Here is a 60942-nt window from a genome sequence, read left to right as displayed (position 1 = left end):
CTATAAAGCCACTCATACTTAGATTTGAAGAAAAAGTCCTTAACTACAATGTTCCTACTGAAACGCTTTCTTTCATGCAAAGACCAACCAGATTAGCACCTTGGAACGATTTCACAAAATTTCTAGATTTTCATTAACGCATCTAAAAAACAAGATATGCCTCGGGAATTTATACTACAGGAATTCCGCACAGTGCAGGACACGTACGACACTTACACGGAATTTACACCAATGCTTAGGAAAAAATACTTCCGAGTATTGTATAAGTCAAACACTCACTTCACCCGATGTTGCTGTGGGAGATGATACACTGGTGTCTCTGACTGACGTGATAAGTTTCCTTGACGAAACAAGGTTTTTAAGTAAGCTATAATTACTACAGTGTATTCTCCATTTACGAAGGAAATTTTATCACCCTGTGTCTGGCGCAGCATAGACGTAGCCGCTTTTGCGCCAATAAATCCAATTTAACTAACTAAATTATTATTAGATGGCCCACTTCTGCGCCTCGCAGACATTCTCAAGATTTCAGGCAACATTGCCTTTTTGATTGAGCTCTGGAGCAACGCAAATTTTGCTACTTTTACTACGGATATTCCAAGGTGTTGTGACTGGCGCAGCATGGCTTATTACTCCAGTTACACGGCAAGACCATTTGTATCTCAACACATCTCATACATCTGTGAGTATCGAATGACATTTGATGCATCAATTGACATTAGGTACCGCGCACTGCTACACGGCAGATGTTAGCACACAATGGTAATGGCGATTTGTGGTGGACTATAAGGCACCGACAGCACTAGAGTTTAAAAAAAAACGTTCTTAAATGTGCACATTTTTAATAAAAATTGTCTTGGCTTGATAGTATTCTTCCGGAAATCTTATAATATATTTTGTTAGTATTCAAGCGAGAGTTGCACATATTAAGTCGGGGGAAGAAGGGAGACACCTCGGAATCCTAGTAACTTGCAGCAACATAATGTGGCCGACATGGCAGAGTGCCACGAGGGTAATAGATTAATCGAACGTATTTTTCTAATAAATAACGAAACAGCGAGAAATGGGAACATAACATTTGCCATAATTCATTGTCCGATTTTTATTATTTTATTTGTTCGCTGCCACTGGTCGGCGAGAGCATTCATTCGGTACAGAAACACACTCGAGTGAGTTCAACGACCAAGTCGTTTTCCTATAATAACATTAGATGTCGCTGTGTAGCAGCCAACTAAAGTCATTAAATGCGAATGGCATTAAATAGAAACTGACAATAAATTCTCTCCACGTAATAGGGGTATAAGTCGCTTTTGCGCCAACCAGCCCAATTTAGCTAAAATCGGATGTGACTCAGGCACCAGGGCAACGATAAAAGCGTCGATGGATTTGTCACATACAGCGGCAGCTGCGAAGCCAAGCTTAAGCGTGAGAGAGAAGTCGACATAGCCAGTCGCCTGAAATATCGCCTGAAATACTCGCAGCGCAATCGACTCCTCGCGTTGACGACTTGCAGCCATTTGGGTCGGACCCCGTATTGGAAAGACTGCTCGAGGTGTTTCGTTGACGTGGACGTGGACGCTTCTGCAGCCCCGCTATTCACAATGTCAACAGCGCATACGGAACCGGTGGCCATAACTCGACAAGGTACGCTGAAAGTAGAGTGTACTAGACAACACTCTAGCTGAAAGAGTCACAGTAAGGCGAGCGTCACGCCAGTGATAAATTTGCCAGCCTACGGACCGGCGCACACGGACCGAAGAAGCCGGCAGGTGATCGCTCGGTTTCTGGTCGCGCCCGAGAGAATATGGCAAGGTGCACATCACGTAAGGCAAAGTTAACGGGAGTAGGTGTCAAGGAGAAGCTTTACTTCGCGACCAACTCTGATTTCCTTAATTAAATATACTGAATTTGATGTGATTTCAGTATACCTAATTTGCGAACCCCCCACGAAAAATTAAATATGTCTGCAGGCAGTGCTTAAAGTCAGGAAGGGCTCAGGACGCCCGCCCCCCCCCCCTTCATTTTTTAAGGAGGGGCTCGGCCACCTCTCGGCAGGTCAACTGTAGCACTGCGGCATTCATTCGAGAAGCGCTGGAGTTGATTTTATTACCAGTAGTACTATCTGTGGGGCAATTCTTACTCTCCAATTTTTCGATTATTGATTTAATCGAGATTAATCGGTTGATGTGGCATGAGCAAAGGCAGGAAAACGGGTGTTGTCGTACTGCTGCATGCATTTCCCCGAGGCACTGCACATGACGATCACCATCCTTGGGCGCTATAACGTAAAATGATTCCAAACTCTTTTGATTCCAATATCTGCAATCAGCCTCCACGATTGGTCAAAACGTTTTCGGGCCACTCCCAACTTCACTTGTCTGTCACGCGACGTCACGAAAACCGTGATAGCGCCCCCCCCATCTGATATAACGTGTACACACTGATTATGCATGATTTAACCGCGCAAAAAAAATAATCATTCCTGGTTCGACGTCTTTTCACCATTAGCCCTCTGCTATTGCTCCAATGTTTTCTGGCTACGCCCACTCCGCCTGTATGTCACGCGACCTCACAAAACCACGACAACTCACCACGTCAAAGTGACGTGTACGCGAAAAAATGCATTAATATGCCGAACAAAACAGAAAATTTTTTGTGAATAGCCACAGACTGCCCCGCTCCGAAAGGAATAGAACATGGTTGCCCGCCGATCGCTTAGGGCCTCGCTACTCGCACCTGCCGGTGAGCATGTATTTATTTGCGCATGATAAACATTTTTGCTCGGCAGTAAAACGTTATCGAGCCCATTCGGCATGCATACGACATCGCTCTAGCAATTCTTCCTTGCTGATGATTCGTTTTAGCGGCATTCTTATCCTTCCGTTGCACGCCGCCGCGATTTTCGACCAACCACCGCAAGCTAAGTAAGGCGAGGCGGAGCAATAGGAGAACCCGGCACCACCCTCTTCATGCGGTTATCTATTTTCACTGTGCTGGCTCGGCCCCATCGAAACCCTCTCTACTAGAGCGTGCTCCTCGCCTCTTGTCAGCCAATTAGATAAGAAAAACCGCTGAGTGTAGATAATGTTATTGGTTTTGAAAGCGAACAAAGGTGACCTCGTATAAACGAGGAGAGAGTTTGATTGGGTTGTTCAGACAACGCTGCGGGTCACCGCCCAATGCTTGCGTCGGTGGTTACGTAAATTTGACGTGAGGAGTTTGGAATCAAAACAGTTTGGAATCATTTTACGTTATAGCGCCCCTTGTTCGACTAAGATTCTTGGCACAGCATACTGTTCCAGATCCACCTGAGCGTGAACCTACCTGCTCGTGAATTAGTGAAGGCTCAGCTTTGTTTCTTTTGGCTACCAGTAAATTTCCATTCGTTAAGTTGTGCGTTATGAGTGCTCTGTTATGCCAAAGACGCATGCATTTTGTGCACTTTTCTAGGTAAATGGGTGTGAAACCATAAAATATGTTGTTATAGTGTCTGAGGTTGGCAGTGAAGCAAGGCAACTAATGTTCTGTGTTGCAGCTAGACTTATTTGCCCTGGATCACACATGTTTGTTCCTTTCCCAAGTTATCGTTAAAACAAAGTTTTCAGGATGCCAACTTCTAAGTGCTTCGTTGAATCGGCACACACCACACGCACGCACGCACACACACACACACACACACACACACACACACACACACACACACACACACACACACACACACACACACACACACACACACACACACACACACAAACACATATATATATATATATATATATATATATAGATAAAAAATAACAGCACGTAGTAAAATGTCCCGGAACGTTACTGACGTTTCGGGGTGACCGGCCTCGGTCGGAGTGAAGGCTGGTGCCCGGCCGAAACGTCGGTAAAATCCTGTGGTATTTTTCCTACTGGCTTCTTCTGTTTGACCTGTCTCGCTGCCGGATCCTGCAATATATATATATATATATATATATATATATATATATATATATGTGTGTGTGTGTGTGTGTGTGTGTGTGTGTGTGTGTGCGCTGCGCGTGCGTGCGTGCGAGCGTGCAAGCGCTATACTGGTGGCCGCCTTATGAGGGACCCCCTTCATTAAAAAGAGACTTTAAGATGAAACGAAGTAGGGTGCTCTCTTGGGATAACTGCTGAACCGATTTGAAAGTCATTTGCCGCATTTGCACGAAAAAGGCTGAATTCTGTCGAATGTCGGATGCGAGATCTCAAATTTGGACTTCAAATGTTTTGCGAAAATTGCTGAAAATGGCGAGGCTAAAAGAAAATCAGAAGCACTAAGCTTACAAATCAGTAACTCTGCTCTAAAAACACATATCGCACTTTTTGCATTTCTCTAAACTGTTTCTGTTAAAGCATCCGAAGCTAACGAAATTTACATAAGAACTCAGTGCTTCTGTGAAATTGTTAATTTTTTACGACGGTTTAGCAGAAGTCCTACTACCAAACTAATTGCATATTTCAAAGCGATTACGTTACATCAATTTTGTCTGCTTTAGATGTGCTAGTATGTACAGTGCACATTTTTTATATAGTGTTTTTGTTGCTGTGTCGGACGATTGGTAACCTAATGCTTCAGTTTTCTTATATGTTTTATTCCAACAATTTTTAGTTACACAATTGATGTTGATGTCACACGAGCACCCGTCCACACCTTTTAACTCCTTCGTTTCTATCCTGGTGAGATGCGCTCGGTGGCATATAGTCGCCATTCCAATAAAATAATTTAATGGAATATCTGCTAGGGAAAAGCACATTGAATCATCTAAAACAAAAGAAGAGGAACACACACACAGATCGCCGCTTGCAACTGGCGATTTATTCCCATATCCGTGGAATAAATACAAGAAAAAGGTGATAAAAAAGTCAGAGCCCTTCCACCCTATGAAGAGGGAAGTCCAGCGAAGCTGGCGCTGTGGTGAGATTTGCTATGCTGGGATTGAGCTATATTGGCGATTTGCTATGTTGAATTTGGCTAGAAAATGGTAAACCGGCCCCTTCGCTACGCACTCGGGAAAGAGGCTTCGGTGCCTACTCCGAGTAGCAGAATGGCGTATTTTGTAAGCACTTACACGATGGCTATACGATGCCCGGCTGTGGAAGAACTGGCTCGGCGTCCACGGGCGACGGCGTTCCTAGCGCGTTCCTCACGATTTTCTACGACGTTACCAAACAAGAGTCCTTGACCGAAGCTCCGTATATACAAGCGCTAACGCGAAATCCTCTCATACCCCACTCCTCCGTTGAGCTACTTTTTTGTACACCGCGATTGGTTGGCGCGCCTCACGCTCTCCCCCTCCAGCGCGAGTATTAAACGGCGCGACTTACTACAACCCCCCTCCCCGTTCTCCTTTTCATCTTCACCCTCTCACAACATTCTCGCATGGTTGATCTCTTCTTTTCATCTCCTCTCCCTCTAGGTCATGTGACTTTTCTACACGCGGACACGATCTCCTGGAACCTAGCCCTCACAAGCTTCGCTGTAAAATAAGATTGTCCATCGTTACCAAGCCGAGCCTTGTCACATGACCCTTGTGCTGTGTCCGACAAACCAGAAAAAAAAGACAAAATACAACGGGAACGCGACAATAAAAGCACAAAATATTTTCCTTTATAATCAGGGCGTAAGAAAATCAATTTATTTTCGGTTGAGGGAAACAGATGGCACGCTCACGCACATGCTCCCGAAGTGCGCAATCTCGGCCGATTGTTTGGGCGCTCGCGCACTCCTGTCTCCGCCGCAACGTAGCTCGAGGACTTTACTCGCCGAGCATGTGAGCCGGCCCAGCCGGGAGCGAGAGGACACCGCATGGTCAGTTACAAAGATATAACCGATTACTATCGGCTGGGAAGGGCCCGGTACCCACCAGCTCATCCTGCGCTAGCCAGGATGCAGGCGGTGGCCTGCCGCCTGCTGCAAACATGTATTACCCTAACCTAGCGGCCTGCAGCAGATTCCACCCACGGCAATACAGCAATCAATGCAAATTATGTAAGGGTAGGGCGGATCTGCCACCTATTCTGTGGGAATGCTCGAAAGCGGCTGCTTTCGAGGGCTGAAGAATTCAAAACTGGCAGTAGTGGGAGACCCTGCTGCTCAGCTCAGACCAGCGAGACCAGGTCTGGGCCGTCCAGTTGGCCGAGGCAGCCGCTGAGACCCAGGGCATCTCAGCCGTCTGCTGGGCAGATGGAGGCTGCGACTGCCCCCGTGATTGCTGGCATCAGATAAGAGTTGAATCGCGCTCTCTCTCTCTCTCTCTCTCTCGGCCGCTTCAATAACCTCCCGCGTTATTTGGCTCGGACCTTTGCGTTCTATATATAATACAATTGTCGCACAGCGGTCGGTAACTGGAATCACGACAGTTAATCCCAAGATATCGGCTGGTAGCCCTTGAATCATTATAATCGGGCTCCCTTAACCTTTCGTTCACATATCTGGCGGTCTGTCAAACATATTTTCGGCTGCATGAATGTGGAATAGAAAATAGAATCCATTCGGTACAACTTAGGAACTTCGTTCGATGTTGTTTTCCATAGCCTCGTTTTTCCGTGGCACGTGGTTTAACTTTTCGTACGCACCGTCACACATTTTTGGCGGGGCAAACAAAAAAGAGAAAGAAAAAAAGAAAGAAAAAGGCTTTCAGATTGCAACGTTTACCGTGTTTTTAATCTGTGCGCGATCGAATGAATGTAAGGTACCGCCGCTATTTCGTCGCGTCTGCTGGGGCTGCGTTTCTCCTGGCCAGATGATGGCTGGCTGGCTCGGGTTTCCTTGAGTTATGATAGTGCCGCTATTAGGAGAAACGAGGACAAAAAGTGAAAGTCCTCGTCACTTTTTGTCCTCGTTTCTCGTGTGCGCGCTGCAGTTACAAGATGAATAGATACCAACTCGCCCAACTTTCAGTACTTCCGCTATTAGGAGTTTGGCGATCGCCATTGACGGCTGCAGAACGTACTCTCCATGTGCCAGAATGTTTTGAAAAATACCATCCACAAATTCATTTTTTAATTACAGTGACTGATCGAAACATCGCATTCTTGTTGCTGGGGTTAGCGCTTCATCCGCAACCTCACAACCGAATCTTGACCGGGTTTGAGTAAAGAGCGATTTCTAAAGGGTGGGCTGTGGAAACGCCGATCGTCGAGGTAATTCAAAAGGGTACTCAGGGACCCTATTGAATGATTGCCCATCCTGTGTGTTTCTTGTTCCTCGTATTTTTTGCCCCATGATACTTGCGCCACTCTGGCCCTGCAGTTTTGACAGATGCAGTTTATCGAGACATCAAATGAGCAGTTTCGTGAGACAATTTCCATGACGTATGTTGAAGGTTTACTCTCCGAACTGATCCGTATATAGAACCGACAGGAAGAAACGACCTTAATGCTGTTTGAGGCCTGCTGCTTTTTTACGAAGGTAACACGATTTTCGACTGTGGCTCTCCTCTAGCTTCGAACGCGCGGCTGGAACTCCCTCATCGAGAGCGACCTGAAAATGACATACAGTATTACCTAGTTATAATAAACACGGATATATTGAATTATCGGATATAGTGAAGTAAATGCAAATTGTTTTCGCCAATATTGGCATGTAATGTATAGATGCTTTCAACGCATGTGGTATATAACGAACACATTTTCATGTCGGATGCGGCTTCTTTATAACGTGGCTAAACTCTGTTAAGTGCCTAAATATGTCATTAATGACAACCAAAGATGACACGTTCTCCTGATATCACTTGTTAGCACGTGCGGAAAGAAAATCTTTCGGAAGACACCGCCTCTCTGTGTTCTAGTCAGTTTTTTGTTCGTTTGTAACATTTCTGCGCTGATGGCTAACAATATGTACGCACAATTCCAACGCGCCCTGATCAACACAATAAAGAAAGAGAAACTAAAGAGAAAAATGTTTGAAAATTGTAAATTACCTTGCTGCGATACGAAAAAAAAATCTACTTTTACCGAGAGAAGGGGCTCAGCAAGCCAGAATAGACGTAATAACAAGAGACAAGTGGTGACGCCGCCGTTAAGTTCCCGCACCAGCCTACAGGGACGTCGTTGATAATGGCGTTCCCTGCTCGGGGCTCAGTTAATTTTTTGTCGCGAAAGATGGACTACATTGTATTGCAAAGGAGCCAAGGACTAAACTTAGCTAGTGTGAAGTTTTATCGAGCCTCAATGACTCAAATAAGAAAAAAAAATGCTTTGATATCCATGATCTCACACTGACGCATCGGGCTTCTGGTTTTGGCGCTAAATTAAAAAAAAATTGCACTTTTACTTTGAATTTCTGCTCTTTAATCAACCTATTGTTACGAAATTAACAAACTTGGAGGTTCCAAAAATAATTTATCAGTCCAAACTGATTTAGTGTTTCTGTTTGGCGTCATATTAGGTAAACTAGCACACCTTCGTTTTCAAGGATTTTCCCCGCATACCATATGTACACTTTCTCTTTACTAAGCGCTACGCATCAGTAAAGGTCACCCACGTTAATAAATACCACAAGTGAAAAACTAGAGATCATTGCCAGTGTGCACTTGCAGTAGTTCAGGCTTTGCACTATGTACCCGGTAACTATATCACACCTTCTCGTGTACTCAAACTTTTGTCATAATTTAGTGGATTTGAAAGGCAATTTTGGCAGAACTGAAGACAGAAATGCAACGCGCAAATGTGCGCAAAGCCTCTGACTCAGGCCCGACGAACGTGGAGACCAGCGGCGATGCCACTGCAGCGAAGTCCGCTAGCGTAAAGATTCGAGTCGTGGAGGGCATTCCCATCGCCGGCTTCCACGACTCAGTCTTACGCGCTGCGCTGTGCTATGAGCCTCGCGACGACGAAGTGTTCGTGGTGGCCTACCCGAAGTCCGGAACCACGTGGGTGCACTTCGTGGCGAGGCGAGTGCTGCACTGGAGACACGAGAGCCCGGCGGAAAGCGCGGTGCAATGCATGCTGAGCTCCATCTTTGGCTACACCGGCAGCGACACTCCCAACGCGGTGATCAAGACGCATCTGCCCTTCGGCAAGACACCCTTTTCGGTGAAGGCCAGGTAAGGATGCCGAATAGGGGCCTCTGAGTTAGCACCAACGCCGCTGCGGTCTCGGAGGCCACAGCAGAATGAGTATTTCTGTTTTGTCCGCCTTTTCCCGGTGCTTGTGCTCATGTGTGAGTAGCGAGACAGAAATCTCGGGGCTGCGCCTAGATACGCCTAGAGACGCTTTGCTCCGTTCGGCCATAGCCGATGGCAATGCGTACTTCGCAAGAACCGGCGCTTAACTTCCTTTTAAGCAGAGTAACAGCGGCGATACAGAGTCGCAGTTTCGCAGTTTTCGCAAAAAAGGCGCGAAAAAGGCGCACTTTGTCCCCGACGCAGATGGCTTTCAAGATACAGGGGCCCGGGCGGCCGCACGCGGCCGCCCGGATGTGCACGTTAATGGTGATGAGTAGGCTTTATATGGCGCAGCAGCCATATGGATACTGCGCCAAAGACAACGATCTTAAAAAAATTTCCGCCTCCATTCCAACCTGTGAAAGTGGATGCACAGCGAAGCTGTTACCGTTACCCAAGCGCCACAAGACGTCGCACCGCCGAGTCAATGTAGCGTCCACGACCTCGTTCGAGCCCTTTCCGTTGGTGCTTCGACGCCGCGGTGCGCGTTCGTTGCGTCCATACGCTTGCGCGTAAGCCCGCGTTCACCAAGTGAACGTCCCTGTAATTTTGTGACAGCCTGATGTCGATTACGGTGGCAGCACAATCTGCGCCACCGATGCAATGGACAGAGCGCCCACTCATCAATGACAGATACATTGTCAAGCACGCACGCAAGTGTGCCGAAGTGCAGCTTATATCCTTATTCTAGTAGACCCTCCGCCTGGCGCAAGTGTGTTAGGGAACTAAATCAATTTCTCAAGGCAAAGTACATGAAAAAAATTTATTAAGTACGACTTACTCACAACCTGCAGACGTTGTGATAGCAATGGACTGTAATTTGAACATACGAGAAAACATAATTCTCTTACGCGAAAACTCAAAATTACACTAGCTCTGGAGACGAAAATTTTTCTTTGTCGACGCGACGGTGTAGACGCACGGAGGCAGGACATTTTACCGGGGTAGCCATATACGGCTTCGCTGTAAATGTTAGGAGAACCTTCGTTAAGGTCCGGTTCTAAAATTGTTATATTCAGCGCACACGCGTACGCAGTCTCAAAGTCGCTTCAGTATTAGGTGACGTTGGTGACGCAATCGGTAGATTGAAATTTATTTGTCTCTCCAGGTACATTTACGTGCTGCGGAACCCTTACGACTGCTGTGTGTCGTACTACCACCAGCGGCTGGGGCTTGCACACTCACCGGCAATCAGCTTCGACAAGTTTTTAGACGAGTTCATCGAGGGCGAAGTACCATTCGGTGACTACTTCGATCACCTGGCTGCCTGGTTTCCGCAGACGTCGAGGCCCAACGTCCTCTGTGTGCCCTACGAGCAACTGAAGACGGACGTTCGTGCTGGGATCCTCCGTATAGCCGACTTCCTTGGCAGAGAGCATGGGAATGCTTTGCGCAACGATGACGGAGCACTCGAACAAATTATTCAGGTAGGAGGCAACACCAGATTTTCACTTAAAGATTGAAGGATAATAATTATACTTTGCTGTAAATGCTGTGCTCCGGTCTGCGTAGTCAAGGAAGAGCTTTGAGGCGAGGACCGTTTCTAAATGCATGCACTAGTGAGGGCCTCTACTCCACTCGTGAACGCCTCTGCGCACGACTTTGCTAATGGGATCATTTAAGATACCAAGTTCCTGGGAAATGGCGAATTCATTCTGACGCTGGCTTCACTCTATTGAGATGACTTTAAAGGAGAGCTTGGCGCCTTTAGGTGTTGCGGATCGATTAATTGAGCGATTCATTATGAATGTGAAAACTCGGCAGCGAGCACAATATGTCGCCAGCTTCCCGACAGCGTTAAGTTGGCAGATGAATAAAGTACGATGACTCGCGAAGTTAAACTTTTCAGCCATTTATCATTTTTGTGGCGCAGTCACTTGAAACTAAAAAAAAAGAATGAAGGGCAAATAATTTAATATATAACATTAGAGTCTGATGCATAGATTGCGGAAACCAGTCACAGATATTTCACACACTTACAGATAGTAATTTAAAGCAAAATATCAAAGATAATGAGTTCTCATTAGTTTTGTAATATTACACAAAACACAACATATATGTTTATGTATGATATGTGTTTATCTTAGAAACCTGAAGACAATCGCATCGAAGATTGATTTACTAAAGACCCCCATTTCGAGATTTTCAAAATCAAATCTGACGCGCAGTACACTAATTTTGCATTGGGAGCTGATGTGTGTAGTGCCAAGACACACGATGAGCACCACATGTGACTCATATTGCATGGGAAAAGGAGAGTCATTCTTCTTCTTACCAGCAGAGAGCAGGAGCCCTGCCCTTATCAGATTTGCTGTGATATCTGTTTGCTGGCGCACTATGCAAAAGGACGTTTATCTTTGCCTGAGAACAGAGTCCACTGAAAGCGAAATTAAAGAATCTATTCTCAAATGTGAAAGATAAATATCTAAAAAAATTAAATTATGGGGTTTTACGTGCCAAAACCAGTTCTGATTATGAGGCACGCCGTAGTGGGGGACTCCGGAAATTTTGACCACCTGGGGTTCTTTAACGTGCACCTAAATCTAAGTACACGGGTGTTTTCGCATTTCGCCCCCATCGAAATGCAGCCGCCGTGGCCGGGATTCGATCCCGCGACCTTGTGCTCAGCAGCCCAACACCATAGCCACTGAGCAACCACAGCGGGTGATAAATATCTCGAAACAGAAGAGCTTACATGGATCAGTCAAAATGTACCTCTCTTCAAATACTACTGTTTCAACGACTGCGAGATCATGAAACTAAATATGTTAATTTACAAATTTCTATCTATTCGCCCATTGTGTGCCTGTTCGCGCAATTTGTGTCTTCCAGACCACAAGAACCATCTGCGCAAGCATCATTCGTGTACCTAGCATATGCTTTTCATTGAAACTACCTTCTTTAGCTTTGAAGTTACTGCATAGACATTTTCGGAAAACGAACTAAATCAAATATTTAAAATTCTGCTCAGTGAACCACTGCATGACGCGGCTGGAAATGCCAAAGAAAGTTCTGCGGCTGGTAAAGTGAAACAATTTTCGAGGGAAACGCAAACCAGCGTTTTTTAATTTCTATTTATCCTCGACAAGCAGCTTTAAATTAATTGCAATGTGTGAAAGAGGACTCGATAGATTGTACCCACTGTAATCATCCGAGTGCGCCCGAAAATTATTTTCCTCTTATTTCGAAAGCATCATCGTAGCGATGACCAGGGGCAGCGCAGCATGTTGACCAGACGAGTAGCATTTGTTCAGTATTCCTGGAAACAAATGGCCAGGTAAGGCAAGCTCGAAAGGATGCATTGCAGGCAGCACTGAAAGACGATGACGTCATCTGAGATAAACACAGAACCGCCAACTATCCTGCATATTACGCTTTCTGATCTTCATGGACATAAAATGCAAGACGTAAAGGTAACTTCCTAACTTCACGCCAGTCTAAAAGGTGTGGTACGGAAAATGCTTAATACGAGAGGGCATTCGACTTTTATATCTATAGACAATGAAATAGAAGTCTATCATTTTTTTTGTGCCAGCCGCACGTTATGTTGGTAGCGATCTCTGCTTATAATTACATGTCCCGCTGGATGTTGATGTTAGATTGGCTAGGCAGCAGGTGAGCCTCGATCCGTGTTCTGTAACTTCATTTTTGCATTCTTCCTATCTGTTTTCATTGACTCCGACGGTGGAGCGTCACCCTTGTCAATGCGATGCGCGTTCGGCGTGACATACGATAAAAACATTTCAAAAAAGAAATGTAATCTTTAAAATTATGGTGGGTGATGCCTGAGCGGTCACAAAACTATCACTAATTTGCCTGATCCGGAAACTGTCCAGGGGACAGGAACTGGCAATCATTGTTGTCAGAAACAAGCCCGGTCCAAGACTTTCCCCGCTCGACATTTATTTCATTGATACCCTTGAACAACGGCTTGCCATGTGATGGTCTGCCATTACGTGTGAAATTAATTAAAAGCAGGCTTAACATGTCTAAGGTGGTATCTAATGTTATAGCACATTCAGCAGACCTTAGATTTTCCGTCGAGAAACGGCGAATGGCAAGGTGGGTTTCAGAGAATCTTGTAGACGCTTTTAAAACAGCGATGATTAGTAGAAATTTGTAAAGTAACATTAAATTCGGGTTTCTGTTCCATAAAGAAAAAAAGAAAAGAAAGAAAACAAGAAAACGGCGAATATCATGCGTTAGTTCGATATTCTTTTCACAATGGCAAGTTATTGGGGTCGAGCGGAAGTGAGTGGAAAAAAAGAAAAAAAATGCAGATGAAGAACATACGTACAGCGGAAAATACACGCATGTTTCCGAGTGCGCCACGACACGAAAAGAATTACACGAAAAAAATACAAAAGCTGGAAATACAGCGAAGTTGTATTGAGGAACATAACCTAAATTATGTTCAAGGCGTTCGGTGGCTGAATAGCCACTCATGTTTTCATTCCCAATGCACCGGTGGCACTTTCCCACAAACACTGCACCGCTGCCAAGGCAAACCCGCCATCCTCCTGTTTGCCTAAAAAATGGCGTGAATGAAGAAGCATGCGGTGTTTCGGTGAACACCGCACCTCCCAGTAAAGCTTGCTGCTTCTGCTTGTTACTGAAAGCCTGTGATCATCCGCCATGATTAAAAAAAACGATTCTGGGACAGTGGCTACGAAAGAAATTTGGGCTAGGGTCCGTTAAAGTGCTATTTATACTGCATGGCCTACGTGCCTACGAGATAGGCGGGGTGATGTTGCAGAATGCCAGCTTTTATTTGCGTCAGTCAGGTATTTGAGTATCTTTTGGCTCCATTTGCTGTTTTTCTGAACCTTGAGTGAGTTCTTTCTGACCCCACAGCCCTATTGTAGTCACTGTGATTCTTTTTAAACACGAAATGCTTTTAGCTCCCGTTGTCTGCGACCTTCAAGTGACCTTGAGCCAAAAGCCAGAGATGTTATCCGGGCACTCAAACGAGAACATACGATGGGCATCGTTGCGAGTCCAAAACGAGATCATCAGGGCAACCAGTCAAAAGCTAAGAAAATGGGGTCTGTGGCCCCCAACCCTTTGTACAGGACCTAATTACGTACTCTAGTTACTGTCCAAACAAGTTACAAAAATATTGCTTCCAATTTCTTCATAATGTGTTATCACAATATCACTCAAGCTGTAATTTCTAGTACGCTGAAGTTTTATTTGTGACTTCCAATAGCGACGTTCAAAAGGCAGATAGAGGGCACCACATACTTGATTGTCATCTCTTGGCGCTGGGACAGGGGTTGCCTGGGTTCTTTTCAACGTCAGCGGTCCCTCAATTGGCCGCGCATTTCCAGCCGACCACTTCGACGCGACAGGAAGAAAAAGTAGCGACAGACGCTGAGCCCGCTGCATTTTTGGAAGAAGGAAAGCAGTTGAAGGCGGCAGCACCAAAGGCAGCAAGAATGCCATATGGTAGCCATCTCATGCTTACATGTACTCTCGATTGCGGGAGAGCCAGTTTTTTTCTTGCTATTCTCTCTCTTTTTTTTGCTTTAGCCTTGATGATCAGTCATATTGTACTTTCTTGCCTCTCGATTCCCAGCTTCCCGAATTCAATTTCCGTTTTTATGCCCACCTTCCCAAAAAGTGCACCGACCTTGGGTCCTTCTCGGTGGCAGTTGGAGTCTTCCCTGATTTCCTTCTGTGTCCATTTTATATGTTTCGATACTTGATAATAATAATAATAATAATAATAATAATAATAATAATAATAATAATAATAATAATAATAATAATAATAATAATAATACGTCTCCAGCTTTCTTTATATCTCAATTTCGTATTGCCCCGCAGTATTGCAGTATACCGCACCGTGTTCTGTTCATTGTTTGACTTTGTTGCCTATAATATTTTCTTTTCGTTTACTGGTAGCACTGGTCATGTCATTCGTCCTACGCTCTTGTCATTTTGTTGGCCAATACACGGCAATTATCTCAGTGAATAGAAATGCTTTTTGGTCGAACAGTGCCTTCATTTGGTAAACGAACTGAGGCAACACCACCTGGTCGTTGGAAATTTCACTACTTGCAGTTCAGCAACACAGATGGCCGCACAAGTTGGTACAAGTTGATAGCGCAATAGCGATGACGGAAACAAAACAACAGAAAAAACAACCACGAAACACAACAGGAGCGATGAAAACGACAGAAACGCAGGAAACACGAGAGAACAAAGTGCTCACCCGAAGCACTTCTCTTGTTGCCTGTCTTGTCCTGTCCGGTGTTCTTTCCCACTTGTTAGGTACGTTCAGTGGATCAGCTCCTATTTGAATGAATATTTCTTGAATGCACTCGAAGCGTGCCCGCTGGACATCTTTGCGTTCTGGCTCACCCCTGCCAATTAGTGTCCAGCATTTGTACGGCACGCCAGCTTTGTACAATTGTAAGCATCCCGGAAACAAGGCTAAGTTTTGCACATTCACGAGTTGCTGCCATCGCCAAGTGCCCTGAAGACGCAGCGTGAGCGTCGCATTCGCGCCCTTTTAGGAACTACCTGGTGGACGTCGTATATCGACACTCGCTGAGTGATTCGGGCAATAAATTCCTGCAGTTTGTGTAGATGTGCCAGGCTGCGCAAAGATATATATCAATTTGTGTTCCTTGATGCTTATACTGACAGGATGGTAAATGTTGATAATGCTCTTCGTAATCTGATTAGTCTCTGTATAGTATTCTTGCTGATCGCATGCACTTTACTAATGCGCGAATCTGTTTTTGTTCTTGTCTTTATGCACCCACTCCTGCCACGGCTGCCAAAAGTAGCTGGCAGTATCTGACATATAAAAATAAGCAAATAAATAAGTAAATGTAACTTCACAGGATTAGCGCCCGCAGAATAGAAAAAGGTGTGCCCTGAATGACAGTTGCCTGCGTATACAGTTCACTGGATATGACATATCAGTATGAGAAAGCGCAAGTGCTAGGTCGAATATATCCAGCACGTCCCACGGGTTGTTTCAGCGAGGATTGTCTCCAATAATTAATATCGAGGGCGCGCTTCGGCCCTTGGCGTCACGTGAGAAGGCCAAAAGTTTACACATTTCTGTTGGGCACGTGGGCGACGCTATTAGGTTTCCCAACCGTCGCGAATTGAGCGGGACAGTCTCGACTTGCCCCTGTCTGGTCGGCCAAATGTCCCGAATTTAGCCTTTTTTTTCTTGGTTAGTAATAAGACGACAACATTTCCATTTTATAATGCCTGAAAGCTTGTTTGAGCATTCTTTTATTTCTGTGTTCTGTTTCATTGTCATAAAATAAAGGCTGTTTCGTTTTTGTGCCAGTTCTAGTTCTGTTGTAAGTCCCAGCTGTTCACAGCTCTAAACGTATTGGTACTATTGTCAGGCAACTATACTGCATTTTTTTTTGTAAATTCGCGACGTGGTAGCACAAAATAAAGTTTTTAACTTCATTGCACGCACAGACCGGCAACTTCTGGAACTCACAGGGTCGGTCGTCGCCTCCCTCCCCCTCCTCACTCGCCGCCCCCCTGAGAGATGGCAACCCTAGAAGCAGTGCGTACTCATCTCTTCTCCGAGTCGCAGCCGTCAATAAGAGCGTCGGCCTAACCTAGATGACATCACGCTCAGTTCGTGCAGGCATCATGCCTCCCGGGGGTTGCTGACGTATTCCTATGAGGCGACTGTTAAAGCTGCAGTACACGGTTCATATGCTTAGCTTCTCAATTGTGAAACTGCAGTCACCCAATGTCACCATAGCCCAATCGCTAGTCAATTAAGCTCGCAATTATGACAAATGCCAGTGGAACGTGCATTTTGGTGGATGAAGGTTAGCCGTGTACACTCGGTATGAACAACCGACTCGGCTGGGCAACGGCCCTTGAACACATGTGACTAGACCGGCACGTGAACGAAATTCTGAGTCAGGTGAATGAAATTAGATTTATGCTTACATATTTCTATCGCTTGAAATTATACAAATTATACACAAGACTTGAAGAATACAGACGTACAGAACACGGAGAGACAGGCAACACGAAGAAGGCAGACTAAAAAATCGCCCGTCTTGTCTTATTCATATTGAGCACGTGTCTGTTTTTCAGCGCTGTTAGTAAACCTGTATGAGAATACTCAAACTAACTAGTCCACGTTTCTTGCTTAAATATATGCTTTTATAGGTTACCTGAGGACGGACCAGGAAGTAAACTAGGAAAAAAGAAAAACATCGTCCATTCTCTTTATTGTGCCGTCTTCCTCTTCTGTTTCCTCATTTCAGACAACGTCTCCAAATGCCATGCGAAAGCATTTTACAGAAGCAAGAGAAGCAGTACTCTCCTCCTCAAATGACAAAAAGAAAACGGAAGTAGCTGCGGCATTTATAGCAAGGGGCCTTCGGAAACCAGCGGCTGGTGCGGGCTCCGAGGACAAGACAAATGTATTCAAGCTGGTGCGGAAAGCGACCGTCGGTGACTGGAGAAACCACTTTTCCACACCTCAAGCGGAGCGCATGAAATCCAACATGGAGTCCAAGATGGCGTCCAAGATGGCCGAGCATCGAGAGGCCGTGCTCGCTCTGTGGAAGGATCTCTCACTGCCGTAGCCGATGGTAGAATCGGTATGCCTCGTCTGGAAAAGCGTGCTTACGACTGGTCGTCGGCCCCTATACTATCTGCACCTAATGTATCCCATTCTGATAGTGTGACGTAGTCCGCTTTTCTACGAAGTTCAGCATTTGTATTCTCAAGGACATCTTGAAGGGTGGAATTAGGATTACGGTGACCTATATTGTTGTCACCGCAAGAGAGATCGGTACTAGAAAATCAAGGAAACAGCGTTTAATCGGCTCTCGTTCCGCACGCTACGTCGCGGCATAGGAGATACGCCGTATTTCGTCGAGTTCCAATAAAGAATAACTTGCTAATAAACAAGCGCTGCTTCACGAACCACTCGTTTCAGGGGAAAGCTGTACATCGCAAGGTTCTGATACTGCCTCCGCCGCGCTTGGCTGTCTGATGCGCTGTTACATCGGGCCGTGCCACGACTAGCGACGTAGCAGACTGAGCGGGCCGGAGCGACGGCCGACCGTCACGAGGTTCCGCTGGCACGGCGCGAGCACTTTGTGCGTCTTGATGTGACGACATATAGAGGATTGCACTGACGTCATCGAGGTCGCCATGTTTTAGTACAACCGGCACGGTGAAGATCGGCGCGTTACATAGATCTGGTAATATCCAGCTGCATAAAGGAAGCTGTTATTAGGTCTACAATATGGCGCACGTTACGTCACCTTCATAGGGAATACAACTCCTGGGAAATGAAACTGAAACTGGCGATAGTATTTAATTTTTAGGGTGTCGAGGATAAGGACCTGATAAGGACCACCAGCCCTTCCCCTCTCGAGAAAATGGGCGTAAGGAGCTTCCCGGGGTGCGTATCTGACCTTCCTGGTGATTTTATTTCTTTCTTCCTCTCTCTTGCTTTCTCTCTCTCTCCTCTCTCTTTTTGTTCCTGGTATGTGCCATTGAGCTTGGACTCTCAAGGGCTGCAGAAGATAGCGCCAACCTTTCCTTTTCCAAATGAACCACTTAGTAGTAGTAGCTTGGACCCTTTCTGCACTACCACCAGGATCGGCCCACTTTTCAACGTGACACCACCACCACCGCCGACACTTGTGAGCTTACAAAGTTTCGCTTAAAAAAAAGGCAAAATGTTGAAACGGTCACGTCAACACTCCTTAAGCTTCAAGGCTCGCATGCACAAAACGTTATCTAGCTAAGAGCGCAACAGTCGTTGGCCGCCATTTGGGCCCCTGCCATTTACGATTGCGATTACCATGATAGCTAGACGATCGCTGCGACGATCCCAATCCTTGACATCGTTTATGAAAAAAAAAAAAAAACTTCAGTGAATGCCACACCAGTGAATGCCGCTCACGGCTTAGCTAGAAGCGCCCACTTCACCCGCCTCCGCTGAGCCGATTTGAATGAAATTTGTTGCAATTAACAAAGAAATACTAATTCTATAAAGACTGCAGCAAACAAAATTAATGTTCGGGGCCTCGTAGATTATCGAAAATGCTTTGGTAAATTCGTAGGTAATAAGACCTCACAAGTTAGTGGTATATTTTAATGCGGCGTATAAAGCATTCATTTTACCGCTTTGTAGACGTCTCAGCAGATGCAGTTTACATAATTTTGCAATTGTTTATTATTTTTATTAATTTTGCTGAGGTGCATAGTTGCACACTCCATTGTGTAGTCGTGTTTTTCCAATTCCCAATTCTCAATAATCTAAAGAAAAAAAACTGGTGCCTAAAATTTTTTTAAAGACTACTTCCTATGGTCAGTTTTTAATCTATCACATATATATTAACAACGTTCGCCAAGGACAGTGGTGCGGATGCCCAGAAAAAGCATTTTTCTATTCCTATGTATTTAGACAGGAGCTCTGTAGGTAAAGCTGCCTTCTAAATCACTTTTGCTAGAAATCACGCGGGCACAACCAAAGAAATAGCAAATGCTGGTCTGACTACGCTGTCCGGCACCAGTCCTCGTTAAGCAGACGTGGCAGCGCTCTCCGCCCCGCTCCCAGATTGTATTTTGATTACGATATTCGCATCTGCGCCAGCAAAACACTTGCGGCAGCGCACGTCCGTCGAGTGAAAGTTCTGATAACTCGAAAGGCAAGCTGTTAATTAAAGGCCAACATTTGGCGGGGAAAAAAAAGTGACGATAACTTTGAGGATAGCTGGAGCGGAAGTGCTGTGCTTAACGGAACGCCGCTGTTTCTGTATGAGCTCGCATGTGCTCATACCGAAACAGTTGCCCTTTCGTAGAGCGCCACGGTCGTAGAAGGAAAGGAATATGTCGATGTCGAGAGCGCACATTAAATCTGGAGCAATCAGCAGGTCCTTCGCAGCCGGATGCGTTCGCTGGCGAAATGAAGTCAACGGGCGAAAAGACCCTAATTAATGATATCACTGTCGGGAATGAAACACCTGCGCACGAGTTTATGGGATCGATATCCGGCTGCGGCGGCCGCATTTCGATTGGGGGAAAAGTGCAAGAACAGCGGCGTACTTTGATTTAGGTGCACGATAGAGAACCTCATGCGATTAAAAGTGAATCGCGAGCACTATACTACGAAGCCTCCTATAGACTCGGTGTTGGTTTGGGATGTTAAACCTATTGAACCATTCAATTAATATTCGTTCGATCGATAAGTTTTCACCTTTGCCGTCAGCGCGTTACGGCTATTGCAATTTTTAAGGGAACATGTAGGCTGCATTCAAACAGGAACTCAAAACAGATACTCGTTGCTAGTTTTGTGCAGCGGCCGGTACAGAGACCCCGATAGCTGATCGATGGCTATGGCTACCGCTGCAAAACGGCAGCCTTCAGTGCCTGGAGCACAGCACCAGGCGCCCGAAAAGCGACGTGATGTAGTAGACGACGCCATATGGCGTGCGGGTATGCCGCTCACTGTCAGAATACGCAGGCGCCAAGCTGGCGATAAAACTTGCTTTTACTAGAACACAAGCACGAAAAAACAGCTGTTAAGATAACTGCAATGCGTAACGAAAAAAAAAAATTGCCCGCCAATCCACCCTGTGAAGGTGGTTGGAAAGCGAAGCTTTTTACGCCACCCTCACGGTGACTGCGGCGCACTTGATATTTCACACACTACAACGTAACTTTAACCACGGCCTTTATTATTACTTACTTCACAACAATGTTCACTACTGCTTTATGATCGGTGTGATATACACTACTAGACTACCCCATAGTGGGGTAGTCTAGAAAATGAACCGAAGCAGTTACTATGCTGGAAGGGTTTCGAATGACGTCAACTCTCTTTCAAGCAGCTGCATAAGCTTTGCAACAGCTGCAATCTAATCTTACGGACCGCGCCGAGCCTGTTTCCGTTGTTTGCCCGCAGCCCTTATCATCCATCATGTTGGCTCATCACTTTGAAGCTTGTTTTTGTGGTTTTTCTTGCGAAAACGAGTGCTTAGTTGTACGCTGAATGCCTGAATTCAAGTAAGCTATACTGCTATACCTGCAATTGTAAGCGGTTCGTCGGGATCGTTTTTTGATTACAACGACGGACACGACAGAACCCTTGGCTGCTAGAGGTACAAAGCTTCGCTTTAAAACGGTGTGTTCACCTCTAAGTGCACGTTGTAGTCCAGGCTCTTTAGTTGTGCCACGTACATTCCGAACATTTCCGACGGACCGACGGCACTGCTGTTACACTACGCCGTGAAAAACATCGATTGCAGTACCTTGTACGTTTTCGCTGTAAACTTAATGAAATTTCCATGGGAACGAAGACGGGGCACTAGCGGCAGTTGCTGTCATGATTAACCTTGTGAGCTGTAGGTCTGTTTTAATTAAGCCATATGCAAATCGGGTTCGCGGATGCCAGTAGTCAGATATATAAAAGGAGAACTTGGACACTCTTATTCGTCATGTTGTCAGATAGGTGTCACTCTTTATTTAGTCATCCAGCTTAGCGACGCCAGAACTAAAGTGCACAAATTGCCATAGGCCCATCTCTTTTTGTGAATTTCTCGAAAACATTAAGCTATTGTATAAAGCAACAGCCGGTATATGTTAAACTGCTTCTATTTGTTTTATAAACTTTATTTTTCGATGGATTTTCAGTGAAGCAGATACCCGAGTGGCGTAACGCAAATCGCTGACAGTGTTGATGATGTCCACCTTTTTCCTAACCATGACTTGAGCGCCCCTTGTTTCATGCTGGCCGATACTCTGCAATAAAATGAATATTTGCCATAGCGTAAAACAATCAACATAAAAATGAGACCGTAGTTTCGAAAAGCATATATGTGTTAAAAAAGGCAAAAGAAAAGACAAGCTCAAAAAAAGAAACCCCAATAATATACGCGATGCTTTAAGTATCATCTATTACAGTCGTCCTTGTAAGACGCACCGGTTGTGTACAGTGAAGTATATGTCAGAATATACCACGCGTTTTCCTTAGAATACTCAGAATCTTTTTCCTAGCGTGTGTCGCATAGCACATTTCTAATCCTCGAACCGGATTGCTCGAACAGGTGGACATTACTTGCACAATCAATGAAAATGCATCGAAATAAAAGAAAACATTCTAGTGTATACGTGCTAAAACTACAATTATGAGGCACACCGTAATGGATAGGACTCTGGTTTAATTTAGACCGCCTGCGGTTCTTTAACGTGCCCCCAATTTAACGTGCAACCGCAAAGCCCGTACGCCACCAGGGCGGATGGAAATGCATAGTTGACTAATAACCCGGATTTATCTCGTTACTTTTCGGCGATTTCTGCAATTTACGAAGTGTATCCGATGACCTTGTGGGCTATATCCACTTGCCATAAATTCTGAAGGATGACACCGGTTTGGAAATATTGAAACACTTCATACATTGAAACACAAACATAACTGGGGCGCTAAAGTATCTCGTCATCAAAAACTTCGCGAAGGCATGTCTGAAGACTGGTGTTATCCCGAGAATTCGTTTCGAATGGATACGCCTTGCGAGCTCATCAGCTACAATTTGTAAATTGCAATATGTGCCGTAAAATTATTAGTTTGCACGCAATAATTGATCTGTTTATTTAATTATCGCGCTTAAAAACTTTTCCGTGCAACTAATATCCGCCTTTCCGAATAATCCAGGTCAAGGACAAGAACAGTGCTATGCGACAGAGATGTTTCTTTTTAATATATATATTGCGTAAACGCCACAGTACAAACAATGTTAATCCGTATAAGAAACCATCAGTGGCTAGATGCACGTCTTGCAATTTTCTTACTTGAGCACATACGCTGGCATTCTTCGATCTCTCGGAAATTGTTGTCGTTCCCTACGCAGCCACTGTAGTAGAACAGCTCGCACAGTTCGCTGGTGGCGTTGTAGAAATAGCGTTGGTGATTGCTGAAACACAGGCCTCGCTTCTTCGGAAGATAGCAGAATGGCCTTGGGCGTACTGCAACGAATATCGTGATCGCATGAAAAATGTATTTTTCAGACGGGCAAATTCATACAACTTCGAGCTAGTGCAGTTCGCCATCTGTTGTCTTTCGCAGGTTGTCACACGGAAATGTTTAGTAACGTGAGCATTGCACGGGCCGGACTGGAGCCCCACCCGAGCCCGGCCAGAGTACGGCCCGATGGTTCGAGACCTGGGCCGTACCTGGACCAGGCCCGAAATATTCCAGCCCGGTTCGACCCATACTCATAAGATCGCGAGGCACCAGAATGTGTTCACCAGAATAATTTTGGAAGCTGTAGTGTTAGCAAAGGATGGGATCAGAAATAAGCAAATGGTAGGGCTGTTGTATATTTATTTTATTTGTAATGTGCCGCTGATTCTTTTATAATAATGATAGTAGTAGTACTACCACTACTACTAATAATATGATGCTTATTGCTATTCAACGACGATACTATATTCGCTGCACGTTAAAGAACCCCAGGTGGTCCAAATTTCCGGAGTCCCCCACTACGGCGTGCCTCATAATCAGAACTGGTTTTGGCACGTAAAACCCCATAATTTAATTTTTTTTTCGCTGCCACAACTAAGCACGCAGTGTTTGCTAATGAGCAGGTATGTGATGATGATAATAATATATGGGGTTTTATGGCGCAATGTCCAATGATAACCAAAGAGCCCCAATCAATAGTGTAATGTAGTCGATGATGTGGTCAATGACACATAGGAAATGTATAGATGTAGTGTGGCTGTATAGAGGCGTAAGGACAGCCACTGTATAGTGAGCAAAATATATAGATATTGAAGTATGGCAATACCTTGTGAGGTGTGCTATTGACATCAAAAATATGGTTTGAATTGATTGATATATTGAAAAGTATAAATGTCAGTATTACTGCTGCCTTGTTAAGGCCCTCAAACGCAAGGGCCTGGAGGTGCATGCTCTAGAAAACGCTACTATTGCGACAGAAGCCTCTGGTGGGAGGATGTGCTATGAATCAGGTGGGCTAATTACATGTAATACTTCATATTGGACATTTAAAACAGCTTTGGTGCCGAAAAACGGTTGTGCACCAAGAAACATGGCTGGATGGAGAGGATCATGCTGTTGGTAAGCTGCAGGAAAGACCTTTATTCGCTGAGATTCCACTTCCTGGCACTCCAGTAAGACATGGAGTACGGTGAGCCGCTCGCTACATCTTCCACAAATGGGAGGTTCACCACCACTCAATAGGTAAGAATGGGTACCGTATGTGTGCCCTCTTCTTAATCGACAAAACAGGAGATCAGTTCGTATGCCCTCTTGCTATCGACGGGCAGTTACCTAAATGCGGTTTGAATAAATGGACTTTATTCAAGGTAGTCTTTGTCTGAAATGGTTCGTGAAAATTGTCTTAGTTTTTTTCCTACAAAATTGCTGTGAAGTCTGCCGCAGGGATAGCTACATAAGAGTTGTGGCCTTGCGTTGTTATGGACGTAGTAATTTCGTCTGCAAGCATATTACCCGCAATGTGTTTATGGACGGGTACCCAGCGTAAAACGACATGCTGGTTAAAGGCATACATAGGTCAAAGAAACGAAAATAGATGATTTTTAGACAGGATTTTTAAGCTTTCTCATAGACATCAAACCTTACACAACGCTTCGCGAATCTGTAAATATAAATGATTTTTAGAATTTTATTTGCTCGATCTGTTTACAGCCGACAATAATGCATAGGCCTCAGCCGTAAACGTACGTGTTTCCGGAGTCTAAACGTCAGACTCCGAGAAGGATGGACCTGCTGCTGCATAAGACACGCCGGCATGTGATCTCAATGCGTCAGTGTAGTACTCTGGGCATGAGTATTTCGCCTGAAGTTGAAGAAAGTGCATATTAATACGCGTCTTTGGGGCGTCCTTAGTGATCTAAATAAATGATGTCACATTCTATGAGCTGCCACTGCCACGGCGGTAACAGCTTTGCTGGAGACGAGACGATGTTCGAGGAGTGATACAGCCACTTCTTTGCTGAGACTCTGCAGGCGCAACGAGAAAGGCTCTCTCGCTCCAAGTCGATTAAGACAAAGTGTGGCACATGTCAAAGCGTTTACACTCGAGTAAGAAGGATGTTCAGGGTTGGAGTGTACTTTCAAGAAGTATGTGAAACAAGTGTACGACCTTTGCTGTTGGAGTGACCACTCATAAATATTCTGCATATACATTTTCTAAAGATATTCAAGTAATATTCTATAAATAATATAATATAGTAATACAATATAATATTATAATATAATATAAATATTCTACATAGGCTCTTGTAGACGTTCATGAGGCAGTTCCTGTCACGGCCCCTGTTGTATGCGCAACAGGGGTCGTGAATCAGTAGATTCACTGTCTTTAAGCATTTGACCTTCAGGTGCTTTATTTGGGGAACCAAAGATAGTTTGGAATCAATTATGATGCCTAAGAAATTATGCTCGGTAGTTACAGGTCTACGCTGTCCATACATCTGAAGAATGTGTTATGGGACTGTGCCCCTCTCTCTTTCTTGTGAAAAGAACACAATCACTTTGCTGGGGGTTAACTCGGAACCTATTTTTGCCTGCCCACTTAAAAATCTTATTCAAGCCATGGTGCGTCTCTCGCACACTCTTAAGGTTATAGGATTTGTATCCCATTTGTACATCGTCGATGTAGACGTAATAAAACATGGCTGGTGGTAGTGAAGCCGGTAGTGTGTTCATCTTCCCGATGAAAAGCGTGCTGCTCAGCACTCCTCCATAGGGTACAGCAGTGTTCTGCGTAAAGGGACGGGACAACAGATTGACGAACTTGACGCGAAAAGTGCCATCGACCAAGTAGGTTTCTATTACGTTCAGCATGTTCCGCGGATGCCCATTGCCGACAGGTCTCGCAGGATTCCGTAACGCCACGTTGTCTCCCAAGCGTTTTTCTTTTCATATCGAGAAATACGAATGAGAATTAATTATGTACGAACGCATCTCGAATGTTCGCTTCGATGCGCACGACATGGTCGGTTGTAGACCCGCCTTATCTGAAACGGCATTGATAATGATCGAGCATTTTTGATGCATTCAAGGAAATATAGAAGACGACGATGGGTAATTTTCTTGGCCAGCTTGCTAAGACAACTTGTAAAGCCCGGCCCACATGGAGCGAACTTTCACGGCGAACTTCGTGCGGCCCGTACCAGCGCGGCGGAACGCCAGCGTGTCGCCGCCGTGCTGCACCCACATACGGCGAAAAACAGGCAGCAGCCGCCGCCACGATTTCAATGTTGCTAGAAACAGCGTGATTCCATTCCCAGTGAAATGCAGTGAAAAAGTTTTGTATCTGCAACTGAACCATATTGGTCGCGCCTGGACAGCTGTGACCAGTCGATCATTGTACGCGATGCGCGCCGCTTTTGTCGCCATGTTCGCTCTTTGGCTGGCTAGCCGATTCAAATGCGGCGGCATGCCGTTGGACGCGACCGCGCCCTGGTTGGTCCGCGCTGACAGCCTTCATTTGCCGCGTTCCGGCGAGCGGTTGACCGCCTGCGAACATATTGCCACCTGTAGGTAGTGGGTCGGTGGCAAGAGTGGGTCGAACCCAAGAGAACAAAGAAGACCGCGCGCCTCTTCCCTGCTCGAGAGCCAGCCCAGACGGACGCGTTTTCCAGGAGCCAGCTGCTGTACGGTTTATTAAACCTACAGGCCCTCAGACATTTCACACTTGAATATATGTCGAAAGAATATGACTCCTCGATGAATGTGTATACAGACGGATCGGTCTCGTCGTATGCGTCTGGTGCAGCTTTCGTCGTGCCTGCGCATCAAGTCATTCGGCGGTTTCGTCTGTGTAACGACTACAACATCTGCGGAACTAGTGGCAATCAGAGAGGCCGTTCAATATATTTCGCAACAGCCTCCTCAAGTATGGACAGTCTTCAGTGACGCAACATCGGCTCTACAACTTCTTAGACTGGTGTTGAAAGAACGCGCTTACAGAGTGTTGGCTCTTCAAACTGCCGAGCTATACACTTTAGCGCAAGAAAACGGCCACCACATCACATTTCAGTGGATTCCCAGTCACTGTGGTATACACGGCAACGAACTGGCTGATGCCGAAGCGAAGAAAGCACTCGAAGAACCACAGTCAATGCTTGCAATTCCTTTTTCAAGAGCGGACGCCAACTGCCTCCTCTCCAGTGTCATCCGAAAATCGACAGAAAAGCACTGGGACAATCCGGATAACCGACACAGACGACTACAGAGATTGGGCCCTACCATGAAATTTAGGCTACCACCGAAAATTCAACGCAGCTGTGCCAGTCTTCTGCACAGACTAAGGCTGGGGGTAGCGTTTACGCGCGGATAAGTACACCTCATGCGACGCACTGAGTCTCCAGACTGTGAGTTGAGCCATGTAAATGTAAATAGGCCATGTGCTTTGTGACTGCCCTAAGTACGCGGAAGAGCGTCAAAGGTTGAAGAATGACCTTACGCGTCTCGACAGCCCACCGTTGTCGGAGGAAGTTATTTTAGGCCCTTGGCCAGACGCTCAGTCGAGTTTCAAGGCCATCCAGGCGCTACTGAACTTTTTAAAAAGTACGGGCCTGGACTGTAGGCTTTGAGCATGCCAAATTGCTTGCCATATGTGTTATATCCTCTCTCGTCATCGTTACCTATCATGCGCCTCTTTCTTCCCTCTTTATTTCCCTCTCCCCCTTCCCCCAACGCCGAGTAGCTGGCTACAGGAATTTACCTCAGGCCGACCTCTCTGCATTTCGCATCATGAAACTTCTCTCTCTATCTCTCTCTCTCTACAATACTACTTCTGAAGGCTCGTGACAATATCTAGCCCGCCGGGCGGACGTCGCGCGCGGCCGTGCGCCAGATTTTCGCAAGAAAATCGCTCCATGCGGGTCGGGCTTAAGAGCTATAGGGCGGTAGCTTGAGACCAGCGATGGGTCTTTTCCTTGTTTCAAAACGAGGACAACAATCGCTTCTTTCCATGTGGATGGAAGGTATCCGGCAGCACAAATAGCGTTGAAAAGTGCGAGTAGTGTCAGTCGTGGATCAGTGTGTACGTTCTTAATTATGTCATACCTCATACTGAGAGGTCCCGGTGCAGAGCTCTTGCAAGTGATAAAGGCTCAACTCGGCAATACTGAAAGGACGGTTTTATGGTTCGTTCTGCCGGCATTTACGTACGAATGGCTTGCATTCTTCTATTTGTATTTGAGGAAGGATTGTGAAGAGTAGATTGAGCTTGGTACACTTTCAAAGTGCTCCCCAAGAGACTATGCCTGGACTTGCACGGTATTCCCTTGATCTTTCACCAGATGAAGCAGATGGATTTGTTGTGCCATAGCCTTCTTAGGCCATTCCACTTTCGCCTCCTGTGTGTATGGACTTACACCTGAGAGATACGTCACCTGCCTTCCTCTCTATTCCTGACGTCGTGCGCGTCTTCGCTGTGATTTAGTGCGCTTAAATTCAATGATATTGTTACGGCGCAACCAAGAGTAGCGCCTATCCGAAAAGGACGATTTGACCTGTAGGGGTAGAATCGGTCTGGCCAGCCATCTTGTTTATGTATCGTTGTCTATCTTGTATATATTGCAAATACACCTGTATATGTGACTTCCGCAACGTAACAAATTGGTGGATGTGCGGGGTACCCACGAGAAACCACAACGGAGATCCGAAGCGGTCGTCACCTCAGACAGGACCACATGACGGACGAAACAGGACCCCAAATGTGGTGCCCCGCATCAATGCCTACAACCCCGACGGTTGTCCTGGCTCAGCCTCTGGATCCAGGAACGTTCTGCGGCACCTACACCATTGATGTAGAAGACTGGATCGCCACGTTTGAGCGTGTAAGTGCCCACAACCAATGGCGTTCCACGATTATGTTGGCTAACTTGGTCTTCTACCTACAAGGCACGGCGAAAATGTGGTATGACAACCACGATGACTAAAGGCGTTATCGAGACATCTTGCAGTCCGGCGGTGTCCGTCTTTTCAAGAAGGTCGGAAGTTGGCGCTTTTGTGTCGATTACAGACACGTCAACAAAATCACGTGCAAGGATGTCTACCCCTTGCCGCGTATTGATGACGCTTTGGACTGCTTGCACGAAGCCAAGTACTTTTCATGCATAGACCTTCGATCAGGCTATTGGCAGATCTCAGTAGATGACATGGACCGTGAGAAAACTGCATTCGTAACTTCTGACGGCATCTGCCAATTATACCGTGGTTATGCCGTTCGGCCTTTGTAATGCCCCAGCAGCCTCCAAAAGAATGAGGCACTCCTTACTTCCCGGCTATAAATGGTCCATATGTTTTTGTTATCTAGACGATGCGATAGTCTTTTCACCAACTTTAGTGAGTCCTCTCACGCGTCTGTCGGCCATTCTTGCTGTTTTCCGACACGCCAACCCTGCAGTTGAACTCATCCAAGTGCCAGTTTGGACGTCGTCAAATTACCGTTCTCGGCCATCTCGTCAGTGCCGCTGGCGTTCAACCCGACCCTCACACTGAGATTCGCGCTGTCCAGAACTTTCCTGTTTTCGTCTTCCACCGCAGATGTAAGAAGCTTTGTAGGACTGTGCTCGTATTTACGTCGTTTCGTCAAGAATTTCGCCGAAACCGCCGGCCCACTCACCGCCTTAATTAAGCATGATGTTACTTTCACATGGAGCCATGCTCAAACCAAAGCCTTCTCCGCCCTTGTACGCTATCTAACGGCTCCCCCATTGCTGGCTCATTATGATCCATCTGCCGCCACTGAAATTAACACGGATGCCACTGCCCATGGAATTGGGGCTGTACTCATTCAATGGCAGCGTAACGCCGATTGCATACGCCAGCCGCCTCCTGTCACCCGTCGAGAGGAATTTTTCAATTACTGAACGGGAATGCCTGGCGTTAGTTTAGTCAGTAGCCAAATTCCGCCCCTAATTTAAGGCCGAACATTTTCCGTGGTTACCGATCACCACGCTTTGTGCCGGTTCTCGTCCCTGAAAGACCCCACTGGACGATTGAGCAGATGGGTGCTACGGCTCCAAGAATATTCATTTGCTGTTTTGTACAAGTCAGGCCGCTTGCACAAGGACACCGACTGCCTCTCCCGTCATCCTGTTGACCGCCCTGAAGATGATGCGCACGACACCGACTCTTGCGTCCTGGCCATTTTTGATCTGCGCGACATCCGCACTGAACAACGGCGTGATGACAGCTTACGTGTTCTTATCGATCGTCTCAATTCTGGACTTTTGGAGCCCACACGGGGCATGTTCTTGCTCCGCGCCGACGTTCTCTACCGTCGCAGCTTACGCCCTGAAGGATCAGGGGTCGGATTAACAAAAACATTCCTACGCTAAAGCTGTTCGTTGAAGTAGGTGTCAGCCAATAGTGGTGTTGGACATATAAGTAGCGAAGGCGGCTGGCCAATCGCAAGCAGCACTTACGAATGAAAGGCTTTGTGAATTTGGCCCCAGAATGTTTACTCGTTGTACCACGCCATCTCCGGACTTCAGTACTTGAGCAGTTGCACGACGCCCCTACTGCAGGCCATCTCGGTGTTTCGCGTACTTAAGACCGCGTACGGCGCCGCTTCTAGTGGCCAGGCATCTACCGCTCTGTGTACCGCTACGTTGCAGCCCATGCGCGTTGTCAGCGCCGCAAAATAACCTGCTTTGCTGCCCGCTGGACGCCTTCAACCCATCGATGTGCCCTCCGAAACATTCTTTCGCGTCGGTCTCAATTTTCTAGGCCCTTTTCTGACGACGAAATCTGGCCATATGTGCGTCGTGTCGCGACTGATTATGCGTCCCAGTACGCGATCATGCGAGCTTTGGGCACAAGCTGTGCAACCAAGCTGACAGATATAGTACTTTTACATGACGTCATCCTCCGGCAGCTCCTCACTGATCGCGGCCGCATCTTCTTGTCTCGACTTTTTGAAGACCTACTTCGCTCCTGTTCTGCCGAGCACAAGTTTTTCACCGCCTACCACCCGCAGAAAAACGGACTCACGGAGCGGCTTACTCGCACGTTCACAGACATGCTATCTATGTACGGTCCTGACGACCAGAGTGATTGGGACAGCATGTTACCCTTAGTGACCTTCGACTATAATTCGTCCCGTCACGACACCGCTGGCTTTTCACCCTTTTACTTTCTGTTCGGCCGCCACCCTACTTTGCCCTTTGACACACTGCTTCCTTCCTCGACGAACACTATCGCGGCCGCATCTTCTTGTCTCGACTTGTTGAAGACCTACTTCGCTCCTGTTCTGCCGAGCACAAGTTTTTCACCGCCTACCACCCGCAGAAAAACGGACTCACGGAGCGGCTTACTCGCACGTTCACAGACATGCTATCTATGTACGGTCCTGACGACCAGAGTGATTGGGACAGCATGTTACCCTTAGTGACCTTCGCCTATAATTCGTCCCGTCACGAGACCGCTGGCTTTTCACCCTTTTACTTTCTGTTCGGCCGCCACCCTACTTTGCCCTTTGACACACTGCTTCCTTCCTCGACGAACACTATCGCGGCCGCATCTTCTTGTCTCGACTTGTTGAAGACCTACTTCGCTCCTGTTCTGCCGAGCACAAGTTTTTCACCGCCTACCACCCGCAGAAAAACGGACTCACGGAGCGGCTTACTCGCACGTTCACAGACATGCTATCTATGTACGGTCCTGACGACCAGAGTGATTGGGACAGCATGTTACCCTTAGTGACCTTCGCCTATAATTCGTCCCGTCACGAGACCGCTGGCTTTTCACCCTTTTACTTTCTGTTCGGCCGCCACCCTACTTTGCCCTTTGACACACTGCTTCCTTCCTCGACGAACACTATCGCGGCCGCATCTTCTTGTCTCGACTTGTTGAAGACCTACTTCGCTCCTGTTCTGCCGAGCACAAGTTTTTCACCGCCTACCACCCGCAGAAAAACGGACTCACGGAGCGGCTTACTCGCACGTTCACAGACATGCTATCTATGTACGGTCCTGACGACCAGAGTGATTGGGACAGCATGTTACCCTTAGTGACCTTCGCCTATAATTCGTCCCGTCACGAGACCGCTGGCTTTTCACCCTTTTACTTTCTGTTCGGCCGCCACCCTACTTTGCCCTTTGACACACTGCTTCCTTCCTCGACGAACACTATCGCGGCCGCATCTTCTTGTCTCGACTTGTTGAAGACCTACTTCGCTCCTGTTCTGCCGAGCACAAGTTTTTCACCGCCTACCACCCGCAGAAAAACGGACTCACGGAGCGGCTTACTCGCACGTTCACAGACATGCTATCTATGTACGGTCCTGACGACCAGAGTGATTGGGACAGCATGTTACCCTTAGTGACCTTCGCCTATAATTCGTCCCGTCACGAGACCGCTGGCTTTTCACCCTTTTACTTTCTGTTCGGCCGCCACCCTACTTTGCCCTTTGACACACTGCTTCCTTCCTCGACGAACACTACCACACTACCACTGAATATGCTCAAGACATCTTCGCCCGGGCTCACACGGCACGCCAGATTGCCGGCTCCCGGCTCACTGAATCTCAGGCCAGCACAGAAGATACGGTACGACAGCCGACATGGGGACGTTCGATTTTTTCCTGGCTTCATTGTGTTCCTGTGGACACCTTGTCGCCGCGTTGGCTTGTCTGAAAAGCTGCTGCCGCGATACACGGGGCCCTGCACGACATTGCGTCAGCTTGGCGATATGAACTACGAGATCGCTCCGCTTGACTCGCGTGTCCACACGGACGTTGTGCATGTGTCCCGGCTGTAACCTTACTTTGCCGCGCGTTTACCTCCCTTATAGTTAACCCCCGTCTGCAAAGGCGCCCTTTGGGAGCTAAGTTACGGCGCAACCAAGAGTAGCGCCAGTCCGAAGAAAATGGTTTGACGTGTAGAGGTAGAATAGGTCTCGCCAGCCATCTTGTTTATATATCGTTGCCTCTCTTGTATATATTCTAAACACACCTGTATATGTGACTTCCGCAACGTAACAATATCTTCTGCATTTGGCGATCTTCGCAATGTGCCCCATGCATTACTCTACCTCTTTCGCACATCTCTGCAGCCTTCATTCCAGAAGGGAACACGTCTTTTAAATGAAACACCATTCGTCTGTGCGATAAACTTTCCAGCAGCATCACTAATGAAAGCGGTAAAATATGTTACAGCATCATCTCTTCTAAAATTGTTTATTAGATCTCGTATAAGATCATTCTTTAAAACGTTCCCACTCAGCCGATGCTAATTTCAATCGAAGAATATGAAGCGGGCTGTCGTGCTGCGGTTATTAAGTAAGTTACAGGGAAGTTGTCACTTCCGAAAGAATACTTAATGACATTGTATTCCAGGTGAGGGAGAAGAGAAGCAGAGACAATTGCCAGATCTATCGATGAATACGAGTTTTCTTGGACGTTGTAACAGGTCCGTCGCTCCTTATTAAACAGGCGTGCACGAGAGGTCAGAAGAAGAAGAACAAATCAACTTTACTTAAAAAGCCGGCACTCAGAAGAAAATTTTCAATGAGTCGACCTATTGTGTCACAACGGGGGTCTCCCCACAGGGTGTTGTGAGCGTTAAAATCACCCACGAGTATGTAGGGTTCCGGCAGTTGATCTATGAGGTTATACAAATTAGTTTTTCCGAGTTGGTATTAAGGGGGAATATATATGGAAGAGACAGTAACCAACTTATAATAAAAAAACTGCTTGGACTGACACGGCCTCAGGAACCGCCGAATGGCTACATGTCCACAAGCTACAGACTTGCCGCGATAAGGTTCAACCGCCATGTGTTTGGGTCTGTGGTGTCGCAACACACCAAACGCCTACTGACGCAGACGACCCTGCAGGCGCAGGTATATCTACGAAACAGATTAATCAAGACTACAGACGTGTCCATGCAACCTAAAAATATAAAAGAAAAAAAATGTTAGCACTAGTTCAAACAATAAATATTATTTTGTCCACATTGAGATCACTGAATAACACTACCAGAGAAACCACATTACACACATTAATCAAACATTAACGCATATGCATATCAAAATCAACCAATAAGTATATGTGCTGCAGCAACAAATTGCCGTTGCGTGCCTACTTAGTCAGGCTTTCGTTGCTGTTTTTTTAGTTATCAAACCTGTGGCACATTCGAGGTCTGTCATGATCAAAAGGTTCTTTTATTATCGGTGGGTTTGTGGAAGTCTATGTATTTCCTGTGCTTTCAAGAAATAAACTTTTGTGGGAACTCAACCCTTGTCCTTGTTCACGAGGTTGGCCACCGAATAAATCTCGGAAGGATATCCAATCCCCTCCTTGTAGCGTAAAAAAAGTGTTCAATACGTAGTATGGTTACGATAAATCTGCGTAGAAACTCCATTCCTCGGAGTGGGAAACTTACGCTGACAATTGACTCTGCAGTCGTCGTGAGTCTCATAGTTATTGACGTTACCCTGGCAGCCTCCGTAAACAAATTCCTGGCAGGTCTTGTTCTGAGGATCGAAGTAGTATCGAGTGTGGGATTCATTGCACGGTCCTTTGTCTGGAGGATCCGAGCAGGTAAACTCGTTGTGAGCTGTAAACAAGCAACAAGTGAAACCAGCAAGTTAAACAAAGTTATATCTGAATATTACCAGCACCCACAGCTTACTCACAGAATATTGGAATCAGTACAATTGCAATCTGAAATATTGACGGACGCACATTGTTTATCTTTTTATTGTAAACCTATGTTCTACGCTAGCGTCTTATTAGGCTTGATGATGCAATCGTACGAGATTGACTCAATCTTTGTTGACATCTCTAAGTATAAGGCAGCCATTTACCAAAGTAATTTCGGAGAGCCGCACGCGCTCATATTTGCATATTTCGAGTGCTTAGCTGTAATGCATGCATGTATTAAGTGATTAATCTCACCAGTTACGCTTATCATTATTTTCATTTACTCGCCCAATTCTTTGGCGCAAGATTCACAGACCAAAACTAGCGCCAGAACGTTAGTGTTTCTTACAACACCGTACGCAGCCTCCCGCCGTGGTTGCTCAGTGACTATGGTGTTGGGCTGCCGAGCACGAGGTCGCGGGATTGAATCCCGGCCACGGCGGCCGCATCTCGATGGGGGCGAAATGCGAAAACACCTGTGTACTTATATTTAGGTGCATATTAAAGAACCCCAGGTGGTCCAAATTTCCGGAGTTCACCACTACGGCGTGCCTCATAATCAGATCGTGGTTTTGCCGCGTAAAACTCCATAATTAAATTTTAATTTTAACCGTACGAAGCCTGTCGAATTTTTTATTCCTTTATCACTAATTACCGTGAAATACGCATGCACAGCGTGTCGGCCTGCAGATTTTCTGCGCACACGCTAGCATTTCCCGCTTTTCATGCATCCAAATTTACACCGATAAGGAAACAAGGCAACACATTTAAGAACACAGCACGGTTCACGCGTAAAGCAATGCGGAAAACGGACAAGACAAAAATGGTGTGCTCTTCACTACAGGCACTACCATCAACTTACTACCGCTGTTGCCACCATGTGACTCAAATCTAATCCCTCGACATGAACGATGTGCGTATGGAGAACTTGTCTATTGCACAAATTCAAGGAAACCGCAACAATCTTGCTTTTGCGTTCGCCGGGGTAGACCAAAAGTTGATTAGGCTTTTTGTTCACGGCGAAACTGACACTGGTAGCTTCTGGTAGTTCATTTCTCGATGACGTGGCTGAGCGACGCCATCGTCGCATTAGTGCCATCGGGAACTGAAGCCAAGGAATAACCAATTTACTGAGAGGACAAAAATTGCAAGTTTGCTGTCAGGCTGACCACTAAAACCCGTGGGTGATTTCAACAATTATGTGGGGTATAGGCGTTTACTTTTTAGAGAAAAAAATTGTGTATATCTAATCTTCCATCTAAAATACTGCATTTTACATTACCAAGTTTCGCTTCTACAACAATGCTCACAACAGCTTTGGACAAATTATAGTCGTCATAATTTTTATGTCGGTGGTCGCCACACGCAAAATTCGCGTTATGTTTAGTAAAGTTACTGGCCACACACGACGCCTTTGCTATGTGACATGTTTATCACTACTGCGACAATGAAGAAAAAAAGAAAAAGTGATCCACACCTTTATGGCGGAGGACAGCTCCGTACGGACCAAGAGTGGTATTCACTACAGCGGCGACTCCACGGATACCTGCAGAAGAAAACACAGCCTAAAACAGGTCAGTACTTAGCATTCACCGCGTGATTGTAAGTTAACCATGGTAATGATGGTTCTCTTAATTGGAGGCATGTGCTGCCTAGGTGATCTTTGTTGCTCATATCGCCAGGCAGCACATTGGACTGAATCTCGCTGCTCCTGGCTGGAAAAGGCAGCAGCTAATGCGACATCTCGTTGCTCGAGTCGCGCTGACCATATCGCTGTCAGCGTGCGCGGGGGAAAAATGAAATTCAGAAAGCTCTTATAGCGATGACGGTGCGCTTGAAGACGTAGAGCAACACACTTTACTTTATGAGAAAACGTGCGCATAGTTAATGAGTGATTTGTGTTTTCTTTGACGTGAGATCAGTGCATGATTGAAAACACGCCGTCCTTATGGCTGCAATGTAATCGACAGGGAACAATAATCTTGAGAGCCTACGAATTCAACTGCACTCTTTCCCTTTTCGGGTCGCGTCAGTCGAACACAAATATAATTCTTGCAGTCAAAACATTACTTCAGATAACTTTGACCTATCTCTTTTGCTTTCTTCTAGAGAAGGGTAGAAAAAATCTAGTGCAGCGCCTATACAGAATGCAGTCTTGAAGTACGGTAGTTTCACGGACACATGAATAAATTTTTTATGCTAGCGTTATCATTTTATCATGATTCTAAATTGTTATTTCTCTTCGCAATACCCTACAAATAAATTTTGGAATGCTTCATTGTTGTCGTGCAAGCTGGTTAGCCTCCCGTTTAATGCGAGCAAGTGCATGCCGCTCATTTGAACTACAGCTCCTTAGGTTCGGCACTTGTGAGTCTGCGGAAGCAGGCGCACAAGCGCCGTAAAAAGTGCACAAGTGCACCTTTTACTTTGTGCTGGTCCCCCGGTTTGGTCTATGACGCTCTAATGTTGCTCACGTCACTTCATTACCTTAATCTCGCGTTCCCTCCTACTCGCAACTATACACCAGAACATGCTGTGCCTGTAGGCGGACGCCGTATGTTTTGCTATGATGATGGTGATAGTGTCAGGCGCTGCCTGGGGTTGACCGGAACGGCGCGGACAACTACGCGACACAGCGCGCTTGGGGTTTTCAGTAGCCTGCGATGCCGGGTTCCAAAAGCGATGCTTCCATCTGGTAGTTTCTGGCAGTGTGTCGGAACGGAACGAAAACAAAAATGAAACAAAACAGTATTCTTGACCGGAACGAAAACGTAACCGAAACGTTATTTATTATTTTGTTTCGGAATTAAACCAAAATATATTTTATCGATTTTCGGTACAAAGCGGGCAAGTCGGCAATCCGAAACAGCCGACGTCAAGCAATGTCAGCATTAGCGCGTATCTAAGGCAGGGATAGTGCGGCCGATAGCCGACCGAGCGCTCAACTGATCTAAGCCAGTACCTCGGTGCACTCCGATCGGCATCGTAGCAAAACCCAGGGCTTGCGCGCTGAAGAGCTTATCGTTTCGTTTTCTACGGTTACAACGCTTTGTTACGGAAGCTTTAGCTTCGTGAAGTTTGTTTTACTGAAACAGCGGTCTCGCATTTCGGCCAGTACACTCGTTGACGTGCTGCTTCTTAGATCACGCTCAGTGCCTTGACTGAAGGCATTGAGCATGACCTCAGAATTCATAATTCCCTTATTGAGAAAAATAAACACTATGTTCTTGTCCTTACCTTGCTTCGAAAATTTTTGCATGCTAACAAAAACCGTTATCAATAAGGACCATTTCTTTTTTCATTTCTTTTTCGTTCCGGAGTAGAAATGGAACGGTACTTTTTTTTCATTGGATCGAAACAGTGGACCAAAACGAAAAAAAAAAAACTTCGTTCCTACACCCTCGTTGCTGCAGGCCGGTAAATGGGCCTTTTTTACCACGATCACTTTTCTGATGACATAATTATACCATGGAGCTAATACAGCGAGGGCACACTGCAGTGTTGTCTGCTTAAGCGGAGCAACAACGTCGACCGCTTCACTGTAGCTTCAACGACGTGCCAAGCTTTTTTCTTCTGCGAGATCTGCGTAGTTGTACAACTTTGAAGGGTCTGAGGCAGGTGTCTGGAAGAGACTGGACGACATCTACTACGCTGTACTGTGTTTTTTTAAAATGTGCCGTGCGCTACCACCAAACTTCGTGTGACATTTTTACCCAGCTTTTGTCATCTCGATCGTGTTCTCTTAGCATACGACAATGGAGATGGGTAGAATAAAGTCTTTTTCTGTTTTGCATGTTGAACACAGTCGCAGGCAAAGCTAAAACGTCTATCTGTTTACGTAAATTAAGTCTTAGACACGAAGTAAGCATTAGGCGGCATGCGCTGGCTAGGCTGTATTCACACTGACAACCGACACACTCAGAAACATAACCAATTAGTGGGCCAGTGCAGCCGTGTACGAAAGCAAAGCATTACATTTTAAATCGCGTGTGCGGCCTGTTGCAGGCATTTTATTATTTTACCCTCGCAGTCGATAGAGAACGCACCATAATTTGCGTATCCACGTACGACACCACCGAAGGAGGCACCAGCTCTGTTAGGATCAACTGAACATGCTTCTCGTGCAGCTAAGTGAGAGTATCGCGCTATTATAGTCGTTCTAGCACCCCGACATTGCGCGATCACGCGTACTCGAGTGTGCCTCATTCTTGTGCATGAACAACACGTACATGGCACGGAAGCCGGTAAGTGCTGTGCAGTATTGTTGCACTTGCAGTAACGGAACAATCGCTGCGCAAGTTTCGAAGCCGACACCCACACCCGATCGCTTTAAGCTCCGTTTTCTTTTGTGTTCAGAACGCAGTTTTGAGTACTGCTTTGACTTCCGTGGTCGTTCTGTCGAGAAAGTGAATAGAATAGAGCCAAACGAAAGAAGCATAAAAGCCGTAAACAGCAGTGTTATTGCAGGGCCGCAGCGCAGGAAGGCAGGACGTGCGCTGTCGCGCTGTTTACTGCAGTAAAGTAATACGCACCCGAGCGAACTTGCTGAATACGAATTCTTTACTGTTTAAGCGACTAATCCCGTAGTGTTTTTCAAGCGCCGCAAAAAAAGAAGAAAAAGCGTCACAGGCCTGCGCAGTACCCGCACCAAAGTCACAGCGTAAGCTGAAGAAGCGGCTCCATAAGAGTTAATTTTCTGCATCCAGAACTACAGGGCATTCGCAGCGAAGTGTCTTCGCGTCCTGACGAGAGCAATTTCAACTGTCCGCCCGGCGTCGAAGGCGAGATGTGGCTTGCGCCGCAACACGCCGGGCTCTGCACTGCAGTCTGCTTTGAAACGCGGCGAGGCCGATGCCACCTAACCAGATTGATTTAATCAAGTACACAATATATATATTTGCTAGCACTTTTGTATACACATCATTGAAATTCTTTTCCTTCCTCAAACCGCTACCTGTGCATCTGCTGCATGGCGTGCCACCTGATGTAATAATATGCGAATTCAATGCACAGTCTGCACGTATATCGGCGCTACGCGGCGCGCTTGTCTCACCACGTGCTTCCTCGCGCGCTAGGGCGTGCTTATAGGGCATTTTCCCGCTGCATGCTAGCAAGCGTTGGCGTGGCTCAGTGGTAGAGTAGCTGGAACCCAGGTTCGATCCCGGCGAGGGCTGTGGCAAGGACATATTCATTACCCCGTGGTTGTCCGTAGAGCCAACAATGCACAGTGTCTACGAACGAACAGCTTTTTTACATAGCGCTTCTCAGGCAATGCGGAAAAATTCATGAGCCATTCCACTCTGTGAAGGTGGATGACCAGCGAAGCCGTTTAGCACACGACACAAAGGTGACACAGAATTTTGAACAAAGGTACGAACATATTTATTGTCCCGATTGGTGGTCATTGTGACGATAGGTACGCACACACATTCGCGTATCACATCTGTTATCAAATCTGTCCGTCACGTAAGATTAGATTATGGGGTTTTACCTGCCAAAACCACGATCTGATTATGAGGCACGCCGTAGGGGTGGAGCTCCGGAAAATTTTGACCACCTGGGGTTCTTAATGTGCACCTAAATAAGTACACGGGTGTTCTCGCATTTCGCCCCTATCGAAATGCGGCCGCCGTGGCCGGGATTCGATCCCACGACCTCGTGCTTAGCAGCCCAACACCATAGCCACTAAGCAACCGCGGCGGGTCTGTCACGTAAGACAATGAATGGTTCATGCCCCCTTAAGCAATGGCTCATCCCCCCGTCAACGCGGCCTCCCATTACGACGACATAAGAGAAGTGAAATTCCACGCTGGAATGATGAGCGGCAACGGAGCCAGCTGTGGAAGAAGACGACGACGTAAGCGTGAGCAGTGGCACAAGCGCGTTCGTTCGGTTGCCACTCCCCAACGTTCTCGCCGGGAAAGCACCGCGTCAGCACATTGACCGCCTTTAGCCGTCGCACTTCCGACTGTATGTCGTTGATTTCTAAGAGGTCGTTATCGAACCATCCGTAATTACATACTCAGGAGCTTGGTCAGAAGATGCGATCGAGAAAGTCTCTTTTGAACCTTGCGTAGGCACCCTCGAATCCCGGCATCGAGCCCACGCCGCGTGGACGTCTCTTTGCGGCATTCTGGGCGTCGCGATATAAGAGAAGGTGTTACGTATCAGGGGCGGCAGAAGACTACCCTCTTTCGACGTCATTTGCAGCGAAGCAAGCAGATATGCGGCCAATTTTTTAGGGGTGAGTTCTTCCGCGCGGACGCCGAAAAATCCCGGATCCTAGCCATAGACAGCTTCGCTGTAAAAGAAATTACCGCCCATCCACTCCCGCGAAGGTGGTTGGTCAGCGAAGACCCGCCGTGGTGGCGTAGGGGCTTTGGCGTTGCGTTGCTAAGCCCGAGATTGTGGGATCTAATCCCGGCCGCGGCGGCGGCCGCATTTCGATGGGGGCCAAACGCAGAAACACCCGTGAATTGTGTGCACGTTAAAGAACCTCAGGTGGCCAAAATTAACCCGTAGTGCCCCACTGCGGCGTGCCTCATAATCAGATCGTGGTTCTGGCACGTAAACCTCCCAAATTTAATTTTTGGTAACCGAAGCTGTAGATATGTCACGCCTAAGATAGGGCAACTTGTGAAACACCGACCCCATGATGTGCGCCCATTACTCACATTGTTCTTCAAAGTTATATATGACACAAAGACACGTTTCAATGTAGGTTACGAAACCTTAATTTTATTCATTACCTTAAAGTTACTGCTATAACTGCTTTGTGGTCGCTATGATACACACTGATGTTTTCCGTTCTTATTTGAGAAATGTTTTGGTCAAAGTTCAATCGATGGGTGACCCGTGTACGCTAGCTGGTTGACTCTGATCGTTGAAGTAACCGAGGCCAAACTCTTCCACGAAGTGGGTGAACCATTGCTTTGTTTCCGGTTTTGAGATGTCTACGTTAAAGTCTCCGACAACGGCCACCGGAGAGGGACTGGCGGTAACGTACGTTGATCAACGCGCAAGGGCGCGCGCCTCGTCATGAATCACGTGGTGTGGCGACTTTTTTCATTTGTGCGTTTAGTATTGAAACCAAAGCTGTGCTGTATCCTCCTGAGGCACGAACACAACTATGAGACACGAACACAATCTCGACTGCGGCGGCCGCATTGCGATAGAGATGAAATGCAAAAAATGCCCGCGCACCGTGCACTGCGTGCACGTTATAAAACCGTAGGTGATCAAAATTATTCCGGAGTCCCCCACTACAGCGTGTCTCACAATCAGATAATAGTTTTGGAACGTGAGGTCCCAGAATGAAAAAAAATTAAAAAAAAGCATTTCTGGGGAAATTTGGATACATTTTTATAACCTGATATTTGACACCATGCGCTGAAGAAGCAGTACACAGATGTTTTATTAGGGGCGAAGCACCTTAGGGCCGAGCCTTGTCCCTCGTAGTTCGTAGCTCTGGTTGGCATGGAGACCTCTATGTATGTATGTATGTATGTATGTATGTATGTATGTATGTATGTATGTATGTATGTATGTATGTATGTATGTATGTATGTATGTATGTATATATATATATATATATGTATGTATGTAGTGTATGTGTAGTATATGTGTGTGTGTGTGTGTGTGTATGCCAAGCTCCGGCTTCTGCAACCGGAAACCGTCTTCCGCTTCCGGTTCCGGAAGCCAGTTTCCGGCTTCCGGAGAACGCTCCCGGCGTTTTGCCCGAATGATCCCCCGGTGCTTCGCCCACTCATCATCATTCACTTCGTGGATATGCGGTGTTTTTTTCACAGCACCTTGCGCACGGAATCGAAGCCACTGCATGCTGCGCTGTAGCAGAACGCCATTGCCATACCAACGTCTCCTAGATAGCACAAGGCCTGCACACTTCGATCCATGACGTCATTCTACCTTGCCCGACTTCCATAGAATCTCATGAGGATGCTCCCGAGTGAACCGCTGTGATGTTGAGGTCACCGCTATCGTCACGCCGGGCTTAGCAGTGGAAATTTCGGTCCATGTAGCGTTACGTCATAAAGCAGTGTGCAAAGTCCTATACTATCGAGGAAGCGTAGGCCATACACCAGCCGTGTTCACTGACAATGCAATTTGGTTTTATTTTTGCATGGAGGAAGGTCATCATCTTCAACATCAGCCTATATTTATGTCCACTGCAGGATGAAGGCCTCTCCCTGTGGTCTCCAATTACCCCTGTCTTGCGCTAGCTTATTCCAACTTGCGCCTGCAAATTTCCTAATTAGTTAGGTTACCGGAGCAAAATAGTCATGTCGTGATACCCAGCGCATAAAGTCTCCTAAGATGCCTCTGAAGGAAGCACGAAGTGGCAATAGGAAAATGTTCAGCCACAAAAGTTTACATCTGTTATCACGCTTAACTGTAACACTACAGGCGACAGGGTAGAGACCTGTTAACGCATATATTCGTTATTTTACCCAGAGCTAAGTCAACAGTGGTCAAGTGATGCGTGTTTAGGGTGGTTTTGTTTTAGATTTATTCTGGAAATTTTCGCTACGGAAGAAATATTGTTGCGACTCACCGCATGTGATGCAGATGATTGTCAGTAACACGAATGTCTTCATGATGGGCAGGGAAAGTGCGCCAAATCGATGAACCGGCGCTAGGAGTCTGGTTGTAGGCTAGAATACACAGAAGATAGCCGTCGTGCTTTTGCGCACCGTCTCGCAGAAAACGCGCTTCTTCCGAAAAACGATTATCAGTTGGCCTTGTTGCTATGACAGCAATGATTACTGCCTTGTAAGGGCACTTGAGAACGGCTACGTGGCTACAAGAAGCGAAAAGGTCTAAATATGAATATGCACTGGCCTGGCCCTACTTCTCGTTTATACATGTATAATGAGAATTTATATAACGAATTTGCTTGTTTAACGAAATAAAGTGCGCGTCAGTGGCGACACTTTCCCCTTTCAGAACAAAACCTTACGCCAAAGAGCATGCGTGACTCTCTTGTAACATTGCTGTGGCAACATGCAAGTCATGGATGCAAGTCGTATATATATATATATATATATATATATATATATATATATATATATATATATATATATACAGGGTGTTTCAGCGAACACTTTCGAAATTTATTTAAATAGATACGGACACGAAATCTGAAAATTTTACCAAAATGCTGAAAATGAATCCTCCGTGTGTGATTATATAGAAAAGAAGTAGTCACTTAGTTAATTTTGGAGCCGATGGCTTTATTTTTGGCGTTTTTGTGAGCGCGCGCCTCGCCGCCCGACCCGCGGGAGTTGGAAGACGTGGCGTCACGACTCACTCGTCGGATAGCCAGCCGGCCGGCCGCGGTCATTCGAAGCTCGCCGACGCCGCCATCGCGAGCATGGATTCCAGTTCTGGTGCCTCTACCAGCGATGAGAACATGTCTGAAGACGAGGACCATTCCAACTTGGCAATAAATATTACCGCTTACGGTTACGAGCCTTCCGCGTCAAGCGACGAAGGAGAGCAGGCGGCCGTGGAAGTGCCGGTCAGGTTTTCGCGAACCGTAGCGCGACTTCTTCGCTTTGCACCAGACACTTGCGCAAGAATTGTTTGTAATTTCCTCTGTAAACTTCCTTTTTCAAGAGCGCACGTAGGCGAGGCAGCTGCGGGGTACTTCAGCACTGCGCGCCACGGCGGCCGCATTTCGATGGGGGCGAAATGTGAAAACAACCATGTACTTAGATTTAGGTGCACGGTAAAGAACCCCAGGTGGTCCAAATTTCCGGAGTCCCCCACTACGGCGTGCCTCATAATCAGATCGTGGTTTTGGCACGTAAAACTCCATAATTTAATTTTTTCAGCACTGCGTGGATGACTGAATAGTAGTTTGTGCCGACAGATGGCAGCACCTGTCTGTCGTTCTGCCCAGTTTTTTTCTGTGGAGAAGCAGAGCTAGCTGTGTGTGTGATCTCGTGAGTCGCGCTCGCTAGCCTTGTATTGTTTTACTATGCTTTGCCAACATTTTTAAAGGCATTACTGCCTTCGTGCACAGCCTCGGGCATCTCGCCCCAGCCTCGCCCTCACAATGCTCGAGAAGGCTGCAAGTAAACGAAAACAGTATCAACATCTTTTCGCCTCCTCTTTTCCAACGCGCCGCTGATCATTTCTGCCTTGCGTTTTCGTGAGAAGACCGGTGGCACAGCGTCAGGCAAGCATTGCCTTTTGAGCGGCATGACAGGGCTTTTCAGCACAGCCGGGCTGGCCACATAATCATTGTCTACGAAGTGGTCCGCGCAAATGAAGTCATTTTTAGAGGTCTCCAGGCTGTGCGTGATTACTAACAGGCACGTATCCAAAGTTTACGCACCTTCTCGTCTCTGGGAAACGTGTGCGACGGCGTGTCACGACCGACGATGCTGGTATAGCAGCAATTTCTGGGCATTTCCTTCCGCCGCGACGAACGCGTCAGTACCGAGCGACGACCGCGAGAAGGCACATATATAAGACGCACCACCTGCGTGGAGCGCCGACGGGGATAATGTTTCGGACGGACCACTGCGAAGATCGACGGAAAGGGGTTAAACAAACGCTGCAAGGGACGGACACCCCCGGAAACACTGCGACGGCTGTGGCCGGCCTTGGCGGGGTTTTTTTTAGCCTTGGCCGCGCGCGCGCGCCGGTGGGGGTCATGACGTAAAATTTAAGCTTCTGCCGGCGGCCGCTTGGAGTCAAGGTGCAACAGAAAATTGCAAAAAAAAAAAAAAAAAGATGTTTCTCGTTCTTTTTTTCAGAGCAGCTTGTTGTATTCGTCATTTTCAACAGTTAAACTTTTGTGTCCGTATCCCTTTAAGGTTGCCTGTGGCAGATATCCCAATTCTAGTTAATGAGCTGGTCTACTCGAAGAGGCGGACATTACTTGCACAAGAAATTGAAAAGCATAATCGGCTAAGTAACTAAAATTCACTAATTACCCGATGGCCCATATTGCGTTTTAGAAATTGTAGCCGTGGAGTTCGCAAGGCGCATCCACTTGGAACGAATTCCCGGGATGACACCAGTTTCGAGATATTAATTCCCGAACTTTGCGGAAAAATGCATTGGCGTTCCTGTTAATTTTGTGCTTGAATGCATAAAGCGACGTTTTGTTAACAAATAACACACACACATATATACAGGGTGTTTCAGCGAACACTTTCAAAAATTCTTAAAGGTTGCCTGGGACATATAGCACAATTATAGTTAATGAGCTAGTCTACTCACAGAGGCGGACATTACTTGCATAAGAAATTGAAATGCATTATCGAATAATTAACAAAAATTCACTAATTAGGTTTTTAACCAATTACTTGATGGCCCATATTGCAAAGTACAAATTGTGGCCGTGGAGAGAGAGGAAAGTCATATATATATATATATATATATATATATATATATATATATACATCTACCACGTCACAAGCCTCCAACACGTCACACACACACACACACACACGTTTAAAAACATGAAGTTATGGGGTTGTACGTGCCAAAACCACCATGTGATTATGAGGCACGCCGTAGTTTGAGACTCCGAATTATATTGGACCACCTGGCGTTCTTTAACGTGCACCTAAATCTAAGTACACGGGTCACACGTTTTGTCCACTTTGACGCCTCTCGTAGCGCCTTAAAAATATTTGGCTGAGAAAGCATATGCACGAAAAGCGAGTCACCGGTCGATACTTGCTATAGCCACTGGGTGTAATTTGTCTTTCATTGCCAAGCTATAGTATGTCGTGCAATTGCCTGCAATAGGGGGTGCGCAAATTGCACAAAGTATTTGCAGTTTTTGTCTGCGAGGTGAGACAGGTGCAGTCGCAAGAACTTGTTCCGGCGCGTAAATGACGAGGATTCGGTCTGGAATCATTTATTTGTTTGACAGTTATTATATAAGTTTCTTTTTTTGTGTTACTATCGCGAAAATATTGGTCCTTTCTTACAAACAGTATGTCAAGTAAGGCTTGGAAAACCGTTGGCATAATTTAATTTTCACCACCTGTGGTTCTTTAACGTCCACAACAATGCACGGTACACGAGCGGCCCCCATCAGAATACGGTCGCCATGGCAGGGATCGAACTCTCGAGCTCAAGCTCAGGATCGAAATTGCATAGCCACCGGGCTATCGTGGTCGGTGGGCTGTGGTTCGTGACCTCTGTATTGGTTAGGCAGAAGTGACCTTCATGGATGCTCATGGTGCAAAGGGAGCAGTGGGATACATTTTATATTTTGCAGACAAAGTTGACACTGTTTATTTTGTGATCCTGCTAAGCGACGCCGCTAGGAATCGTTATGGAAGCCCAATTTTTTATTGAAACTCCAAAAAAAAAGAATCTATATAATTCAACAGTAATATACGCTAAAACGCTGTCGCAAAAGCTTTAGTTTTTTTATAAGCTTTGTGTTTTGGTTAGTTATCGTCGAAGTAGATAGCCCAGTGACGCAACGGACGTCGGTATTAACAGATGATGACATTCACATTTTCCCGATGCCTGGCTTGAGTGCTTCCTCGTTCATGCTTCCACATCCTCTGTAATAAGAGAATTATTGCGTATAATTAACAAAAAAAACGAGACCATAGTTTCAGAAAAATGTTCCGCCTTACAAAAGCAAAATACTCTTAAAAAGAAGAAAGAACTCATATACCTAAAACGAAATTCGTCATAGACGTGTATTAAAGAGTATGCTTGAAATACGCAGAGGTTGTGTACAAACAAGTACAATCTCGGCGCACAGCGCAGGAAACGCGAATGCTTAAAAAAGGACATGCGACGGCACATTTCGACTGACACACGTTGGTTTTTACGACAAATACGAAGTGGGACTATCAATTCTGCCGATATAGACACAGATATAGACAGCTACTTTCATTCGAAATAATGATAAACCAGATACAGAGGATCCTTCTATAACTAGTGATGAAGTTAGAAGGGCCTTGAAAGACCTGACCAGGGGAAAAGCCGCTGGAGAAGATGGAATAACAGTAGCTTTAATCAAAGATGGAGGAGATATCATGCTTGAAAAGCTTGCGGCCCTTCATACGCAATGCCTCACAACTGCCTGCCTGCCTCGCCAGAGAGCTGGAAGAACGTCAACATTATACTAATCCATATGAAGGGAGACGTTAAAGAATTGAAGAATTATAGACCCATTAGCTTGCTTTCAGTATTGTATAAAATATTCACCAAGATAATTTCCAATAGAATCAGGGCAACACTTGACTTCAGCCAATCAAGAGAACAGGCTGGCAAGGGATATTCTGCGATGGATCATATCCATGTCATCAATCAGGTAATCGAGAAATCTGCGGAGTATAATCAACCTCTCTATATGGCTGTCATAGATTATGAAAAGGCATTTGATTCAGTAGAGATACCAGCAGTCATAGAGGCATTGCGTAATCAAGGTGTACAGGAGGCATACGTGAATATCTTAGCAAACATCTACAAGGATTCCACAGCTACCTTGGTTCTCCACAAGAAAAGTAAAAAGTTACCTATCAAGAAAGGGGTCAGGCAAGGAGACACAATCTCTCCAATGCTATTCACTGCATGCTTAGAAGAAGTATTCAAGCTCTTAGACTGGGAAGGCTTAGGAGTGAGGATCAACGGCGAATATCTCAGCAACCTTCGGTTTGCAGATGACACTGTCCTATTCAGCGACAATGGAGACGAATTACAGCAAATGATTGAGGACCTTAATCAAGAAAGTGGAAGAATTGGGTTGAAGATGCATATGCAGAAGACAAAGATAATGTTCAATAGCCTAGCAACGGAACAAGAATTCAGGATCGCCAGTCAACCTCTAGAGTCTGTAAAGGAGTACGTTTATCTAGGTCAATTACTCACAGGGGACCCTGATCACGAGAAAGAAATTCACAGAAGAATAAAATCAGGTTGGAGTGCATACGGCAGGCATTGCCAAATCCTGACTGGGAGCTTACACTGTCGTTGAAAAGAAAAGTGTACAATCATTGCATTCTACCGGTGCTAACATATGGGGCAGAAACTTGGAGGTTAACAAAGCAGCTCGAGAACAAGTTAAGGACCGGACTGGAACGAAAAATCTTAGGACTAACGTTAAGAGACAGGAAGAGAGCGGTGTGGATCAGACAACAAACGGGGATAGCCGATATTCTAGTTTACATTAAGCGGAAGAAATGGAGCTGGGCAGGCCATGTAATGCGTAGGATGGATAACCGATGGACCATTAGGTTTACAGAATGGATACCAAGAGAAGGGAAGCGCAGTCGAGGTCGGCAGAAAACCAGATGGGATGATGAAGTTAGGAAATTTTCAGGCGCAAGTTGGAATTCGTTAGCGCAAGACAGGGGTAATTGGAGATCGCAGGGAGAGGCCTTCGTCCTGCAGTGGACATATAAATATATATAGGCTGATGATGCTGACGATGATGAGACACAGATTTGCCGCCGTACGAAAGGGCGTTTTTCCGTACAAGGAGCCATCAGTGGCCAGCTGCCCTGGTTTTTGTAATTTTCTTACTTGAGCAGATGCGCAGGCATTCTTCAATCTCGCGGAAGTTGTTTGCGTTGCCCTTGCAGCCGCTGTAGAAGAACTGCTCGCACGTTTCACTAGTGGCGTTGTAGAAGTAGCGAGGGAAACGACTGGAACACGCACCTCGCTTCTTTGGAAGGTAACAGATGGGCCTCGGGCGTACTGCGCAGAAGACCGCGAACACGTGCATGAGTCGCAATGATGGGTTGATTTATTCTTGATTTCTTTATAAGTTGTTCTCGATACATTTCGAGAATGGTATTTGAGCTAAAGGTGCCCAGCGCCTCACGGTACTCCTGTACCTGCAGTGTACAAATGCGTAGCACACAGCTTGGTTCAAACAAAGTTCGCAGCACAGTGCAGCAAAATTCTTGAGAACAGCAATGTTGCACGAAGTAGACTGCTACACCGTTTGTAATAAGCGTATCAAACAATAACGATATTCGCTATATTATATACAACATTACAAACACACGTAAAATACAAAGCCACGAAAACGCAAGTACCATTTGGTAAATCAAATGTCATGTTTATTTCTGATCGAAGTTGACTTGTACAAAAGTGTGTTTTTCGAAGTCTTTCATTGTTCGTGGAGCCTTGAGTGTTCTGTGGCTTACCGGCTAGCAAGAGGCATTTTCGTCATTCTACATACCAGACCAGAGCGATCAGGGACTATGATGTGGAGTGCTTTCACCATCATTAAAAAATAAAACTAAGAGGTATATAGGGCTGTTGACAGTGGTCAGTTGTACTTCCATTTAAGTGTATGCCTCACAATGCACAATCATTTTATAAGTGCACGAATCTTCTGTGCTACACAGTTGCATATACAGGTACCAAATGACACGTTAGAAGTGCCAGCATGTCTCGGGGAAGGTGAGTGGAGGTATTAGTATGTCAGAATATGCGCGATGATATCACTGAAAATCAGGTTTCCAGACAGTAGCAGTGTTTTGAGCCTCGCTGTCGGTCTAGCGCTTGCTGACTTCATGTGAAACGCTCGAAAACGTACTGAACGGAAGGTATGTAGATGGTGACAGTATAAATCTGTGTCGTTGCAGTAGGTGCCTGGCGACGACCTATGACTTCAATCCATGAGATCTACTTGCGTCGATGTCCTCAGTTGACTTTACCGAGTCTTACACATATTGCCGTATTCTATTGGGCCGATCGCATTGTGCAGAATTCCGCAAGCAGTGATGCAAAAAAATAATAATGATATACGTGAGTATATGAGATTTACAGAAAACTGTAAACATGAGTGATGAAACGTGGATACAGGGTAATCTAGAGATTGACATGAAAAAACTCTGATGTGGAAGTCATGTTGTGCGGAGAACAGATTACCAGGGGCGAAGAAGGCAATATGTTTCGTACCAAAGGAAGGAATGCGTAATATACATTGTGTGAAAAGATTAGTAACTTAAGGAATCTTGAAAAGGTGTTTAACCCCTGCATTATGCTACAGGGCACTTAGACTAAGTATGATATATCTCTACTGAAAGCCCATCTCGCGCAGTGGAAAACTTACGCTCGCAACTGACTCTGCACTCTTCAATTGTCTCGTAGTTATTCACATTGCCCTCGCAGCCTCCATAGATGAATTCCTGGCAGGTCTTGTTCTGAGTGTTGAAGTAGTAGTGAGTGTAGGATTCGTTGCACGGTCCTTTCTCAGGCGGATCCGAACAGGTAAACTGGTCGTGTACTGCAAAGAAGGCAACAAGGTGCAAACAAGGTCGATCACTGTATACACAGGCCCCACAGCTTGCTCACAGGGCAATTACATTTAACGCCATCACTAAATATCTGCGAACGTATCTTGAAAGTTTGCGTACTACAGCAGTCGATGCCATAACGATACGCGAATGACGTGCGATTCTTGGTGGCTTCTGTAAGTGCAGGTGCTCATTCACAACGGCGATTGACAGAGGTCACGCGACCGACCGCGACTGTCGACCAAGCAGCGACTCGCGGAGACCGATGTTCAGATCGGCAAGCGGCACCTGCCCGTGGCCACACCACGATATCTCGGGGTTGCACAAATCACGTCTGCTCGTACCGCAGTCGTCGCGCAAAATAAGCGTCAGCGTAGGCAGACGTCCTGGTTCTATGCATCTGATTGGTTCAGAAGCTTGGCGACTGTAGCCGCAGCGACTAAAACATCGAGAAGGGAGCGACTAGTACTATGTTGAGGCCATTAAAAATGAACATAAAAAGTTATGCCTGTGCCGATGCCACAAGGTAAAGCAGGCCTAATCTAATTGTACATTAATATATTAAGGACATAATTAGAATAAACAATTTAGAAAGAGAAAAAGAAGGGGATAACATCACCAGCTAATCCACAGGCAAGGGAGCGGGCCCAGCAAAATGGCGACGTTTTGTTTTACAAATATGAATACAACAGAACTGATAGTTGGGCGAGTTGGTAGGTATTCATATTGAAAGTGCGCGCTAAATGGTTCAGTATGAATGAATACAATAATTTGGATAACAATAAGGATTCTGGTCTTGGAATCTTGGCTCACAATAATGTTGAGTCAGAAAAAGTAATAACATTGGTAAATTTACAATAATCTTGACTCACAAAAAGCAATAACACTGACAAACATAATGCACAATAAATGCTCTTTTTTATACAAGGGCATCTTACAAGTTCCACGAATATGTATAGTCGATATCTTGTGAGTTCCTCGTGTTAGATCATCCGCCTCCTTTGTAATAGATTCTGTAATACTGAGAGAAGTGATCGAGAGTTGCTTTTCGACCATTTTCGACCGGTCGCTTAGCGACCCACTAGGTCGCGCGACCTCTCCATTTCGCCGGTGTGAATGAGCTCTATAGGGCTGCCATTTACATAATTACCCTAATACCAGGGAAGCACAAACATTCCTCTCTGAGTATTTCTGTTGCCTAGTCGTTATGCTTTTAAGCCACTGAAATGTAAGCCTTCCGATTTAAGTTTAATGTCCCTTATATTAAAGCATATTGGATTATTTGGGTTTATCACCCGTTTTCGTTGTCGGTGGTTGACTTTCACCGCCGATACAAAGGCGCGTATGCAAAGGGCGCACGCTCTCTTGCGCAACCTATTTGCGGGCCGTGTTTGCGGCCGATCAACCGCCAACAGTAAGTATATCAGATTGAAACAAATGTTCGAGGCGAGCGTAGTTCTCACAAATCTATGATTTCTGCAACGGCAAAATGAATAATTCGCAAAATTTCATTAAAATTTCTGGGCTGTTCATGGCGGTTGTGGAAATGAGCAATGCGCCACAGCGCGATGGTAACACTCGGTTTCCTCCTAGACGTGTATTCTTGACATCGCCCAAAAGATTTGTGCGTGTAAGCGAATAGCCGGGCCGGCCTGTAGGTGCAGTCGCATGAGCGCTTTGGGGCATATCAAAGTTTAGGTGCCGTCAGGAGAACTTAGCATAGCACGCGGGCCTGATTTTGTACTCACATTCTAACGAAATGTTCTTTTTGTATAGCCTAAGTATAGCGCTTTCAGACAAGAGGGCAACAGATAAAAAAGCGCAGCGCGATTCCTGCACAAAGCGATGTTAAAGGGGAAAAAATAAAGGATGTGTGCGTCTCTCCATTGTGCCACTACTGCCCATTTACTGTCGGTGTTTTCCTCATATGGCTATAGTAAAACCATTGAAGAGCAAGGTGTACGTTGGGAGAGCAGTGTTACTGCTTAAACGACTAACAATGCAATAAAAGTGCATTACTGTTGACTTTGGCCTACGTCGGTGTGTGCGGCATTGTGACTAGGTTAATAGTCCGCAGACTGTCCTTCACTGATGGCTTCTACTAGTAGGTTTCTGCATAATATGGCCCAGCACCGCTGTCGTCTCATCTATTGCCGTGATCAAATTAAGCACGGAAACGCATAATTAAAAAATGCAAGAAAATTGGAAGACGGCGTTTGTTGTAGAAGACGCATCATCGTGGTTCATTCAAATTTCAAAACATAGCGGCGTTTTTAAAGACACCGTGCCAGCAGGAACACTACATTTGCTTTGATGTCGTTTTATTTTTAGGGACGATGTGCATATTTAGCACTGAACAACAATGCGAATGGCAGATTTAGACAAAATTATAGTAGGCATAATTGTTCTGTTCTTCAGCCTATGTAAAATTAGTCGCGTAGTGCTCACTGATGTTTGTGTGCACATACCACTTTGCTCACATACAGCGCCTTGGAGGATCCGTGCCGTGTATTTATCAGCACTGCGATAACTATGTAAAAAAAAACCATCCAGCAGAACCGATCTTACGTTGACTGTCAACGCTAATCCGATTAGCATTCATGCTAGCGACACACCGTATTGCCTGACATTTTTATTTACGATCTGTAGTGTAGGAAGCAAAGTAAGGGCCCATTCACACTTGCTACTAGGCGAGTTCGCACGACCGATTGCGACTGGCGACCAAAAAGCTATTCAAGACAAACGATGTTCACACTGACAAATGCGACCCACGAGTCGCTAAACCGAAATGTCTCACGATATGCCGTTCATTTGAAATGTCATCGCCGCGTAAAATAAGCGTCAGCGTATACGGATGTCCTGTTCCTTCGCATCTGATTGGTTCAGCTGTTCTGCGACTGCGGTCGCGCGACTGAAAAATCCAGCAGTGAGCGACTGGCCCGAAACAGTCGCATTTCGAGAAAAGCGACCATTTGCGACTACATGCGACTGGTCGCTTTGCGACTAACTTGGCCGTGCGACCTCGCCTAGTCGCAAGTGTGAATGAGCCCTAAGAATGCGAATCGCAGTCGCACAACCACGGGCCACAGCACCACTACAGACCACACTGTCTACACTTTGGGGTGCGAGAAATAAAGCTTCACTAAGCGCGACCTCACATCCGCAACCAGTTTGGTCCAGTTTCATCCAGCCAGTTCTGGGGTTCAGCATTTCTGAGGGAACTACGGCACAAATTCATAGGTGTCTTTTTCAAGCGTAAATCTTCCATTCTCAGGTAGAAGAGCGACCGTTCTCACATTTTTCAGGCGGAGATGAAATGATTTTTTTTTTTTGTTTCGCGAGCGAGAGCGACGCTTCTGGCGTAAGCTAGCAGTCACCAGCTGCGCACCAAAGTGGTCTAAGTAGGCTAAGAATGCTAATCGAAGTAATTTTTAAGTGTCAGACAAAGCAATGTGTCGGACAGCTTGCAACGCACCAAGAGCGGGCGTCACGAAGGCGCAGACCCCATGGATACCTGCACGACAAAACCACAATACATAAAGCAAGGTACATATTAAATCACAATTCATGGCGTGCTTGTGAATAAATTATCCCCCTTGAGGCTCTGTTAATTGCAGGCAGGTGTTGCCTGGTTGAAGTTTGCCGTTCTCCCCCGCCCGAACTCAGCAGCACGTGGCACAGCCGCGTTCCCATTGCAAGGGTGCATTGACTGAGAACTTTGGCAGTTAATGCCGCGCTGACCATCATCTTTTGTCTTCTTTGGTCTCTTGCTCCTAATTTTATTTGAACCAATGTGAAAAATATGTGCTGAACACCTATACATAGTGTCGTCGGGAAGAGCGCTAGATTTTCGGCCGATGTAAGCTTAACATGTCAGCGTTAATGCTTTACCATATTCTTAACTTTTCTTCGTCTTCACTGTACACAAGTTTTCAAACGCCTGACCTGTTCTCGAGCCCGTCAGCCTTCTCCCATGTAATGCAGAAAAGTAGTAACAGTTTATTAGACAACAACTCAAGATGTCTGGCAGTATAGTCCACATGCTGACTCATTTAGCGCATTCTCCTTCAATTTTCTGCGCGTACATTCGCTTCGGCGCTCGACACGTGCGCGTGTGTGCATTTATGCTCATTCGTGACTATAGCCGCGTTTTCATGAATACGACAGTGGCGTGTCGCATTTCTTTGCTCATCACGCGAATACTTATGCGACAATGCTTACATGTAACTAGTCACCCTTGGGCTGTAACTAGCCGGAAATTGTTCTTGTCGATTTGCGTTACGTAGGTCAGTGGAGGCAACGCCTCCTAGACAGAACATGGCCAGTGCACTTCGATGCGTGACGTGATGCTACCTTGCCCGGCTGCCATAAAATCGAATGGGGATGCTCCCTAGCAAGCAGCGGTGATATTGAGGTCACGCCGGGCATGGCAATTTCTGTCCACGTAGCATGACGTCATAAAGCAGAGTGCACACGCCTGCTATCTAGGAGGCGTTGTTGCAGGAGAGCACACGGCGGCAGACGCGTTTCGCTTTCCTTTTCGCTCGCTATGCGACACGCTAGCCTTTGGCGTGCACCGCATGTGGCAGCCAACCCATAGCCGCGTTCACATCAATGCGACAATGTACAGTGTCGTATTTTTTAGCGCATCGCGTTAATTGCTATGCGACTGTCTTTGCACAAGGCGCATTCCCCTTCGTCCGAATCAAGCTGGAACCACTGGAACTTTCCGCCGATTTACGTTTCCACCGGTGAGTGGACAGCACACAGCGGCCGCCAACTCGCTCCTTCAAATGCGATTCGCCTTCCTAGCGCATTACCGCCGTTTACATGAATACGCTGCGCAAGAAATGCCATTGAATGCACCATTTGTCTCATTCATACAAACGTCGCGCATAACGACTAGGACTCGTCATGCGTCCTCATTGGGAGTGATTGGTGCTTGTACGGCACACAATGCCGTCTCAGAAAGCCTTTCATGCCAATTTGTCTAAACTGATTCTGACACAGCTCAACGCCGAGCGTTGCGCGCATATTAGTCTACGAAGCGCCCCAATTTGTGCCGTCTCTTGCCGTCTATGATGTCCTGGTTTCTTCTATAGTGACACTTAGCAGTGCGTACTACACGTCTTCGTTGACTGCGCTCTATGCTGCGTCGACTATGCGTGATTTGCTTCTGGGTTTGTGCAGTAAGTTACCGGCTTTGCATCCACGCCGGCTTTGAGATACGGTCTCAGTTGCTGTCCCGCTTTTGGCTGTGCAAACGCGCGGCCCGCAGCTATGGCGTGTTGTGCGTTTAATACCGCAATGCCCCTTCTGGGCACGAGTAAGCTTTGAGTCAAGCCTAGCCTACTGTCCCATTTTCCTTCTCTTTACGCACATGCCTCTGGCCCCATCCCGCGTTATTTTACTCTGATACCACCTGCGGGCTGTTGTTTCTTTAGTGACGCACGCAAACAACGCCTAAGACAGACTTGTGTGACAGGGGCCGCTGTAATTCCCCTGCGAAACGCGGGAGCGGTCGCCGGTGCAACTTTGAATTGTATGTAGGTAGTGTATGTGTATATTTAGACTCGATGCAACTAACCTTTCTCAGGTTGTGGCCGTCTGGCGTAGTAATACAGTTACAGAGGATGCACTGGCGAAAGTGCGAGCAAAACAAGCCGGCAGATCCCATGCCCTGTGGGAATAGATGTTATGCGAAGCAGTGTGTGGGGAGCCTACCAAGTTATCGAAACGACCATGAGAGCACCAAGACGTAGGCGGGTCTTTCACGACCTAAATGATATTCATCTCATGAGTCCTCAGGAGTCCCTTTAGCTACACCTAAGAGACCTTAAGGCGAAAGCCTTAGTAATGCTCAGGAGTATGACTTCCACCATCAACCTTTAGCTTGTTCCTTCACTTAGTACCACATCCGAACCCATTCCATCGGTTTTTGAGTGCTAATCGTCTTTCGCTGAGCCATTCTCATTTTTGCTTAGTCATGCCCATGATTATGACTTCTACCATCATCCTTTAGTGTTTCCTTCACCTAATGCCCACGTCCGAACCCATTCCAGTGGTTTTTGAGTGTTAATTTTCTTCGCTGAGTCATTGTCTTTTTTGCTTAGTCATGCTCATGACTATGACTTCTATCACCGTCCTTTCCAAAATCAAAAATGATGGCTGACTAATGGAGTAGCACACGAGGAATAAGGATTATAAACAGGGATAAGGTGCCTCAGAAAGGCTGGCCAACGTTTCAATAGGAGGACCTATCTTCGTCAAAGGCGGCCTCGTCATCCTCGGCGGGTTAGTTTTAAAGGGTTAGTGGAGTGACGTCACGTCGATGTCCGCTGTGGCTTGCTGTAAAGGGAGATACTGAAAAGAAAATGAGCGCCTGCGCTTGACTGGCTAGGCGCGGTTTCTAAGACGAGGGGACAAGAGCGGGAGAGCGAGAAAGTGCCAAAAAATTATAAAAAAGAAAAAAAAAAGAAAAAAAAAACCGTCAGAGGGGGTTGGAGGAGCGAAAGGCGAGTGAGCGTTCGGAGGAGTCGTGGTCGGCTTGCGTTTGGGGTCCCTGAAGAGCCGGTCAGTGTGCAGGTCACAATACGAGTTGAAAGCATGACTTGAGTAGCGTAGCATCAAGGCATCGGGTAATTTGTGGTTGACAGGGAGCAGCTTGGTCCGTCAAGGGACGTTAGCCTCACTAGTTCACCCTAGGCGTCGTCGCGGCGGTATTGACCCTTTTCGCGGAGCAGTTTGCTCTAGAGGACCGAGATGGCGCTTTCGGCGGCGCGCCATACGTTGCCTCAGGGAATGCGCACGAATATGAAACTATTACTGCTTCTGGCCTGCTACTGTGTGATAAGCTGTCGGAAATGCAACTGGGTGTTCGCTAATACACTCTGCCCTATTCATGCGGCAAAATGTGTAACGATAAAGGGAAGACGTGTGCGGTAGTTCGCTGCAAAAAATAGTGATTCGGATATTTGGAATGCAATCAACCTGTGTCGCTGCTGCTACATAAGAATTGCCTGTGTTGCCGCCCTTCGCGATGCACGGCTTTCCTCAAGGATAAAAAAAGATAATTCATCCGCCTGAGCTGTATAGCTTAACCTCCAAAAAAAGGACTTCAACTCCGGAACGTCGGCACTTAAGAGTGAGTACCGCTCGTTACAAAAGGAAGTAGTGCCACTAACTGGCATAGTAAGTTTCACGCACGTTATCTACACACATCCACCTCTACTCGCATGCAAATCTACGTCCACCCTATCGCCAACGTATCAATAATAAGTGAATAGGCGCTCACTTGAAGCAATGTGCCGAAGCATGAGTGACGGCGACTACACCGACAAGACACGAATGTTGGAAGCTGAACGTTTCGTGACGATACACGAAACACGACTTGAGATAATACGTCTTTCCTACGAGCTACCGCAAAGTACAGAACATTTATTTTCCAAGTTTTGTGCGCAGCAAGAACAAATCTATCGCAGCAGAGCACGCCCGTGAGCGATTACGCTGAAAATAAACAATCAGATAGTGGCCGCACCGAGGAACATTACTGAGTCAGAAATATGACAAGCCGCTGGTTCAAAAGGTTTGCCAAATAAATAACGAAGAGCACACTGATCCCGCTTTAATTCATAAGCGGAAAGTTTGGACATCTTGGAATACATTTCTAGTCCCGCTTTTAGTAAAAGCACCGTATACGGTGCTCACGCGTTCTGAAAGCACTTACATGTCCTCTAAAGCTGTGGCCAAAACGAAAACAGACGGTGACTGTGTCGCCCACACAGTCACCGTCTACGATATACGTCGAAACGGAGGTTTGCTGCGCCGCACCGGCGTCACGCGCTTGTATTGTAAACGCGGAGGCAACGGAGGCGGCTGAGGCAAGCAATGGGCGCGTCACCACGTGATCAAACATGGCAGCGCCCACGGGAGCGCCGCGAAAACGGTCAATACAGAATTGGCGAGACCTTGTGTGGTCAAGGCGCCGAAAAAGGTATCCTGGCGTCTGGGATTTTGGACTGTCTCGGTGTGGATCTTGTGTGGAGAAAAAAAAAAACCCGGCGCAGGAGGGTGACAGTGTAGAAAAAATATAATTAGAAATTTAAACATGGGGGGGGGGGGGGTAAAACTGGAGACAGGTACACCTGTCTCCAGTTGCTTCTGGAGACAGGTGTACCTGGAAAAGCGCTCGTATGGTTGATCAATGCGTAAAAGCATGGAGGACGATAATAAATTGAGTGGTAGGGGAGATGCAGGGAAGAACTGGAAATGGAAGAATAGGTGAGGTTGAGGGGAAAAAGAAAAAAAAAAGAAAGAAGAAAAAAAAACTATTAAAAAAAACGGCACAGGAGGGTGACAGCGGAAGAAATATAATTTGAAACATGAACACTGAGGGGACAGGTGTACCTGGAAAAGCGTTCGTATGGTTTATCAATGAGTAAAAGCATGGAGGAGGATAATAAATTGAGTGGTAGGGGAGATGCAGTGAAGAACTGGAAATGGAAGAATAGGTGAGGTTGAGCATCGAGATTAGCTGGAGGTTTAACTTGTTTTGCGCCTTTGTTAATGGTATAACAATTTAAGGTTTATGTTACTGCTTTTAGCGATTCTAAGTTGCCACGCGATGAATTCATCCCCGTGGGGTGCAGGCATTTAAACTTGTGTATGAGGTATGATTCTGTATATTTCTCTCGCGAGGTGAACGAAAATTTGTTTGTAGTATATAGAGTCTTGCTCATCAAATATATGGCCGTGCTCATTGAAATGGCTGGCTACTGCTTTAGGTAAATTGTGTTTTGTATCCGCGCGATGGCCGTTAAGTTTCGTGTGCATTTCTTGTCCAGTCTCACCTATGTATTGCTTGTTACAAGCGGCACATTCTAGACAGTAGACTACGTTGCTTGACGTGCAGGTGAAATTCGAAGTTACCTTGTGAATGTAATCTGACGCTGTACTTTTTACTGTAGTAGTAGATTGAATATGTTTGCATGTGGAACACCTGGAGCAGCCACAGGGACCGGATGTTGGCTTCGTCTTTGTCCTTAGTTTGGCGTGTACAAGAATGTCCTTGAAATTACTGTTCCGTCTGTAGGCTACTTGGGCGGGTCGGGAAAGATCTTATTAAGTTTCTGGTTGCTGGTGAGAATTGGGTGGTATTTCCTGAGGATATTGTTCACGTTGGGGAGTGCGTTTGAGAATTTAGTAGTAAGAAGAGGCGTTGTTGTCCTTGTGATCTTAGGGCGGGGTTTGAGGACCTTGGCTCGATCAAGCTTGGTTGCAGCGGTGTAGGCTTTCTGAAGGGCAGTGTTCGGGTAGTTCCTGCTTGATAGGGTTTCCTTAAGGTGATCGAGTCTGTCTATGTAGTCATGGTTTTCAACGCAAATGCGACGAAGTCGTGTGGCTTGGCCTTTAAAGATACCTTGTTTGCAATGTCTGGGATGGTGGCTTGCATAATCTAGGTACTGTTGTTTATCAAAAGGTTTTCTATACAGCGTTGTCTTTAGTGTCCCATTATCAATATATATTGTTGTGTCCAGAAAGTTTATGCGCTCATTTGAAGATTCGGATGTGAATTTTATTGTTGTGTGAAAAGAATTTAGGAAAGTTACAAATTTATCTAAACTTTCCTGACCATGTTCCCATATTATGAATATATCGTCTATGTATCGTAGGTATGTGTGGGGCTTGTGGGGGCAACGAGATAGGAAATCCGTTTCTAGAGTACCCATAAATATGTTCGCGTAGGTTGGTGCAAAAGGTGTGCCCATACTTGTCCCATGTATTTGTAGATAGTAATTTTCCTCAAATTCGAAGTAA

The 60942-nt window shown here is 46.2% G+C and overlaps 3 protein-coding genes across 3 annotated transcripts; 1 reads left to right on the top strand and 2 right to left on the bottom strand.

Annotated features, from left to right (window-relative positions):
* The first annotated feature begins 8675 nt into the window (after positions 1–8675).
* On the top strand, positions 8676–17995 carry LOC119458867 (sulfotransferase 2B1). Its single transcript, XM_037720730.2, has 3 exons — positions 8676–9074; positions 10303–10621; positions 17462–17995. The coding sequence occupies exons 1-3, from the start codon at positions 8683–8685 to the stop codon at positions 17783–17785; spliced, it is 1035 nt and encodes a 344-aa protein (XP_037576658.1). The 5' UTR covers positions 8676–8682; the 3' UTR covers positions 17786–17995.
* A 3764-nt stretch (positions 17996–21759) lies between these two features.
* Positions 21760–43732, bottom strand: LOC125946752 (BPTI/Kunitz domain-containing protein-like). Its single transcript, XM_049670706.1, has 5 exons — positions 43440–43732; positions 36345–36413; positions 34608–34781; positions 23007–23180; positions 21760–21959 (listed from the first exon to the last, which is right to left on the bottom strand). Exons 1-5 carry the CDS (start codon positions 43480–43482, stop codon positions 21943–21945), a joined length of 477 nt encoding a protein of 158 aa, XP_049526663.1. The 5' UTR covers positions 43483–43732; the 3' UTR covers positions 21760–21942.
* A 3396-nt stretch (positions 43733–47128) lies between these two features.
* Positions 47129–54695, bottom strand: LOC125947117 (BPTI/Kunitz domain-containing protein-like). Its single transcript, XM_049671478.1, has 4 exons — positions 54602–54695; positions 50943–51116; positions 49400–49573; positions 47129–47427 (listed from the first exon to the last, which is right to left on the bottom strand). Exons 1-4 carry the CDS (start codon positions 54693–54695, stop codon positions 47411–47413), a joined length of 459 nt encoding a protein of 152 aa, XP_049527435.1. The 3' UTR covers positions 47129–47410.
* Positions 54696–60942: the final 6247 nt, after the last annotated feature.

This window comes from Dermacentor silvarum, chromosome 7 (genome assembly GCF_013339745.2).
Source record: "Dermacentor silvarum isolate Dsil-2018 chromosome 7, BIME_Dsil_1.4, whole genome shotgun sequence".
In the NCBI taxonomy this organism is placed as follows: Eukaryota; Metazoa; Arthropoda; class Arachnida; order Ixodida; family Ixodidae; genus Dermacentor; species Dermacentor silvarum.
Note: the sequence above shows the minus strand (reverse complement) of the source record. Positions and strands in the feature narration are given on the sequence as shown.

Bases quoted from the DNA above. Each gene is read 5' to 3' on its own strand.
- LOC125947117 (XM_049671478.1), bottom strand. From the start codon at position 54,695: ATGAATTGTGATTTAATATGTACCTTGCTTTATGTATTGTGGTTTTGT. The intron at 51,117-54,601 runs GTGCGTTGCAAG...CCTTCTTTGCAG, and splicing joins CTTCGTGACGCCCGCTCTTG to TACACGACCAGTTTACCTGT. The intron at 49,574-50,942 runs GTAAGTTTTCCA...TCTTCTGCGCAG, and splicing joins GTGCAGAGTCAGTTGCGAGC to TACGCCCGAGGCCCATCTGT.
- LOC125946752 (XM_049670706.1), bottom strand. From the start codon at position 43,482: ATGAAGACATTCGTGTTACTGACAATCATCTGCATCACATGCG. The intron at 36,414-43,439 runs GTGAGTCGCAAC...TTTCTTCTGCAG, and splicing joins AATCATCTGCATCACATGCG to GTATCCGTGGAGTCGCCGCT. The intron at 34,782-36,344 runs GTGTGGATCACT...GCTTGTTTACAG, and splicing joins AGCTGTCCTCCGCCATAAAG to CTCACAACGAGTTTACCTGC.
- LOC119458867 (XM_037720730.2), top strand. From the start codon at position 8,683: ATGCAACGCGCAAATGTGCGCAAAGCCTCTGACTCAGGCCCGACGAAC. The intron at 9,075-10,302 runs GTAAGGATGCCG...TTGTCTCTCCAG, and splicing joins CCCTTTTCGGTGAAGGCCAG to GTACATTTACGTGCTGCGGA. The intron at 10,622-17,461 runs GTAGGAGGCAAC...TCCTCATTTCAG, and splicing joins CACTCGAACAAATTATTCAG to ACAACGTCTCCAAATGCCAT.